Consider the following 66,806-nt stretch of genomic DNA (forward strand, 5'->3'; position numbering starts at 1 on the left):
GACGATTGAAAGCCACCTATCTAACAGAATGCAGAGGGTTTTCTTTAATAGAATCCTTTCTAATGTAAACCAGGTAGTGTGGGATACCTCAAGGCAGCTGTCTTGCTCCTTTACTGTTTTACATTTTTACTGATGACCTACCACTATTCTTAAGTAAAGTCTGTGTGTCTACAGTGCATTCGGAAAGTATTCAGACCCCTTCACTTTTTCCCAATTGTGTTACGTAACAGCTTTATTCTAAAATGTATAAAAACATTATAATCTCATGAATCTACACAATACCCCATAATGACAAAGCGAAAACCGGTTTTAAGAATTTTTTGCACATTTATAACGATTAAAAAACCTTATTTACATAAGTATTCAGACCCTTTGTTATGAGACTCAAAATTGAGCTCAGGTGCATCCTGTTTCCATTAATCATCCTTGAGATGTTTCTACAACTTGATTGGAGTCCACCTGTGGTAAATGCAATTGATTGGACATGAATTGGAAAGGCACGCGCCTGTCTATATAAGGTCCCACAGATGAAAGTGCATATCAGCGCAAAAACAAAGCCATGAGGTTGAAGGAATTGCCCGTAGAGCTCAGAGACAGGATTGTGTAGAGGGACTGATCTGCGGAAGGGTACCAACAAAAATGCAGCATTGGAGGTCCACAAGAACACAGTGGCCTCCAACATTCTTAAGTGGAAGAAGTTTAGAATCACCAAGACTCTTCCTAGAGATGGCCGGCCAGCCAAACTGAGCATTCGTGGGAGAAGGGCCTTGGTCAGGGAGGTGACCAAGAACCCAATGGTCTCTCTTACAGAGATCCAGAGTTCCTCCCCTCACCTGGATGTCTAGGTTTTCATCGAAAGGAAAGCCCAAAACCAGCAAACACTAGGCCCCCTCCCTGGAATGAGTTTGACACCCCTGCCCTACAGGGTCACAGTGACTATGAGTGTGAGTAATGACTACAAAATCACTTTAAGTAACTGTATTCAGATATAGTAGCCCTTTCCTGCAATCAATTACCAAAAGCGCCGTCTTTGAGCTCATGGGTGGAATGTTATTCATATTTTTCATAATTTCATAATTAATAAAGATTATTAAAAAAAGACAAACCTGGTGTTCCTACGTCCAACGGTTGTATTATAGTTTAGTTTTCTGTGATGTATTTAAAAGGTCAAATTGGGATGGAAACTCAAAATTCAATACATTTCAACTCTATCTGAAATGGTACAGGTGTCTTCTTTTTTTTAAAGCCCATAACCATGTGTGTGAGGTGTATATTTTGGTTTCAAAGTAGATTTGTTTAAGACTACCAAAAATAACTGTTGATTTAGCCCACTGCAGTAAAAGGTTTTAAGTGTAATGGGTTTCCTTAAGAATGTTGAGTAATGACAGCACATCGGGGTTTACATTGTATGCTGCTTCCAAAGTGTTTAATAAAACATTTAAGTAAAATCGACCCTAAAACCTTGAATACCCATCCTTTAAATTGACACCAAAATATTTTGAATCACAATTACGTAGCTATAAGCTAAAATGATATTTTCTGTGCTTACAAAATTTTGGCTAAACACTCAAAGTACCATTCATGAAGGTTGTGGACAACATTATAATATCCTTAGTCTCTGGCCATGCATTCAAAGGCTAAACAAACAGGTTGAGTAAACTCTTCTTGTATTTTCTGGAGATGGGGCTTGGCATTAAGGTACCTCCTCCAGGTGAAGTAACTTATATACATCTCATCATTCATTCAGTGCCTTTGCATTAGTAAAGTCATTTACATGAATGAAAGAACCAGCTGGGATAAACTGTTCATAGTTCTCTCTGGGTGGGCCCATGACTACTGGTATGGTTCCTGCTACAAGTGGTCCGTTCACCTTTTCTGTGATATAGTCTCTGTGGATTGAATTCTCAAATGCAAGGTAGAACTTACAGCTAGCAAGGGTTGAGTAATACTCCTCATACTTCAAACGACTCCCTGTAAAAGCAGAACCATAAACATGTATCTTGATGTGTTTGACCAACTCTTGATAGTACTTTGCTCTGGTTCCTGTCCCAGTTGAAGGATTGTTGTTGCTCACAATCCAACAAACCAATTTATCCTTCTTGGGCAGCACAAACTCACTGTCCTTTTCAGTCTTCACGGTTGTCAATTCATTTCGCACTGTGATGTCAGCATCTCGTCTATAGCTCAAAGTGAGGTTAAATAGGTTTTCCAGACCTGGTATTCTGGCTGTATTTGTTGGTTATTCCACATGAAACCAGATCCATTTCTGAAAATGTGGACGAGGAGACTGAGGCAGGTTCTTCAGGTCCCAGCTGATGCCTTTGTGAAAAACAACCACTCCCTCTGCTTTGTCATAAAGGGATCTGTCATCTGTCAGAACACAGCTATCGATGTTGAAATGGGTTTTGCAGATTTCAAAATTCCATCTCACACCCAGTGGCCAGAACCACTGGGTGACTTGTTTGTCCTGTAAGAAAGAAACACACCTACATTTTAGACGTTATAAGTATATAAAAAAGGAACAGCTTGAAAAGATTTGACATGTTTTGCTTTATGTTCTGATTATACAACGTGAGGTTCTAATCCTGCATGCTGATTGGTTCAAACCGCATTCCAGCCGGTGTCTGTCCACAAGTTACCACCGGCCAAATCTGTGATGCTAAAAATGCCTATTTACTCTATTCCATCTGACTCAAATTCACCCATAATCAGTGTTTATTTTACCTTGACTTAACTAGGCAAGTCAGTTAAGAACAAATTATTATTTTACAATGACGGCCTACCCCAGGCAAACCCTCCCCGAAAACCGGACAACGCTTGGCCAAATGTGCGCCGCACTATGGGGCTCCCAATCACGGCCTAGTTGCTTTTTGGCAATTTCTCGCATGGAATAGCCTTCACTTCTCAGAACAAGAATAGACTGACGAGTTTCAGAAGAAAGCTCTTTGTTTCTGGCTATTTTGAGCCTGTAATCGAACCCACAAATGCTGATGCTCCAGATACCCAACTAGTCTAAAGGCCAGTTTTATTGCTTCTTTAATCAGAACAACAGTTTTCAGCTGTGCTAACATGATTGCAAAGGGTTTTCTAATGATCAATTGTCCTTTTAAAATGATAACTTGGATTAGCTAACACAACGTGTCATTGGAACACAGGAGTGATGGTTGCTGATAATGGGCCTCTGTACGCCTATGTAGATTATTATTATTTTTTTTAATAATCCCTTTCCAGCTACAATAGTCATTTACAACAATGTCTACACTGTATTTATGATCAATTTGATGTTATTTTAATGGACAAACAATGTGCTTTTCTTTCAAAAACAAGGACATTTCTAAGTGACCCCAAACTTTTAAACGGTAGTGTATGTAATATTTTGTACATATGTAAATGCATGTAATGCACAATGCCTTGTATGATGTATGGTTTTATTTATGATGTAGACTATTGTTTTATAATGATATATTGCTTTTATTCCTGTTTGGACCCCAGGAGGAGTATATCTGTTTGGACCCCAGGAAGAGTTTGGACACCGAAATATACTTGGACGATTCTTCAGAGTCCATTTTTTTCATTTTAGTGTACATAAGTGACACCAACAGGGAACAGCACATGATGAACACAACTTTAAAAAGCCATGGTAATACCACCAACACAGGGGTTCATATTTAACATTGAAAAGACATGATGACTTTGGTGTGGAGTGAAAATTTCCCAGCGGCATTGATGACCATACCCCCTTGTGTGGCCGTAAAAAAAAGCCCCCTAAAACAATGTATGTGTGCCTTTGGGCTGAATCTAATAATTACAATTCCCTTCTTCCGGCTGTAAATCACAGTGCTCTGAAGTACCTCTTACTCACATGACTCTCTCAGATATCTCAATTCTTATTAAGGCATCTGCATACTAGGTTTGGTTTGCTCCTAGCAGAACAAGGCTATGCGAATTGAACGTTTGTGCCTCACATACTCCGTTAAAAGACCTTCGCTTGAAAAATTTCAAAAAAGTGGCAATAGTAAGGTCTGTCCCACTTGAGACACTGTAGCTTCCTCAAGATTGTCAGAATTAATCTGAGATAACTCAATAAATCTGTAATTGATTTTGACGCTTTTTTCTGAGGCTCTATTATTTGCACAATTTGACATCTAACTAAGATGTTTGGTGCAGTGAAAAAGTGAAAAAAATTGCATGAAAATGAGTCATCTCTCATTCAATGACAACAAACAATTATTAAATCCCTACTGTTGACCAATCATAGACGAAGGGGCTTAGATTTCGGCTATCGAACATCATAAAATGTCTTCATAATATATGACAACACTTTGATGGGAAGCATGCAGACGCCTTTAGCTAATGCCTGTCAAGTGTTTGGGTCATACTTGCAGGCCTTGAAGCTCCAGAGTACAAGTGAAGACAGACAAATCGGGGATGCAACAGCATGTGTCCTTCTTATTGAATTCTGAGGCGCACTTTGAAGATGTTTGAAGAGCTGTTCACATTTACTTTTCCTCAGCCAACAAAACGAGTAGCCTAACAAACAGTAAAATCACTATTGCCCAAAGTAGAAAGGTTTACATTATATTGGTCAGCTTGTCATTCTGTGCAGGGAATAAATATTCCAAACAGGCTCTGGGACAGTTGTGGGATGATAGATCCTAAATTCATACAACCACTGTACATTAAAAAAACTACATCAAAAGGAAGGGACAGAAAATAACACAATAATTTCAATCTGAGTGGTCTCAACAGAAAGACTGGTTGTGGCTGTGCTGCTAGCAGCCAACTCTACTGCTTCCCCTGGCTGCTGTTCTCCACCAGCGATAGCGTGAGGACAAGAGCTGATTACTGCGACTTGAACAACTTGCCTACAGCACTCAACAGGCATGAGAAATCTACGTCTCACACCCAAAGCCAGATAGCTCTAAAGACATCAGGCAGCTCATGGATAGATCTGACATTGAATGAACAATGGATATTGAACATGAATATGCACAATGCAAAGTTAAAGAGAACCAGGTTTTGAAAGACCTAGCTAATTAATGCTACATCATGCTACCAAGGTAAACAGGAGTTGGCATTTCGTGGCAACGATGAGAGTGCCAGCTCATTAAACATTACCAGGGGTGTGAGTCAACACGGGCTCGAGCAAGATGGAACATCATTGCGTGAGCTAACACTAGAGTTGAGAGAAAATAAATGCAGAGCAGAGGAAGGGTCCCATGAGTGCAGGCCAGTGTGGTGCACGCAAATTAAACTTGAGAGATTGTGAGTGTGACTTTCAGGGAGTAGAATTGCATTGCAGTAAATTACTACATGGATGTCCTTTCTCCCTCTCACACACATTTTCAAAGTGTCATAAGTTGTCTATGTTAGGTTCAGATTTTGTTCAGATTCTATGTTTGGTTCAGCCTTGACTTGGCTCAAACATAGACGTCAATAAATTACGTATTTTCAACTTTCATTCAGAACCGAAAATGAACCTGATTTCAACGTCCGGAAAATACATATAGTACCAGTCAAAAGTTTGGACAGACCTACTTTTTCAAGGGTTTTTCTTTATTTTTTACTATTTTCTACATTGTAGAATAATAGTGAAGACATCAAAACTATGAATTAACTAAATGGAATCATGTAGTAACCAAAGAAGTGTTAAACAAATCAAAATATATTTGAGATTTGAGATTCTTCAAAGTAGCCACCCTATGCCTTGATGACAGCTTTGCACACTTTTCATTCTCTCAACCAGCTTCACCTGGAATGCTTTTCCAACAGTCTTGAAGGAGTTCCCACATATGCTGAACACTTGTTGGCTGGTTTCCTTCACTCTGGGGTCTAACTCATCCCAAACCATCTCAATTGAGTTGAGGTCGGGTGACTGTGTAGCCATGCTGGTTAAGTGTGCCTTGAATTCTAAATAAATCACTGACAGTGTCACCAGCAAAGCACCATCACACCTCCTCCTCCATTTACATTTACAATATTTGGGCTGCAATTTTTGAGGCTGGTAACTCTAATGAACTTATCCTCTGCAACATAAGTAACTCTGTGTCTTCCTTTCCTGTGGCGGTCCTCATGAGAGCCAGTGTCAACATAGTGCTTGATGTTTTTTGCGACTGCACGTGAAGAAACTTTAAAAGTTCTTGAAATTCTCCGGATTGGCTGACATTCATGTCTGAAAGTAATTATGGACTGTCGTTTCTCTTCGCTTATTTGAGCTGTTCTTGCCATAATATGGACTTGGTCTTTTACCAAATTGGGCTATCTTCTGTATACCACCCCTACCTTGTCACAACACAACTGATTGGCTCAAACACATTAAGAAGGAAAGAAATTCCACAAATTAACTTTTAACATGGCACACCTGTTAATTGAAATGCATTCCAGGTGACTACCTAATGAGGCTGGTTGAGACAATGCCAAGAGTGTGCAAAGCTGTCATCAAGGCAAAGGGTGGCTACTTTGAAGAATCTCAAATATAACATATATTTTGATTTGTTTAACACTTTTTTTGGTTACTACAATGTAGAAAATAGTACAAATAAAGAAAAACCATTGAATGAGTAGGTGTGTCCAAACTTTTGACTGGTACTTTATTTTTCAACATTCTGAAAACATTTTGGCTATTTTAAACGTACGGATAATACATATTTTCACCTTTCATTCAGAACCTAAATTGAACTTCAACATCTGGAAAATAAGTATTTTAGACGTCTTTTTCAACGTTATTTTGCTTACTGGGACAATTTTTGTGTTGTGGGGGCAGCATTTTTTGGTCTTGTCTAGGGCGGCAGAATGGCAAGGGCCGGCTCTGTGGGTTGGGATTATGGTTCATTGTTTAGCTAGCTAGCTAGTTAGCTACATGTTTAAACAAAAGACTCCACTTCACAAAATAATGATTACATGACCCATCAAGTTAGCCAGGTGTGTCCGGGGTAAAATCTATTGTATTTCCTGAACATGTGAAGATGTTTAGACAATAGTGATCCATCCACTTAGCTAGATGTGGCTGGGGGGTGGTCATAGCATTTCTTTCACATGACCCATCAATTTAGACAAGTGTTTGGGTAAGCATGATCTAATAATTACACAACATTTATACAACATTTTTATCTGGACACTCAAAGTCAAATTAGGATATAGGCCAAGGACTATAATAAGTTCATTTTTACCTGGAGTTTTTCCTTCTTGTAGGCTACTACTTTCACCACTTTTAGTCTTGAAATCATTGGTTGTTTACTTCACAACCTTTCTCACTCAGTTTAGCACACGACCTCACATGTGAATCCTTAATGAGATGGGTGGAGCTAAGGCTTAACAGGGTGTGAACGATGCTGAATAGGTGTAGACAAAGAAGAGCTCGCCAGTTGGTGTACCAAAACATTCAAGTACCATTTTCTCAAAAGTGGGGTTACAAGTTTATCAACTTTCAAAGCAGAATTACTTTCCCGTTGTTCCTCAACTGCAGTGTATTATATACAATTTTGTAGATCTGAGTCTCTACTTTTATCCAATGTAAAAAAAATATTTGAAATGTTGCTACATAAGACCGAATCGAGGCGGTGGGTCACAAATAAATAAACAAATAAATAACAAAAACAACAAGCCCTTATCCTTAACAAGATTCATTCAGTAATGTTTGTTTCTAGTCAGTTGTGGTATATATTCTAGTCCAGTGTGTATGTGTGACTTCCTCCATCCACACACATATCTTGTTGTGTAAACATTGTCTTGATTTGGCAGGTATGATCCTCCTGTTCAAGTCAAAGGGTTGCTGAGTTTCTAATATGCCATACTGCAGACAGATGGTTCTAGTGGCCAGTATCTGTTAGGCTGTTTTCGGTCAGTATGCATCTGGCTAGTTGGAGTGTGGTAAGAGCTTCCAAGTGCAGGTCAACAGAAAAATAAATAGTGAACTGTTGTGGGAGATAAGAAGATGTGCTGAGGGGGAAAGAACATAAATATTTTGGTTATAGGAAGAGAAGAAGACATCCGGTTCTGATAGAGCAACAGGCCACGGTGGGAGGCATAGCGACCTGACAACCAGACTTGAGTTATGCAGAAAGGGCCCCAAATACTCAAGATAGCCAGACAAAGAAGTACAGAGAAACCACATGAGGAGGCCCTGCTAGCATTATAATCTATACAGCTGTCGGATGTGGGCGTTAACAAGCAACAACTGATATGGAGAGATAATGGTAAAGAACGGTCAAGGGAAGCTATTTTCATATAGAGGGAGGGGACTCTATACGTTATGCAAAGACAGAATCATATAAAAAAAGGACTCTGTAATATGAGAATGGAGTCTTTTTCATGGAGGGGCTCGGCCCTGTTGAGTGTGTGGTAGGGTCCTTCCATGGAAGGGCTCGGCTTTGCTACTCTGTATTAAAGTCTATATTGAATTCACAAGTTCTTGTAAGAGTATTATGTTCTTAACCTGTTAGGGCTAGGGGGCAGCATTTGCACGTCTGGATAAAAAAAATGTACCCGATTTAATCTGGTTACTAATCCTACCCAGTAACTAGAATATGCATATACTTATTATATATGGATAGAAAACACTCTAAAGTTTCTAAAACTGTTTGAATGGTGTCTGTGAGTATAACAGAACTCATTTGGCAGGCAAAACCCTGAGACATTTTCTGACAGGAAGTGGATACCTGATGTGTTGTATTACCTTTAAACCTATCCCATTGAAAAACACAGGGGCTGAGGAATATTTTGGCACTTCCTATTGCTTCCACTAGATGTCACCAGCCTTTACAAAGTGTTTTGAGTCTTCTGGAGGGAGATCTGACCGAACAAGAGCCATGGAACGATGATGTCCCATTAGACACCTGGCGCGCGAGTTCATGTTGGGTACCCTCGTTCCAATACGTTATAAAAGAGTATGCATTCGTCCACCTTGAATATTATTCATGTTCTGGTTAAAAAAGGCCCTAATGATTTATGCTATACAACGTTTGACATGTTTGAACGAACGTAAATATATTTTTTCCCCTCGTTCATGACGAGAAGTCCGGCTGGCTTAGATCATGTGCTAACAAGACGGAGATTTTTGGACATAAATGATGAGCTTTTTTGAACAAAACTACATTCGTTATGGACCTGTGATACCTGGAAGTGACATCTGATGAAGAGAATCAAAGGTAATGGATTATTTACATAGTATTTTCGATTTTAGATCTCCCCAACATGACGTCTAGTCTGTATCGCAACGCGTATTTTTCTGGGCGCAGTGCTCAGATTATTGCAAAGTGTGATTTCCCAGTAAGGTTATTTTTAAATCTGGCAAGTTGATTGCGTTCAAGAGATGTAAATCTATAATTCTTTAAATGACAATATAATATTTTACCAATGTTTTCTAATTTTAATTATTTAATTTGTGGTGCTGACTTGACTGCCGGTTATTGGAGGGAAACGATTTCCTCAAGATCAATGCCATAGTAAAACGCTGTTTTTGGATATAAATATGAACTTGATAGAACTAAAAATGCATGCATTGTCTAACATAATGTCCTAGGAGTGTCATCTGATGGAGATTGTAAAAGGTTAGTGCATCATTTTAGCTGGTTTTATGGTTTTGGTGACCCTGTCTTTGAATTGACAAAACATTACACACAACTCTTGTAAATGTACTGTCCTAACATACTCTTCGCCGTAAAACCTTTTTGAAATCGTAAAACGTGGTTAGATTAAGGAGATGTTTATCTTTCAAAGGGTGTAAAATAGTTGTATGTTTGAAAAATTTTAATTTTGACATTTATTTGGATTCAAATTTGCCGCTCTTGAAATGCACCTGCTGTTGATGGAGTGCACCACGGGTGGGACGCTTGCGTCCCACCTAGCCCATAGAGGTTAACTGCTGTCCAGGTGAAAGGAAGCAACACGTGGTACCATCTAAACCACTGTACCAAAGTCCCATCGGAAAGGAGGAGACAACCACCAGGCCATGAAGGAGCAGAGGAAATCAAGGAGCCAGGCAGGAGCCGAAGAGGAGGTGGACCGAGGAGCAACTTCCAACAGCAAACAGACACTCTCTCCTGAATATCCAGAGAGTCCAGGGATGGGGAGGAGTGACATGCCTGTTGCTCCTGATTTACATTTACATTTAAGTCATTTAGCAGACGCTCTTATCCAGAGCGACTTACAAATTGGTGCATTCACCTTATGATATCCAGTGGAACAACCACTTTACAATAGTGCATCTAAATCTTTTAAGGGGGGGGGGGGGGGGGGGGTTAGAAGGATTACTTTATCCTATCCTAGGTATTCCTTAAAGAGGTGGGGTTTCAGGTGTCTCCGGAAGGTGGTGATTGACTCCGCTGTCCTGGCGTCGTGAGGGAGCTTGTTCCACCATTGGGGTGCCAGAGCAGCGAACAGTTTTGACTGGGCTGAGCGGGAACTGTGCTTCCTCAGAGGTAGGGGGGCCAGCAGGCCAGAGGTGGATGAACGCAGTGCCCTTGTTTGGGTGTAGGGCCTGATCAGAGCCTGAAGGTATGGAGGTGCCGTTCCCTTCACAGCTCCGTAGGCAATCACCATGGTCTTGTAGCGGATGCGAGCTTCAACTGGAAGCCAGTGGAGAGAGCGGAGGAGCGGGGTGACGTGAGAGAACTTGGGAAGGTTGAACACCAGACGGGCTGCGGCGTTCTGGATGAGTTGTAGGGGTTTAATGGCACAGGCAGGGAGCCCAGCCAACAGCGAGTTGCAGTAATCTAGACGGGAGATGACAAGTGCCTGGATTGGGACCTGCGCCGCTTCCTGTGTGAGGCAGGGTCGTACTCTGCGAATGTTGTAGAGCATGAACCTACAGGATCGGGTCACCGCCTTGATGTTAGTGGAGAACGACAGGGTGTTGTCCAGGATCACGCCAAGGTTCTTAGCACTCTGGGAGGAGGACACAAGGGAGTTGTCAACCGTGATGGCGAGATCATGGAACGGGCAGTCCTTCCCCGGGAGGAAGAGCAGCTCCGTCTTGCCGAGGTTCAGCTTGAGGTGGTGATCCGTCATCCACACTGATATGTCTGACAGACATGCAGAGATGCGATTCGCCGCCTGGTTATCAGAAGGGGGAAAGGAGAAGATTAATTGTGTGTCGTCTGCATAGCAATGATAGGAGAGACCATGTGAGGATATGACAGAGCCAAGTGACTTGGTGTATAGCGAGAATAGGAGAGGGCCTAGAACAGAGCCCTGGGGGACACCAGTGGTGAGAGCGCATGGTGCGGAGACAGATTCTCGCCACGCCACCTGGTTGGAGCGACCTGTCAGGTAGGACGCAATCCAAGCGTGGGCCGCGCCGGAGATGCCCAACTCGGAGAGGGTGGAGAGGAGGATCTGATGGTTCACAGTATCAAAGGCAGCAGATAGGTCTAGAAGGATGAGAGCAGAGGAGAGAGAGTTAGCTTTAGCAGTGCGGAGAGCCTCCGTGACACAGAGAAGAGCAGTCTCAGTTGAATGCCCAGTCTTGAAACCTGACTGATTAGGATCAAGAAGGTCATTCTGAGAGAGATAGCAGGAGAGCTGGCCAAGGACGGCACGTTCAAGAGTTTTGGAGAGAAAAGAAAGAAGGGATACTGGTCTGTAGTTGTTGACATCGGAGGGATCGAGTGTAGGTTTTTTCAGAAGGGGTGCAACTCTCGCTCTCTTGAAGACGGAAGGGACGTAGCCAGCGGTCAAGGATGAGTTGATGAGCGAGTTGAGGTAGGGGAGAAGGTCTCCGGAAATGGTCTGGAGAAGAGAGGAGGGGATAGGGTCAAGTGGGCAGGTTGTTGGGCGGCCGGCCGTCACAAGACGCGAGATTTCATCTGGAGAGAGAGGGGAGAAAGAGGTCAAAGCACAGGGTAGGGCAGTGTGAGCAGGACCAGCGGTGTCGTTTGACTTAGCAAACGAGGATCGGATATCGTCAACCTTCTTTTCAAAATGGTTGACGAAGTCATCCGCAGAGAGGGAGGGGGGGGGGGGGAGGATTCAGGAGGGAGGAGAAGGTAGCAAAGAGCTTCCTAGGGTTAGAGGCAGATGCTTGGAATTTAGAGTGGTAGAAAGTGGCTTTAGCAGCAGAGACAGAAGAGGAGAATGTAGAGAGGAGGGAGTGAAAGGATGCCAGGTCCGCAGGGAGGCGAGTGGAAAGAAGGAGGCAGAGAGGAATGAGTCAAAGGTAGACGTGGGGAGGTTAAAGTCACCCAGAACTGTGAGAGGTGAGTCATCCTCAGGAAAGGAACTTATCAAGGCGTCAAGCTCATTGATGAACTCTCCAAGGGAACCTGGAGGGCGATAAATGATAAGGATGTTAAGCTTGAAAGGGCTGGTAACTGTGACAGCATGGAATTCAAATGAGGAGATAGACAGATGGGTCCTGATGACATACCTACGCTGACAGATACCCTTGACAGAGGTGCTGTCCAAGGGGATGGAGAAACAACGACAGAAGAATGGAAAGGAGACTTTCTGTCCTCACATGGTTTTCCTAACAGACAGTGAACCAGGACAGATGAAGAACGGTAGAATGGCCTTGACAGCGACAAACCTAGAAGAAATTGTAAAATCACCTCCCACTAGAGATTAGTACACAACAGCTAAATGTAGGATGGACAATCGCAATTTGTGTAACAAATCACTTTTGTCTGATCTTTTAATAGTACCTGAACTTGCATCTTTTGAAGAATGTGTTAGGTGGAAAATGTTCAATGTATTCAGAGAAAATAATGCATACCTTTGTGTAACATAGAATGCAGCTTGGCATTAGGTAGCACCATAGGTAGAAGTGAAATAAACAAAAATATGTTGGGAGAACATGAATGTGCAACATATGACTTAAGAACTGAATTAAATGGTTCTCATAATGATAGGTTTACTATTGTAAAAAGTAGATATGAATGTTTCTACAGCTATGGAGATAATGGGATAGATGTGAGAAACACTACAGTTAATTGTTAATAAACTATTTGGGTGTTAGAAACTGCAGGAGTTAGTAAATTTGATGATAAAGGAATGATTATGGATCACAAAGGTACATGTGGTAATATAACTCAAGTAACACTATCTCTTGCAATATTAAAGAATCAGGACATGATCGCAATGATCATGGTGTTCAAGGGCTTCCTGTTTTAGTAAAGCTCCTGATTATTATGTGCTTGATTGAAAACTGGACTGATGCAATATGTATAACCTGGTAATCATTTACTATGGAGTGTATTGTCTATTTCCTTTCTACCTTTGACAAGGGATAAATTAAGTTAGAACTTCTGAATTTTGTATACTTAAACTTGTGGGTAAAATGGGGAAATTCCGGTTACAAGTGTCCATGGACCATGTCCTTAGTCCTTTAGCAGGTGTTTTCATTTGTGATTTCACTGTTGTTACAGAGGTGTCTACAAGGAAGGATCTTGTTTAAGTGTCGTATTTAGAATGACTTTATAAGGGTTTTCTTATTTTCTTTATGTTTTAAATAACTGAGATAACCTCAGGCAAGGCTATGTACTACATGCTCATTGCTTCATCATAATATATTGGTTTATTATGTGTGTTTTCATTTTCATTTCTAAGGTTGAGTGGGTCTTTTACTCTTGTCTATGTTATTGGATTGGAGATGTTTGGTCCAGTTTATGTCTATATCTTATTTCACATGTCGTTCTAGTGTTCATTATTCTGTGTGTGTATCATTCTGCTTCCATCCTTGTTGCTTGTAATTAGATATTATTTTAGTGTGGGACTAATTAGTCCCAGAGGAGGGATTTTTGTGGGAGATAAGATGTGCTGAGGGGGAAAGAACATAAATATTTTGGCTATAGGAAGAGAAGAAGACATCCGGTTCTGATAGAGCAACAGGCCACGGTGGGAGGCATAGCGACCTGACAACCAGACTTGAGTTATGCAGAAAGGGCCCCAAATACTCAAGATAGCCAGACAAAGAAGTACAGAGAAACCACATGAGGAGGCCCTGCTAGCATTATAATCTATACAGCTGTCGGATGTGGGCGTTAACAAGCAACAACTGATATGGAGAGATAATGGTAAAGAACGGTCAAGGGAAGCTATTTTCATATAGAGGGAGGGGACTCTATACGTTATGCAAAGACAGAATCATATAAAAAAAGGACTCTGTAATATGAGAATGGAGTCTTTTTCATGGAGGGGCTCGGCTCTGTTGCGTGTGTGGTAGGGCCCTTCCATGGAAGGGCTCGGCTTTGCTACTCTGTATTAAAGTCTATATTGAATTCACAAGTTCTTGTAAGAGTATTATGTTCTTAAGACAATTTTCCACGACACTGTGCTAAGGGTTGTCAATAAACACTACATGACTAAAATGATGTGGACACCTGCTCGTCAAACATCTCATTCCAAAATCATGGGCATTAATATGGAGTTGGTCCGCCCCTTTGCTGCTTTAACAGCCTCCACTCTTTTGGGAAGGCTTTTTCACTAGATGTTGTAATATTGTGGCGGGGACTTGTGTCCATTCAACCACAAGAGCATTAGTGAGGTGGGGCACTGATGTTGGCACTATGCATTGGGGCAGGTAGCGTTCTCCTGGCATCTGCCAAACACAAATTTAGTCTGTCGGACTGCCAGATAGTGAAGTGTGATTCATTACTCCAGAGAACACATTTCCGCTGCTCCAGAGTTCAATGGCGGCAGGCTTTGCACCACTCCAGCCGATGCTTGGCATTGCACATGGTGATCTTAGGCTTGTGTGTGGCTGCTCGGCCATGGAAACCCATTTCACGACGCTCCCGACAAACCGTTATTGTGCTGTCGTTGCTTCCAGAGGCAGTTTGGAATTCGGTAGTGAGGGTTGCAACAGAGGACAGATGATTTTTAAGCGTTACGAGCTTCAGCACTGGCGGTCCTGTTCTGTGAGCTTGTGTGGCCTACCACTTGTTGCCCCTAGACGTCTCCACTTCACAATAACAGCAGTTACAGTTGATCAGGCAGCTCTAGCAGGGCAGAAATTTGACTTGTTGAAAAGTTGGCATCCTATGACGGTTCCACATTGAAAATCACTGAGCTCTTCAGTAAGGCCACTCTGCTGCCAATGTTTGTCTATAGAGATTGCATTGCTGTCTGCTCGATGTCGGAGTTACAACTTCCCATTTTCCCATTTCCCACGAGAATGTGAAGTCAGCATGATACATCATTAAAGTCCTAGTCGGTACTAGGAAACTGACATTTCTGACTTGCTAACTGGTTGAACGCGTTACAGTAGTCTAAGTATATAACACGATTGACATGACCGTAATAATCATCATGGAAAGGCCTTGGAAGTGCCATAAGCGTAAGCCAACATAATTCATCATTTTACATTAATCTGTTTAACATGTAATAAATGCATTATGAAGAAAATGGTGTAATTTAGGCTCCACGAAATATGAAATGCGTTATGAAGAAAATCGTGTACTGTTGCCTACACGAAAAAAAGGGCTCTTCTGATTACAAGTGCACCAGTATCCCAAAGTATTAAGCGAAATCAAGCATAGAAAACAGCATTGGCATTAATAAAACACATTTTCCCACGAATCAAGTCTCACGTAAATGGGTGTCTTTTCTTACAAATTCTGTTCAGCAAGTCTAAAAAAGTACATAGGCTACACCTGCACATTTTAAAACGGGGTTAAATTGAGACAGCATTTCTGTATATTCATAACGTTGAATTAGACAGAAAGAAGGACACAAATGAAATATAGGCTATCGCGTCTATGGTTGTTGCAAAGGCTTGTGTGTAGTCTACTGGTTAAATGTGTGTCTTTTCTCACGAATTAAGTAGCACATAAATTCGTGTCTTTTCTCACGAATTAAGTAGCACATAAATTCGTGTCTTTTCTCACAAATTTAGCCACACAAAAACGCACGAAATTTGCTGAAATGCATTATGTACACATAGGCACGAATTGAATGGGAGATTGTGTTGGTTGTACAGATCACCGTGCACTCAACCGCATCGAGATACGAGGTTCCTTGTAGGTCTTTTTGACGGGGAATCTATGAAAACAGCTGTAGCTGTTTCTGTTTATCATTATTTTATTAAATACTTTTTGCTGCTTTTCTTTTTTTTAAATAATGTTTTATTTAATCAGGCAACTTAGTTAATAAGAACAAGCTCTTATTTACAATGACGACGTAGGCACAGTGGGTTAACTGCCTTGTTCAGGGGCAGAACGACAGATTTGTACCTTGTCAGCTCGGGGATTCGATCTAGCAAGCCCATGGCCTATGGCCTAAACTACATTCGTTCATACTGGCAGATTTTAAGGCGTATCTTTTGTAGTATAGGCTAACGAATTTATGAAAATAAATAGTTAATGCAAACATTTTAGGATCTGGCAAAAGGCCAATATTTGGTTGTTCAATAAAATAAAGACTGTCACATGACAATAGAAATGGAAACATTTTAATTTTAGAGACAAAAAGTAATAATAGCCTCTATGATGAAAGTGATTGAGCCCATTTGTTACTGGGCCCTCACATCATCATAATTTAATTCATTAAAATTCACCAGATCATTGTGTTTATAAGGCCAGTTGGCAACTAATTTGTTATCATTAAATGACCTGACTAATAGAAAGGGAAAACCCGTTGGGTGTAAGCGTAACAGCCCAGGCTATCCAACACAATTTGCGCACAGCATATCGTGTCCAATGAGACGCACAGAAAAATATGAAACCATTAACTCATTACCTTTACTCTTTCTCTGTTAAATCTTCTAGACTGATGATCTTCCAAACCCTGCTGTAAATCAAGCAAACAATAGCAGATAATCAACATTAAATGTATGGGTAACATGGATCCCAAGGTCACTGGTGTAAAGTACTAGACACCAACATATTCTGGATATTCTTTTTCCCGCACTGGCTGTGTTTTATCCATGCAATAGGCCTATCACAGAAGCTGTTTGTCACTTGACTGTCATTCAGATTATTTTTCTCCAAGATCGCTGATGATGGTCGACAATATCACTAGGCATAACTAAATAGCTCGATACCAAATGCACATCGAAGGAGGTGGGGCTCATCGAGGAACCTCCTTAGTTGTGGGGGTTCTTTCAGGAACCTAACTAACCAACTGAAACATTTGGATTTTAATTTGAAAGGACAGCAGGTGCAGGCACTTAACTGAAAAATGTGAAGATCTTCTCAATTTAAGATAAGGTTTGTCCCTTGTATGATCTACATTTATTTTGAGTTATGATGATAAAATCTATCTTTTCATATTTGTACAAATCTTTCTAAAATAGAAAATGGACACAACTCAAATTATATCAATCAACAAAGAGGTAAGAATATGTAGGATATAATAATGTGTTGAAGGCTAGCTGTATTGGGTGCAGATGATAATATGTAGGATATAATAATGTGTTGATGTCTAGCTGTATTGGGTGCAGATGATAATATGTAGGATATAATAATGTGTTGATGTCTAGCTGTATTGGGTGCAGATGATAATATGTAGGATATAATAATGTGTTGATGTCTAGCTGTATTCGGTGCAGATGATAATATGTAGGATATAATAATGTGTTGAAGGCTAGCTGTATTGGGTGCAGATGATAATATGTAGGATATAATAATGTGTTGATGTCTAGCTGTATTCGGTGCAGATGATAATATGTAGGCTATAATAATGTGTTGATGTCTAGCTGTATTGGGTGCAGATGATAATATGTAGGCTGTAATAATGTGTTGAAGGCTAGCTGTATTGGGTGCAGATGATAATATGTAGGATATAATAATGTGTTGATGTCTAGCTGTATTGGGTGCAGATGATAATATGTAGGATATAATAATGTGTTGATGTCTAGCTGTATTGGGTGCAGATGATAATATGTAGGATATAATAATGTGTTGATGTCTAGCTGTATTGGGTGCAGATGATAATATGTAGGCTGTAATAATGTGTTGAAGGCTAGCTGTTTTGGGTGCAGATGACTATTGTGTCTGTAGTTATACAGACGAGGAGGCACACAAAAGTATGCCAACTGGTATTGGTATGTTATGCAGATCACATGTACCATCCTCCTCCATTACCTATTCAATGGATATCCCATAGGCCTCTACATTATGGACAAGGTCTGTGTATGAAAACCATAATCCCCCCCCAAAAATGTAATTTACATTCACCACAACTACCAAGGTAGGAATACTGTTGTGTTCATGTTTTGTTAATCATCTGTATAATTACTATTTTTTGGATTCACAGACTGCACCCTCTCTACACCTCAGATGAATATAACAGGAAACCTGTTCGATCACAATGCCCTGCAAAACCATTCTAGCTATGGATACAGAGAACATCAACACATTAACATCAACATGCCAGAGGACTTGGGGCTCTGCAGGGAGTTTACCTCATATTTAGATTTTTTTATTCTGCTTTGCCACTAAAATCATAATAAACACTGACAGAACAAATATTGTGTTATTGTATTAATAATAATAATAGGGGGGGGGGGGTTTAAATGTGAAGAACCACTAAAGGAAAGTCCAGGATTAGCCGTTAATAGCGCATCATCAAATAGACTCAGTAATACTTATGTCCCACTGATGGACAATAATGGGGCGTTTTTAATTCATGTATTTGTAGGCTTATGGATGACATTTTCAAGTTATTCTGCCAACCCTGTTTTATTTATTATGTCTAAAAGAAAGGTAACGAATGCAGCACATTTTTATTTATTTATACAATATTCCGCCAATAATTCCGTCAAATTACATAAACCTACAATATTATGCCACTAGCCAGCAGTCATTCCCCAGCCAATTGCTCAAATGCGTTGTTCCCCAGACAATCGCAAGTCACCGACGAATAGGAGTTGGGTTCTACTGTAGCCTTTGGGACACTAAATGTCAATATGCTTCAGCGAGCTGCCTCTAAAAGAAGCCAAAATCAACGTAAGGCAGCCCATGGATCCCTTAATAATGTAATAGTATCGAAAACCCGACCCTAGGCAACCGTGGCTAGGGTCTGGTTTCAATGGATTCTTTCGGCATAGAGCAACCCACTCATTCAAACGAACCACCTTATTCCGCTACTTTAACCATATCTGATCCTACCACAGGCCTACGACCCGAGAGGACGGGACACTACCACTCAACACAACCTATAAATCCCCTGATGTCAAATCTCGTACCCCCAAGTACTTATCTGCAGCTGCCACCACAACATCTATTTTCTGAGACTGACGATCCATCTCTGCGGTAAAGATGAGCACCATTGCTAAGAAGCCAACCATATATCACTCATTGGTCTATCCCTCTTTTCTGGCACACATCTACTGTTCACAGGGATCCTCTCAGAATGCATGTCTCCACAAACAATAGTGGGACAGACACGGCCACACAGTGAGCCACAGATAACTACAGACACCTGTGGTTAACTAAAGTAGCCAAAAGGGCCACTAGATGTCATAATATCAAATAGAACTACAAACGCTAGATAGAACAGAACATATTATAGATGTATTTCTACTAGAACAAAACACATGTACAAATAACAACTTAGGTGTTAGTATATGGAACCCACAATCGCAGAAACAGAGCAATACAGCCGAAAAACGGCACAAAAAAAGAAAGAAATTGAAAAGATATGCAACACTATATATACATATGTTTATTATTATTATTTACCTTTATTTTATCATGGAGTCATACTGAGAACAAGGTCTATTTTACAGATGAGCCCTGAATTACATAAATGACAGAATATACACACATCAACATATAAATGCAAAATGCAAGCAGAAAGAAAAACACGGTCATAAAAACAAACACATTCATCAGTAATAAGGTCCTCATTCAGCTTTCTGAATGACACTAGCGGGGCCAGAACATTACATTTTAGAACATTTTGAAGACTGTTCCACAAATACGGTGTAAAAAAAACGAAATGCTGATTTACCTAACTCGGTAGAGACCAAATTCCTTTCCAGAGTTAGCCATCACTGAGACCGGGTGTGGTAACTCGTGTGTCTAAAGTTTAGTAATGATGTTAGGTACAGTGGGAGTTTTTGTAAAAATGCTTTATAAATAAAAACATAGCAATGTATCAACCTACAGTACGTGACATCAGAGGGCCATCCAACTTTCTGGTAGATAATGCAATGATGAACACCAAAACTGTCGCCCATGATAAAGCGCAGTGGGCTATGATAGATAGCTATGTAGAACCAGGATCTTTCTAAAAACAACTAGATAAAGGTAAAGGTTATCGTCAACTGTCCGGGTAGTATCAGGCCACACCTGTGGCGTCATGGATACAGGACACCCTAATACCTGGGAGGGGGGCTATGTTTGAAGCTAAGATACTGACAATAGGAATTTAAAATTTAAAATATGACCCTCATATCAAAATCCTAATTAAGTCCTAATCGCTGTAGGGTTCATTAAGTATGGATCCAGAAGAATTCTCTCTGGCAGAGTTTACGGTCGTTTTTCGCCTTTTCTGCCCTTGGCTGTGGCTAAGGAGGAAGTACAACAATCTGCTTTGCAACTCCTGAAATTTTCCGCTGAAGCGTATTGAGAATGTTTTCTGCCGCTGTCGGATGGTTCTTCCTTTTCAAATGTAAACAATAGCTGTATATTTTGAAGATAATTTGATACAGCTTCTCACTGTTTCACGTTTATATACTTGAACAGATGAGTATGTGACTGAGAAACGAATCACACAGTTCAACATTTCTGACTGGGTGTGTGTAGGTATTACAAAACCGATCACAAAGCAGATCATCACCGAACAACTCTGAACAAGCTATAACAAGAACAACCTGTCTTCTGGTGAGTCTTGATCTTTTTCTCTTTAATTATAGACCTCACAAAACAACAGACTTCACTTATCTAAGAATATGCTACGCTAAGTGAACATAGATTTTCAGTTTTATAGATCTGCTTGTAAATATGAAGGGAGAAGGTTCTTAGGGCCATTTTGAAAGGTCAAGTGAAATGATCAAAACACATGCTTTATTTACTGTATTGGCAAATCCTTAGGTCAAGTCTGATTGTGTTTTTACACATGAAAAATACATTTGAAACCATTTTAGAAGAGATTGTCATCTACCTAAACCATATCACAGTGCAGAACAAAGCAGAAGAGCAGGTTGGAACTGTATTAGTAAAGGGTAGAGATTTGAAGTTACTTGTTTAAAATACACCTCACCTACCATTGTAAAATGGCCATAAAATTGTGTTGTACTGAGACCAAAGGGTAACTATTGACAGACACAAACCTGAGGTGGGTGTGTATGGCGTGAACAAGAGAGGGGTGATAGTTGTCTTTCAGCTACAGGGTAAAAGCAAATGAACAAATAAAAGTCTATTTTATGGATAAAAGTAGACTTGTCCCTCTTGAATAAGTTAACCGACATCTCTTATCATGTTGCTTGGCCTTATATCGTTCGGTTCCCCTTTGTTGTAAAAGGATTTGGTTTACAGTTCTGGGCTGACATATACTTTGTGCAGTTGCTATGTTCTCATACTTTCTTCCTGCACACAAAACAAGCTGTTAAGAAGTAAAACAAGCAGTTATGAAGTAAAACAAACTGTTAGTAAGTAAAACAAACTGTTATCAAGTAAAACAAGCAGTTATGAAGTAAAATAAACTGTTAGTAAGTAAAACAAACTGTTATCAAGTAAAACAAGCAGTTATGAAGTAAAATAAACTGTTAGTAAGTAAAACAAACTGTTAGTAAGTTAAACAAGCAGTTAGTAAGTAAAACAAGCTGTTATCAAGTAAAACAAGCAGTTAAGAAGTCAAACAGACTGTTAAGAGTTAAAACAACCTGTTTTGTGTACAGGAAGATTCAATTGACTTAAAATCATTTAAAAAGTTGACTCTTTTTTTGCAGAACGCCCAAAATGGTTTCTGGAGTTGTACGTGTTGTCCTGTTCTCGATCCTTGGTCTAGGAGGATTTCTGACGCTGTTTGTAATGTACTATCAATCAGCTCCATCTCAGATCTGCCCTCCCCAACCTGCTTTGCCACGTCATTACTCAAAGCCACCTGAGAACAGCTCCTTGTCTAAGAAGCAGCCAGAACCAGACAAGCCCATCATGCTGTTGTGGTTCTGGCCTGAAAACCGCAGGTTTGATTTTAGCGATTGCACCACTTTCTTCAACATTGATGGCTGCCAACTGACAGATGACCGGTCTCTGTACAACAAGGCAGACGGGGTGCTCATCTTTCACAAATCCATCAAACATGATTTATCCAACTTGCCTCCATCACCTCGACCACCATTCCAGAAGTGGATCTGGTACCATGTGGAATCACCTACAAACACAATTAGGATACCTGGTCTAGAGAACCTTTTCAACTTGACCTTGAGTTATAGGGAAGACGCAGACATCCCTGTACGTTGGCGCTTAACTGCAAGGAAAGGCCTGGGTGAGGACTTTGTGCTGCCCAGGAAGGATAAATTAGTTTGCTGGATTGTGAGTAACAATAACCCTGCAACTGGAACAGCAGTAAGGGATAACTATTACAGAGAACTTGTCAAACATATTAAGGTGGATCTCTTTGGAAAAGCCTTTGCAAGATTCTTGAGATATGAGGACTACTACTCAACACTCTCCAGCTGTAAGTTCTACCTCTCCTTTGAGAACTCAGTCCACAGAGACTACATCACTGAGAAGCTAAACGGACCACTTGCGGCAGGAACTGTGCCAGTAGTATTGGGCCCACCGAGACAGAACTATGAGGACTTTGTCCCGGGAGATTCCTTCATCCATGTTAATGACTTTCCCAATGCAAAAGCCCTGGCTGAATTCCTGCTGAAGTTGGACAAGGATGATGAGGCATATCTGCGCTACTTTCAGTGGCATGAACACTTTTCTGCTCAGCGACATCTGGTTCAACTGAGTCAAGAGTTCATCCAAGCTATTTGTTATGCCTGTGACCATGTAGGAAAACATAAGGAGTACAGGGTTGTTCACGATATTTACAAATGGTATTTGGTTTAATTAGTCTCTTCTGATTAGCTATTACCATCACTGGTGTACCCCCCCCCCCCCCCCTCCCCTCCCCCAGATAGAATATGAACAGGTAATTAACCATGACTAAAAATGTTTAGAATTACAGGAAATTAGCTGTAAAACGGCAAAGTTCTCACTCAGCCTTATGGCAAAGTGTGTAGAATAGCACAAAATGTACTTGAAAAATGTACAATTCTCTCTAAACATATAAAACTCTCTAGCATGAGATTACCTATAAAACTTCACATGTTTTTGCGAAACTGCAGTAGGCCACTGATAAACATATTGTCTATATGCTCTATTTCTTTAGGAAATATTTTTGGAGAATGTACTACTCTGCTGTACAGACCCAAGTGCACTCAACCTCATTACGATACATTGAGTTTCATTGTAGGTCTATTTGGCGGGGAAACAGTGAAGCCAGCTGTAGCCTATTTCCTGTTTCTGTTCATTAGTCTTTTTTTAAGTAAAGTGAAACAATGCTATGTCTATTTATTGCTTTTCATTAAATCGTGTAGCTGTTACTTAGGCTTTGGTCTAAAATAAATTAGTTTAGAAAGGCAGATTTTAAGGCTTATATGTTGTATTATAGGCTAACTGTAACACGGGTCGTATAAAGGGGACCAAGGCGCAGCGTGTAGAGTGCTCATATTTACTTCTAAAAATACTTTTTAACAAAACGACCGACAACAGTTCCGTCAGGTGACATACACTAAACAGAAAACAACTACCCACAAAACCCAGGAACAAAAAAACGCTACTTAAATATGATCTCCAATCAGAGGCAACGAGGATCAGCTGCCTCCAATTAGAGATCAACCCAAACAATCCCAACATAGAAATAGATAAACATAGAACAACCCAAAACACCCCCTGTCACGCCCTGACCTATTCTACTATAGAAAATGACATCTTACTAGGGTCAGGACGTGACACTAACGCATTTCTGAAAATAAACAGTTCCTACGAAAATATCTGGACCTGGCAAAAGGCTGACATTTTTTAATTTCAATTTTAAAAAATTACTCACATGACAATAGAAATGGAAACATTGTGATTTTATAGACAAAAATTATGAAAGCGATGGAGTCCATGGGTTACTGCGCTCTCACCATCATCAATATCATTATTTACATTATTGAAATTCACCAAATAATTTTGTTTATAAACACACAAATGAAAACATTGAGGTATGTGTAAAGAGACAGTAAAATATTATATTTCTCAGAAGTTATACGTATGTCAAATCATTCCTGCAACAAACATTGTTAGAGATGGGTGTGATTGGCACATCTCTTCCTCTTCAACTGCATTATGTGTGTAAGTTTGAGTGAGAGGCAGGGAGAATGCGCAAGAGAGAAATTGAAGAAGAGAGGTGTCTGATGAATCAGGAATCAAGGGTTTTGCACCAAATATCAACGTTTAAAGGAGTTTATATTATGCTTGTATAGTTGCATCTGTGCCATGGACTTAGCCTGGCTTTAAATGTCGACATATTAACAATTGATATGTTGGATTCACGACTCCATCTCAACGAAAAATGAAAGAATAGGGATAAATCAAATCAAACTTTATTTCAAGTTTGATTTGATTTAGTTATATTATTTAACTTGATTTTCTTCTTCAATTGTTTATATTTGGTTGCATTGACAACCAATCACAATTCAATATAATTTTTGAAATGCATAAATAGCCTATTAACTTGACCATATGTTGGATTAACGTCTCCAATTTAACCAAAAATAAAAGTTAAAGAATGGGATTAAGCCAGTGGCTCAGATGGACCTATCCAAGCAGTAGATACTGTACATCTCCTTTAAATGTTGCTTTTTGGTTACATTGTCAACTAAACAAAATTCTATATTACTTTTGTAATCCAGTAAATAGCCTGAAGTTAAGGCTGTCTTACAAACTAATCTAACATTCAACCTTACAATGAGTAAGACATCCATGGCCACATTGAGGTTTCCTGGAACCATACATTATAGAGTAATAAGGCATACATCTGTTTTATAAATAAACACATTATCTGGCATTGTTTTTCCATGGAAACTTTTAAATGGTTGAAAGCACAGTGATAGACATTTAGATGAAAACTAAACCAAAAAAATCTGACATTGTTTTTCCATTGGAATTTGGTTGTGCCTATTAGATGGTTGAAAGCACAGTAATAACACATTAGACATTTAACTAACGTTTGGCTCTCTTTTTGAGTGGGTGAATAAAGCTTGTAATCTCATTGATCAACATCACTCTCAACCAAATATTATCCAATTATCCACGCTGAAATGACGTGGTGTGCCCAGTGAGTAGAACCTGAAGGCATTGTGGTTTTGTTTGCTAATCCTGCTCTTCATAGTTCAGTGAAAATGCCAAAGTTTACAAAAAACTTTCCTGACCTCATTCGACATTTAAACAAAGAGTTCCTGGTTTATATTATATTGTACGCTAATTAATAATGAGTACCGATATAGAAAACCAACTGTATATCGATATTAGTTTTAAAAAAATCGTTGGACCTAATGAGTAAAATGAGACTGTATATCGTTGTATAAAATGTGCGACTGCGTGAATGTTCCCTTGTCTGATCACTTCCATGGCTCCTTAAAGTCGAGACAGCTGCTCGTTCTCTCTCTCTCTCTCTCTCTCTCTCTCTCTCTCTCTCTCTCTCTCTCTCTCTCTCTCTCTCTCTCTCTCTCTCTCTCTCTCTCTCTCTCTCTCTCTCTCTCTCTCTCTCTCTCTCTCTCTCTCTCTCTCTCTCTCTCTCTCTCTCTCTCTCTCTCTCTCTCTCTCTCTCTTCCCCCCCTGTGTGTGTTACACTCGTCGTAAAGATTGGACAAAGGTACAGCGTGGTATGCGAACATTTTACTTTTATTTAAAATGAACACCGACAAAATACTGAACGAACGTAAAGTTCTGCAGGCTACACAGCAACTATACAAAAACAAGATCCCACAAACTAAGGTGGAAAAAATGCTGCCTAAGTATGATCCCCAATCAGAGACAGCTGCCTCTGATTGGGAACCATACTCGGCAAACATAGAAATAGAAAAACTAGAATGCCCACCCAAATCACACCCTGACCTAACCAAATAGAGAAATAAAAAGGCTCTTTAAGGTCAGGGCGTGACAGTATGATTGTGTGGTTGGAGACAGGTGTGCTGGAGTCAGAGCAGATCCCCACCAGCTGCAACCCATTCCATAATCAAGACCTCTACAAATACTCAGTCCTGCCACTTCCACTCGGCCAGATCGTAATCTCTGCTCAGTCAGTTTATGATTCTAGCTATATATGATTATTCAAGATCCTGTTAAGCTGCTGTGTCTGTTACCCTGCCTGACGCTGTTTATCCTCTCACTGCAGTTTTGCCGCTCTGACTCTGGCTCATGTCTCCTGTTCCACATCTCACCACCCTGCTACCCTGTTCTGGATTCACCACACCACCACTCCATTGGATTCCCCTCCTGACCCTGTTTACCCTGTTCCAACCTCAGCCTCCATATCTAGTTTCTTACAACTCATCTGAGCTTCCCCGGATCTGCACTCCATATCTCCCTGTGTCACAATAAATACCTTGGTTCATTTATCCCTTTTTCCTTGTCTGAGTCTGTTCTTGGGTTCCCCTGTGCTGCTCCGCCCATCAGACAGCCCACTTGGAGTTTGCCAAACGGAACCTAAAGGACTCTCAGACCATGAGAAACAAGACTCTCTGGTCTGATGAAACCAAGATTGAACTCTTTGACCTGAATGCCAAGTGTCACGTCTGGAAGAAACCTGGCACCATCCCTACAGTGAAGCATGGTTGTGGCAGCATCATGCTGTGGGGATGTTTTTCGGCATTAGGTACTGGGAGACTGGTCCAGATCGAGGGAAAGATGAACGGAGCAAAGTACATAGAGATCCTTGATCCTTGAAAACCTGCCCCAGAGCACTCAGGACCTCAGACTGGGGTGAAGGTTCACCTTCCAACAGGACAATGACCCTAAGCACACCACCAAGACGCAGGATTGGCTTCCGGACAAGTCTCAATGTCCTTGAGTGGCCCAGCCTGAGCCCGTTCTTGAACCCGATCGAACATCTCTGGAGAGACCTGAAAATAGCTGTGCAGCAACGCTCCCCATCCAACCTGACAGAGCTTGAGAGGATTTGCCAAGAAGAATGGGAAAAACTCCCCAAATACAGCTGTGCCAAGCTTGTAGCGTCATACCCAAGAAGACTCGAGGCTGTAATCGCTGCCAAAGGTGGTTCAACAAAGTAAGGATGGTCTGAATACTTATGTAAATGTGATATTTCAGGGGGCGGGGGGTTTTATACATTTGCAAAAAATCTGTTTTTGCCTTGTCATTATGGGGTATTGTATTTGGGGTATTATTTGCTTTGTCATTATGGGGTATTGTGTGTAGAGTGACAAAGGAAAAAAATGAATAATATAATCAATTTTAGAAATAAAGCTGTAATGTAACAAAATGTGGAAAAAGTCAAGGGGTCTGAATACTTTCTGAATGCACTGTACACCATGCTGCAACAATATCTTTTTACTATAGTCTACTGCTTTACAATAGCTTTTTACTGTAGTCTACTGCTTTACAATACCTTTTTACTGTAGTCTACTGCTTTACAATACCTTTTTACTGTAGTCTACTGCTTTACAATACCTTTTTACTGTAGTCTACTGCTTTACAATACATTCTACCCCTATATCTGACAATTGAATCTACATATGCTCTGTATAGAGGATACCACAACTGTAAGACTGACATTTTTACCACATTCCCCAAACTTACATATGATACAAACAAATGATTAGCACTTCAAAAAGACAGTTTAGAAAATTGTATAAATGAGCAATATCACCTGAGGGGGTGTGGTATATGGCCAATATAACCCTTAGCCATGGTATATTGGCCATATATAACAAACCCCTGAGGTGCCTTATTGTTATTATAAACTGGTTACCAACATAATTAGAGCAGTAAAAATGTTTTGTCATACCCGTGGTATACCACGGCTTTAAGCCAATCAGCATTCGAACCACCCAGTTTATAATGTATTTTTTGCTAGTGGATGAAATGTTAGGCTCCCCGTTGAGTCATTTTACATATCATTATCTAATATATTACTGACAGAACGTTTCGTTTAAACAAAAAACTTAAAAGGTGGGGTGTGTTCGACTCCAATGAATGCACAATTAAAGGTTATGACATTACAAGTGTTATCAGTTTCGAGTTTTGTACTTAATGTTTTTCAGAAATGCCACTCACAGTATGCATATTCCCGCCCTTGGTTTGTTTATTCTGATATATTACCTGTATTGTCTGCATTTCTGCCTCCAATGGTTTATATTTAATATGTGAGCACTCCACTAATTCCTATACAGCTGTTCCATATTATCTCTGTATGTAACCTTATCAAGGTATTAGGTTATTACAGCCTTATTATTATGTTCCTTTATTTGTGATATTACAGCGCTTTATACCACTTATTGGCACTTTATTGGTATACTTTCATGTGGACTGTTTATGTCTAAAATGGCGGTTCGCGTTACCAATTACTGGACAGCAAGGTGTTTTTCCGTCTCTTTGAGGGAGTTGTGCTTAGTGGCCTTTTTAGAAGTAGATACTGACATCTAGCGGCAGAGCTGTATTATAGTTTACAAGTGACATTGTATTTTATATGCTCATGCATGATAGGTCTGTGGTTGTTTACTATTTAATGGCTACTACGTCTTCCTGTATTCATTATTCTGTAATTCTCTCTTCACATTTCAGAGAACACATGCTTACTATGCAACACATCCATGATTAATAAATAACTGAAGGTTGAATGGATCTGTTGGGCAGCCTTTCCTTCTAACAGAGGAAGTACACTGACTGTAGTGCGTACGCCAGTCAAGCCAGTTAAGCATCTAGTGTTCCACAGTAAGCCTTGTGGCAGTTTTTCCTCCATGTTTCTTCAGATTATAAAAAAAGATTTGATGTGTAGGTGATTAATCATTGACCGATTAGATACGATAAACACTAATTTCACGTAAACAAACACTCTTTTGAAGTTGTTACAGTGGTCTCACTGATAAGTAAACACAGATCAGACAATAATTCAACTATGGATGATGCTGATTTGGAGGATAATAACATGTGTATTGATCAGGCCTCAAAATGATTCAACAAAGTGATCTGAGTAGGTTTTTCAGGTCCCGTCATCAATAGAATAAGAATAGGGGCCCACAAATACAGAGGACTACCATACAGTACCTTTCCTGGTGGATATTTGGATAGACGAACTGCAGTCAGTCTACATTTCCCATGTCCCCGCAAGTCTGTTTGAGAGACTGTATTTTCTGACCATAATGAGTGTACTGTCAGTGCTTATTATCAGAATCATTATCATCATTTTAATATCATCAATCCAGAACCAAATATTGTGTGAGCGCTGGCCTCTGGTCAACGACTGCCAGGAGAAACTATCATCATTGTAATGTAGGCCTAATATGTGTGTGATATTGATGGCTTGAAACCCATTCAAACCCACAAATCATGTTTAAGCAAATGTCACACTGTATTGACTAGAACCAAAAAAAATAAAAGTAATAATAATAATGTGATCATATTACTCCAGTGCTAGCCTCTCTACACTGGCTTCCTGTTAAGGCAAGGGCTGATTTTCAAGGTTTTACTGCTAACCTACAAAGCATTACATGGGCTTGCTCCTACCTATCTCTCCGATTTGGTCCTGCTGTACATACCTACACGTACGCTATGGTCACAAGACGCAGGCCTCCTAATTGTCCCTAGAATTTCTAAGCAAACAGCTGGAGGCAGGGCTTTCTCCTATAGAGCTCCATTTTTATCGAATGGTCTGCCTATCCATGTGAGAGACGCAGAATCGGTCTCAACCTTTAAGTCTTTATTGAAGACTCATCTCTTCAGTAGGTCCTATGATTGAGTGTAGTCTGGCCCAGGGGTGTGAAGGTGAACAGAAAAGCACTGGAGTGACGAACCACCCTTGCTCTCTCTGACTGGCCGGTTCCCCTCTCTCCACTGGGATTCTCTGCCTCTAACCCCATTACGGGGGCTGAGTCACTGGCTTACTGGTGCTCTTCCATGCCGTCCCTTTGGCATCATTTGAGTGGGTTGAGTCACTGACGTGATCTTCCTGTCCGGGTTGGCGCCCCCCCTTGGGTTTGTGCTGTAAGGGAGATCTTCGTGGGCTATACTCAGCCTTGTCTCAGGGTAGTAAGTTGATGGTTGAAGATATCCCTCTAGTGGTGTGGGGGCTGTGCTTTGGCAAAGTGGGTGGGGTTATATCCTGCCTGGTTGGCTCTGTCTGGGGGTATCGTCAGACGGGGCCACAGTGTCTCCTGACCCCTCCTGTCTCAGCCTCCAGTATTTATGCTGCAATAGTTTATGTGTCTAGGGTCAGTCTGTTATATCTGGAGTATTTTTCCTGTCTTATCTGGTGTCCTGTGTGAATTGAAGTATGCTCCCTCTAATTCTCTCTCCTTCTTCCTCCCCTCCTGGAGGACCTGAGCCCTGGGACCATGCCTCAGGACTACCTGGCCTGATGACTCCTTGCTTGTCCTGGCCTGATGACTCTCCTCCTTGTCCCCAGTCCACCTGGTTGTGCTGCTGCTCCAGTTTCAACTGTTTTGCCTGCGGCTATGGAACCCCGAGTTGTTCACCCGACGTGCTACCTTGTCCCGGACGTGCTGTTTTTGACTCTCTCGCTACCGCACCTGCTGTCTCTAACTCTGAATGCTCGGCTATGAAAAGCCAACTGACCTTTACTCCTGAGGTGCTGACCTATTGCACCCTCTTCAACCACTGATTATTATTATTTGACCCTGCTGGTCATCTATGAACATTTGAACATCTTGGCCATGTTGTGATAATCTCTACCCGGCACAGCCAGAAGAGGACTGGCCACCCCTCGGAGCCTTGTTCTTCTCTAGGTTTCCTGCCTTTCTATGGAGTTTTTCCTAGCCACTGTGCTTCTACATCTGCATTGCTTGCTGTTTGGGGTTTTAGGCTGGGTTTCTGTATAGCTCTTTGTGACATTGACTGATGTAATAAGGGCTTTATAAATACATTTGATTGACTATATTAGGGTATATAAGGGTATCATAACAGGCCTTTATTTGTCTCTTAGCCAATTGTGACACACGCCTCATATGACTTGTAATAATATATGTTTAAATAAATAGGCCTTATAAAGCTTATACATGGCATTTAAACAGTCCTTATGAAGCTTATACAGGGCATTTAAATAGTCCTTATTAAGCTTATAAAGGGAATTTGAATGTGTTCGGAGGCATGGTAGAGCTTTAAAACAAAACACTGACAGCACTATGACACATCTAGGCCACCGTATGCCGGCAGAGAGCGGAGCTGCTGCTGACTACAAATGATCTAACAATCAGTTAAGGCAATAGGAAAGATACCAATCAATATGCCTATAAGCTTGTCACTTCTATTCAAATTAGAAAAGACTGAAGAGAAGAAACAACAATGATGCGAGTTTCGATTTATTTGTTTCTCAAGTTCTCTTTTCTCTTGAGTATTATGTTGATAATGAGGAAAGCGATCACTGGAGAAGCATAATGGAATTGATAGTGGCATTTTAAATATGTTTAAAAGTTCCTTGATCATAATTCCTATTAAGATATTAAACATATTTGAGGTAAACATTCTATACAGATAACCAATCACACATGGTCTTTATTCTGTAGGCTATAAAAGCGTAAAATTCAGCACAGCAATGAAAATATATTGTTATACTGTAGTCTCCATTCTGAGACATTTGCATATAACTTATATAAAAAGGTTTAAAAATAAAATTAAAATAATTTACACAATTACCTCTTAATTTCATATGAAACTTGAATCACAGATATTATCATAATTAGCACCCATTCTTATAGCCTCTTAATTTCATACAAGGGGTTTGTATTGACACAACAATACATAGGGCCTACATGCTCATCACACTGATATCTTAATCATGCTAAAACATTCATATAAATACATCATGTAGACAGTTTTAAAACTTGTCAAAACACGTTTAAAACACTTTCAGCTGTCCAAGCTGTTTGCAGGGTAGTGGTTTTAATGAGGAGGGTATGGGAAGCTCATCTAGGCTGTCAGGGAACTGCTCTGGGGGAAGCTGCCTCAGAATTGTTTGCATAGCCATGAGAAACAGTGGAGCTGGCTTCTGTCCAACGAGGTATTTGAATTTGTCCTCACCTAGGACTTTGGACCAACAAACTGGGTCTCCTTCGAGCGCACTCTTCATTTTGAAACGAATCTCTGGCATAAACATTAACAAGTTGTCAAGGCACAGCTTTTTGGGCCCAATGTTCACTTTGGAGTCCCACAGCTGTTCCAAAATGACATCCAATGGCGTCATACCGTTTTGATCTTCTGCCTGTGGCGAGGCGCCGTTGCCCAACAACAGAATAACGGACTCTGAGCGCAAGAGCTCACAGGCCAGATGTAGTGGAGTTTTACCGTCCTCCATGTGAAAACATCCGCCTCGGTTCATATATGACCGCAGACTAGGTAGTCGATGCGCTTCTTGCAATATGAGACCCAGTATGTCCCGTCTGTCATATCTGACAGCCATCGCCAAATGCGGGGCCGATGATGGACAGCAGCAAAAGCGCTCGCCAGGCATGGCCAATGCTTCATCAGTGTAGTGACTGAGCAAGTATTGAGCGTAGGCTTGGTGGTCATGTACGATAGCGTACAGCAATGCCTCCGAGGGAGTGTAGGATCTCTGGCTGGCGTCTTCCTCCCAGTAAAAAGTCTCCATTGTCCGCATGTCCTCCAACATCCAAACAGGCTTTAGATCCCGCACGGCCTGATAGAATAGAAAAGATTGGTATTTTCGCTGTTTGCATTTCTCGTCCGTATGGAGTCTACCATTGTTCGTAGCCGACGTAGACATGATGATCTGAGGTCCGATTGCTTTACTAATGCCCCTCGTTCGTGTCCTTCAATGAGACCGCAGTTCATGCATACGCTATTTATAAAACATAAAATCGCACATACTGTCCATGGTAGCCTACTAGGTTAATTAAAATACTTGTATTGTTTGTATGTAGGCCGAACTATTCTAATACTTCGAACTATTATAATATACACGTTCAAGCACACACGCAGGATTAGCCTACATTCACACACATCGGCTACAGGACCCTCATTTCACAGCAACCGCCCCCAACACACATCTGAACTGGGAGTGGGATTTCCCTCCGCAGTACAGTGCTACTACGCAGGCGCCTGGATCTAATATTTTAACCAAATGTTCTCTGAATTAAATCGTTACAATGTAGCCGCTGATGTTGGGTTCTTGACATTGAAAATTGAAAATTGCCACCAAAAGGTTTTTCCAAGAACCCATAGGAGGTGGGGTTCATCGAGGAACTTCCTTAGTTGGTGCGGGTTCTTGCAGGAACCTAACTGCCCAACTGAAGCATTTCGATTTGAAAAAACAGCAGGCATACACTTAACTGAAACATTTAAATATCTCCTCAGTTTCAGGTAAGGTTTGTCCCTTGTATGATGTAAATTGATATTGCTTCATGATGATACCATATATATTTTCATATTTGTGAAAATCTTTCTAAAACAGAAAGATGGACACAATTCAATGGATATCAATCAACAAAGAAGTAAGAATATGTAGGCAATAAGAATATGTTGAAGGCAAACAAAGGTATGTCAAGGTATTGGTATGTTATGCAGATCACATTTACCACCCTCCTCCATTACCTCTTCAATGAATATCCCATAGGCCTCTACATTATGGACAAGGTATGAAAACCATGATCAAAACAGTTTTTTTCATTCACATTCACCACAAATACCAATGTATGAATACTGTTGTGTGCATGTTTTGTTAATCATCTGTATAATTACTATTTTTTGGATTCACAGACTGCACCCTCTCTACACCTCAGATGAATATAACAGGAAACCTGTTCGATCACAATGCCCTGCAAAACCATTCTAGCTATGGATACAGAGAACATCAACACATTAACATCAACATGCCAGAGGACTTGGGGCTCTGCAGGAATGTTTACCTCATATTTAGATTTTTTTATTCTGCTTTGCCACTAAAATCATAATAAAAACTGAGAACTAAAATATTGGGTTATTGTTACATGTATTATTATTATTAATAATAATATTTTAAAAAAATATAGGGAGGTGGATAATTAAAAAATGATTAACCCCAAAAGGTTATTCAAAAGGTTCTTCGAGGAAGCATTAAAACGGGTTCTTTAACAAATCCTTTTAAATGGTTCCTCAAAGAACTTATAGGTGTTCCCCCACAGTATCAATTTAAAGAACCCCTAAAGGATACTCCAGGAACCTTTTCTTTTTAGAGTGTACGAGACTCTTTTGGGAACAATAAAAACATCAAAACATCAGGTCTATAGTTTTGTTCAAGACCAATGACATAATCTCTTCAGAAATCTTAAAAGTTTGTAGTTTGGATTTTCTTAAACAATAGGTCTAATTGAAAAACTTGCAGAACTGACCCATTCAGTCCAAACATCTCCAAGTATGTATTTATTTAGGCACATAAATCATTTAACCATTCAACCAATATGTCTACTTTGGTTTTGCTTAGCTATAGCTCTCCAGCAGGCAGTGGCCGACAATTCCACAAATTAAAACAAATGGCCATGTTGATCATTGACAAAGTCTTGAAATATACCAAGGAATTCAACAAAACAATGTTGACATGACAAATATGGTTCCCACTTCAAAGGAAGCACAACTTATAAAGGCTTTACAGCCTACACAAATGCTTCATAAGCACAACATAAAGGCATCATAAGCACTACACAAATGCTTCACAAGCACTACACAAATGCTTCATAAGCACTACATTAAAGGCTTCATAAGCGCTACATAAAGGCTTCATAAGCATTACATAAAGGCTTCATAAGCACTCACAAGTAATCTAAGTGTATGACATACTCTATAAATGGTGTATAAACATGTTTTACGTTGGATTTTTTATTTGACTAGGCAAGTCAGTTATTAAGAGCAAATTCTTATTTACAATGTCGGCCTACCCCTGCCGAAACCTGGACGATGCTGGGCCAATGGTTTTTCAAAGACCCCCCCTTTAATGGTTCCTCGAAAAACCTTTGTGGGTGAATTTTATAACTACCCCCCATTATTATTAATAATATGCATAACAACAATAATAAACACTGACAACAAAAATATTGTGTTATTATTTTACTGTGCAAAGCAGAATAATTTTTTTTTAAATATGAGGTAAACTCCCAGCAGAGCCCCAAGTATAATGGTTATATCCTCTGGTGTGTTGACGTTCTCCATATCCATAGTCAGAATGATTTTGCAGTGCATGGTGATCGAACAGGTTTCATGTTATATTCATCAGAGGTGTAAGGAGGGTGAAGTCCGTGAATCCGAAAAATAGTAACAGATGATTAAGCACACGACAGTATTCATACCTTGGTTTTTGTGGTAAATGTGAATGAAAAAAACTGTTTTGATAATGCTTTTCATACACATACCTTGTCCATAATGTAGAGGCCTATGGGATATTCATTGTAAATATGCTTTGCATAACATACCAATACCAATTGACATACCTTTGTATGCCTCCTCGTATGTATATTTGCCAACAAAAGTAAGCAGTTCAGTCATCTGCAGCCAATACAGCTTGCCTACATATTCTTACCTCTTCGTTGATTGATATCCATTGAATTGTGTCCATTTTCTGATTTTAGAAATATGAAAAGATATATAGTATTATCATAATTCAAATCAATTTAGATCACACAGGGGACAAATCATACCTTAAACTGAGAAGATCTTCAAATTTTTCAGTTAAGTGCCTGCAACTGCTGTCCTTTCAAATTAAAATCCAAATGTTTCTGTTTGGCAGTTAGGCTCCTGCAAGAACCCCCACCAACTAAGGAGGTTCCTCGATGAGCCCCACCTTCTATGGGGTTCTTGGAAGAACCTTTTGGGGGAAATATTCAGTGCCATGAACCCTAAGGTTCTTCGAAGAACTTTGAGGATCTTAGAGGAACCCTTGTTGAACCCCTAATTTTTAGAGTGCATTCAGACCACTTCACTTTTTTCCACATTTTGTTATGTTACGGTCTTGTTTTTTTCCTCATCAATCTACACACAATACCCAATAATGACTAAACAAAAACAGTTTTTAGAAAAATAAATAAATATAATATTTGCATAAGTATTCAGACCCTTCACTCAGTTCCTTTGCTGAAGCACCTTTGGCAGCGATTACAGCCTCAAGTCTTCTTGGGTATGATGCTACAAGCTTGGCACACCTGTATTTGGGGAGTTTCTCCCATTCTTCTCTGCAGATCCTGTCAAGCTCTGTCATGTTGGATGGGGAGCATCGCTGCACAGCTATTTTCAGGTGTCTCCAGAGATGTTTGATCGGGTTCAACTGGGCCACTCAAGGACATTCAGAGACTTGTCCCAAAGCCACTCCTGCGTTGTTTTGGCTGTGTGCTTAGGTTTGTTGTCTTGTTGGAATGTGAACCTTCACCCCAGTCTGAGGTGCTGAGTGCTCTGGAGCAAGGATCTCTCTGTACTTTGCTCGGTTCATCTTTCCCTCAATCCTGACTAGTCTCCCAGTCCCTGCTGCTAAAAAACCTCCCAATAGCATAATGATGTTACCACCATGCTCCACCGGTTTCCTCCAGATGTGATGCTTGGTATTCAGGCCAAAGAGTTCAATCTTGGTTTCATTAGACCAAATAATCTATTTTCTCATGGTCTGAGTGTCCTTTAGGTGCGTTTTGGCAAACTCCAAGTGGGGTGTCATGTGCCTTTGACTGAGGAGTGGCTTCTGTCTGGCCACTCTACCATAAAGACCTGATTAATGGAGTGCTGCAGATATGGTTGTCCTTCTGGAAGGTTCTCCCATCTACACAGAGGAACTCTGGATGGAGCTCTGTCAGAGTGACCATTGGGTTCTTGGTCACCTCCCTGACCAAGGCCGTTCTCACCTGATTGCTCAGTTTGTCCGGGCGGCCAGCTCTAGGAAGAGTCTTGGTGGCTCCAAACTTCTTCCATTTAAGAATATTGGAGGCCACGGTGTTCTTGGGGAGCTTCAATGCTGCAGAAATGTTTTGGTACGCTTCCCCAGATCTGTGCCTCGACACAATCCTGTCTTGGCGCTCTAAGGACAATTCCTTCAACCTCATGACTTGGTATTTGCTTTGACATGCACTGTCAACTGTGGGACCTTATATAGACAGGTGTGTGCCTTTCCAAATCATGTCCAATCAATTGAATTTACCACAGGTGGACTCCAATGAAGTTGTAGAAACATCTCAAGGATGATCAATGGAAACAGGATCCACCTGAGCTCAATTTCGAGTCTCACAGCAAAGGGTCTGAATACTTATGTAAATAAGGTATTTCTAAATACCTATTCTCACTTTGGTCATTATGGGGTATTGTGTGTAGATTGATGAGAAAGAATAATAATTCATCAATTTTAGAATAAGGCTGTAACATAACAAAATGTGGATAAATGAAAGGGTCTGAATACTTTTCGAATGCACTGCCTAAGTAAACCCTTTATGACCACATATTACACATGTCATAAGGGCTTTAGCTTTGGCCTAGTTATCCTAGACATTGTGGTCTGAAATCCTGGCTCATGGGCCACATCAGACCTATAAGTCATAATACGCTGGTTTATGACGTGATTAGAAATTTCTATTAGAATCCAGCCAGAGGGAGGAGTTCTAAGAATTGTTTCAAATCGGAACAGATATAGGTGTTCTCCTGGTTGGAAACTGACTGGAAAAAATGTTTAATCTTGCATTATGGCCTGTTGAAGATGAGAACACTTATTGGCAAATCTAAATGCCTAATATTTAAGTTAAACACAGACGTTTAGGTTATAATCGTGTCACGGTTTTACAGTGTACCTCCTGTCTTGGTTTAGGCTCTGAGATTAAATACGGTAGGCTATGATGTCGTATTCCTATCTCACAGCAATACTGCAGCCTAGACCTACATAAACTGTCTTGGCTACCGGTCTATTTACTTTCGAGCATGCTTGGCTATTGAATGAGCGATGGTAGTGTCGTGACGTTGTATTAGTTAATGTGACGACTGTTGCTCATCGAATGAGTAAAGGTTTCTAATTGCGTGATTAAATGAATCAAGCAATTATTAACTCATTAACCTGGGGCACCATGGGAAAATTTGTTTTATTGAGTTTCTATTTCCCAAATTAACTCAAAGAATATCAGAATATCGATTTTACAACAGTCGCCAATTAATCAATTTCCTCTACTGTCTCATTCTGAACGTCGCATAATCCGGGAATCTGCACAAACCCGGGTCCCACCAATGAGTTCGTACCACACCAATCTTAGTTGATTATTTATTTACTAGAAAGCTAAAATGATAATAAAAGATACACATACACAAAACACAGTCTAGGCTATTGATTAGGACTTAGTATAACGGGCCAACACACTATGGCGCGTGTTACCCAAATGGGGATTTAAAAGAGAGAGAAAAAGAGAAAGTACATGAGAGAAATATACATTTGGGTGCATTTGTCAGCTATGCTTATTTTAACCCTAGCCTGCCCCGAACTGCCGCTCTTATGGGTCAGAATATAATGATGTAATTACGTGTTGGAGGTCTCAGATGGGAAGCTCTACGTGGGTCGTTTAGGCTTCTCAATGATGCACTTCTCCGGCGCAACTCTCTGGTTGTCCTCACAATGTCAGTGTTCTTTTGGCTTAGTGGTCTGATTCCTCGGGCTTGCTCTGATAGGGGTCTTCTGAGGACAGACAGCTCTGTAGCTCAGAGCTCACAGCGTAGGAATGAAACAGCGTACATACCACGATTCAATTGGGAGTGTAGGCCAGGTGTTCCGGCTTGAGTTCACACGCTTAGACACGGCTTCTCATCCATAGCATGGGTAGAAAAATATTTCTTTGTCTCCTTCCTTGTGTTGCGTTTTGGGGTTCGTTGACTTTTTAGACCTCGGCTGCAGCTTGGGTCACTTAGTCTGATCTGTTCATTCTTAACTCCCATGTCTTATACCCTCAGGTCAGAAGTGGGCGTAACCGCTTTTAGGGCAATTCTCTGGGCGTACCAAGTTAAGAGGCAAGGTCTAGATTTTACTCAAATCCAATTTTAGACAACTAACTTCACATTTCATCATTACCAAAACATTCTCTTTGATTTGGACATTTTCCACACAACGTTCAGTGGGGGGAAAAAGTATTTGATCCCCTGCTGATTTTGGACGTTTGCCCACTGACAAAGAAAGGATCAGTCTATAATTTTAATGGTAGGTCTATTTGAACAGTGAGAGACAGAATAACAACAAAAATATCCAGAAAAACGCATGTCAAAAATGTTATAAATTGATTCGCATTTTATATGACATTGAGTCAACTTCCCGACGTGGGATTTACCGTCCCTTTGATTTAGTAGTTCCTATGTTAAAAGAAAAATGCAGTGCTGTAATCAGATAATTCGAGGAGAGTACTGTGTAACTTTCATTGTCAACGTCCGCGTCCAGCTCCCACACTACAGGCGCCACCAGGCAAGAGGCGGGGAGTATGGGAGTGGGATCCATGGGCCGCTCCTCTGTGTCATACAGCCGGGATAATGCGTCTGCCTTAGCGTTCTGGGAGCCAGGTCTGTAAGAAAGGGTAAACACAAAACGGGTGAAAAACATGGCCCACCTTTCCTGGTGAGGGTTCAGTCTCCTCGCCACCCGGATGTACTCCAGATTGCGGTGGTCAGTCCAGATTGCGGTGGTCAGTCCAGACACCAAGGGTGTCTAGCCCCCTCAAGCCAATGTCTCCATGCCTTCAAGGCCTTGACGACAGCCAACAGCTCCCGATCCCCCACATCATAGTTTTGCTCCGCCGGGCTGAGCTTCTTCGAGAAGAAGGCACAGGGGCGGAGCGTCGGTGGAGTACCCGAGCGCTGAGAGAGCACAGCTCCTATCCCAGCCTCGGATGCTTCCACCTCCACTATGAACGTCAAAGAGGGATCCGGATGGGCCAACACGGGAGCCGAGGTAAACAGAGCCCTCAGGTGACTAAAAGCCCTGTCTGCCTCAGCTGACCACTGCAAGCTCACAGGGCGCACCTTCAGAAGTGAGGTAATGGGAGCTGCTACCTGACCAAAACCCCGGATAAACCTCCGGTAGTAGTTGGCAAACCCTAAGAATCGCTGCACCTCCTTTACCGTGGTGGGAGTCGGCCAATTACGCACGGCTGAAATGCGGTCACTCTCCATCTCCACCCCTGAGGTGGAAATGCGATACCCTAGGAAAGAGACTGTTGAAAGAACAAGCACTTCTCAGCCTTGACGTACAGGTCATGCTCCAACAGGCGACCAAGCACCCTGACAACCAGGGACACATGCTCGGCGCGTGTAGCAGAGTATATCAAAATGTCCTCAATATACACCACCACACTCTGCCCGTGCAGGTCCCTGAAAATCTCATCTACAAAGGCTTGGAAGACTGATGGCGCATTCATCAACCCGTACGGCATGATGAGGTACTCATAGTGCCCTGAGGTGGTACTAAAAGCCGTCTTCCACTCGTCTCCCTCTCGGATATGCACCAGCTTGTAAGCGCTCCTGAGATCTAGTTTAGTGAAGAAGCGCGCCCCGTGCATTGACTCTATCGCTGTGCCTATGAGCGATAGCGGGTAACTATACCTCACAGGGCAGACCTCCCTCCTTCTTCACAAAAAAGAAACTCGGGGAGGCTGGTGAGGTGGAGGACCGAATGTACCCCTGACGCAGGGATTCAGAGACATATGTTTCCATAGCCTCCGTCTCCGCCTGTGAGAGGGGATACACATGACTCCTGGGAAGTGCAGCGTCTACCAGGAGATCTATTGCACAATCCCCCCTTCGATGAGGTGGTAATTGAGTCACCATCTTTTTGGAGAAGGCGAGAGCCAAATTGGCATATTCAGGGGGAATGCGCGCGGTGGAGACCTGGTCTGGACTCTCCACTGTAGTAGCACCAACGGAAACCCCTAAACACCTCCCTGAGCACTCTCACGACCACCCCGTGAGAGCCCTCTGTGGCCAAGAAACAGTGGGGTTATGACAAGATAACCAGGGTAGGCCCAGCACCACGGGAAACGCAGGAGCGTCAATAAGGAAAATACTCATTCTCTCCGTGTGATCCCCCTGCGTCACCATGCCCAAAGGAGCGGTGACCTCCCTAATCAACCCTGACCCTAATGGTCGACTATCTAAGGCGTGAACGGGGAAAGGCACATCCACAGGAACAATGGGGATCCCTAAACTATGGTCTAACGCTCTATTAATGAAATTCCCAGCCGCGCCTGAATCGACGAGCGTCTTATGCTGGGAATGCGGGGAAAACTCAGGAAAAGTGACAAACACAAACAGTTGTGCAACAGAGGGCTCTGTGTGAGAATGGTGCCGGCTTACCTGGGGTGACGCCAGAGTGCCCTGCCTGCTGCCTCGATTCTTAGAGGAACCAACCCGGCACCGACCGGCAGTGTGACCTCTGCGGCCACAGATGGTGCACGAGCGGGAACCCCCTCCGGTCTCCCTGCGCACCGCCCCTCCCAGCTCCATGGGTATCGGAGAGGGGGTGCGAGAGGATGGAACCACCAGACCCCGATCTGAACGTCCGCGAGCAGCCAGCAGGTTGTCCAGCCGGATGGACAGGTCCACCAGCTGGGCAAACGTGAGGGTGGTGTCTCTGCAGCCCAGCTTCCAACGGACGTCCTCGCGCAGATTGCAGCGGTAATGGTCGATCAGGGCCTTGTTGTTCCATCCTGCGCCGGCAGCCAGGGTCCTAAACTCAAGTGCGAACTCCTGGGCGCTCCTCGTCTCCTGCCTCAGATGGTAGAGGCGTTCACCCGCCGCTCTACCCTCAGGCGGGTGGTGGAAGACTGAACTCCTCAAACTGGTCCAACGCCGCATCTCCCTCTCTCCACACGGCATTGGCCCACTCCAGGGCTTTCCCGGTGAGTAATGAGACGAGGGCAGACACCCTCTCACGGCCAGATGGAGCCAGGTGGACGGTGGCCAGTATAGCTCTAGTTGAAGTAGGAACCCCGGCAGCCCGCAGCCTCTCCGTCGTACTCCTGGGGCATGGAGAGACGAATCCCACTGGAAACAGGTGGAAAAGGGGTGCTCAGGGGAGACCCCGGTTGTGCTGGTGGAGGCGCTGGAAGAACTCCCTGTCTCTCCCAGCGGTCAATTCTCTGGACAACGCAGTCCATGGCGATTCCAAGATGGTGAAGCATTGCTGCATGCTCCTGGACGCACTCCTCCACCTCTATGGACGGGGTACCTTGTCCTGCTGACTCCATAAATGGGTCGGTGATTCTGTAATGGGTGCGTGCTGGTGGCAGGGAAGTCAGGCGCAGGAGAGTGAACTTGGTATTAACGGAGCAGTTTAATAAATGCTAAAAAACTCAGAAAACCAATATATACAAATATAATATAAAAGGGTACAAAACCCCGTCGCACACCAAAACATGACTTGAACAAAACATACAACAAACAATCATCGACGAAGACATGAGGGGAAACAGAGGGTTAAATACACAACATGTAATTGATGGGATTGGAACCAGGTGTGAAGTAAGACAAGACAAAACAATGGAAAATGAAAACTGGATCAGCGATGGCTAGAAGACCGGTGACATCGACCTCCGAACACCGCCAGAACAAGGAGAGGGACCAACTTCGGTGGAAGTCGTGACAATAGGCTACATGATATCCTTACCAATGGCAAATGCAGCGGTTTATCATTAGGCTTTGTTTTAATATTTTTATTAGAATACCATTATTATAATTCCCTTCTGTCAAACACCTCAAAATTTCCTAAAAAAAAATATTTGCTTGTAATAAATACAATTATTCAACCACTAGAAGTTGTACTTACGCATGGTCTGAGATTTGCATGGAGATATGCACACAAAGTTTACTTTTTATAAACATCCACGTTTGCAGGAAAAGTGACGCACACAAGGTTTGGAGTCTTTTTGTGCTTAGGCACATTTGATAATTAAGGCTCCCCCTGGACTTTACAGACTCGTGGAAGTGAACATTCACACAGTTGCAATCTTTATTTAAATAAAACTTATATGTATCAATATTGAATAGAAACAGGCAGCTGTTATTGATATATACTGTAGATGCATTTTCTTGGACACAACATAAATATATGTAGAATCTTTTCACATGTCTATTTTCAAAGGATAAGAACATTAACAACTAATTTTAAGAACACTATAACAATTTGGAAGAAAATGACACGTATTCTACAACAACCAATATCAATCCCTAAAAACACAACCCTATGGAACAATCCTTAGATAGCTTGTCAGAACTCACCAACAAATTGGTCCATATGGAAAACTAAAAGGCATAGAAACCGTAAAGTGTATTTCCATTACAACCCTGTGGAACAATCCTTAGAAATCTTTTGGACGTCAGAGCAATTTTGAGGGAATCCTATTTGAGTTAGAATGTCACGACTTCTGCCAAAGTCGGCTCCTGTCCTTGTTCGGAAGGCGTTCGGCGGTCGACATCACCGGTCTTCTAGCCATCGCCACTCCACTTTTCATTGTTCCATGTGTTTTGTCTTGTTTCCACGCACACCTGGTTTACATTCCCTAATCACACTACATATATATTCCCTCTGTTCCCCCCATGTCTTTGTGTGGAATTGTTTTGTTACATGTTTTGTGTGACACGCCAGGCTGGTTTTTCCCCAGGTACCGTGATTAACCCGAAGTATGTTTAATTGTTAAACATTTGCATCATTGTGACTGTTGTCGCGCTTTTCACTTTTGCCATTGGCTGGAGGTTTTTTGACGCAGTTGCGTCCGTCTGTTGTTGCTTCTGCCAAATAAAGTGTGCACCTGATCACAACACTCTGCTCTCCTGCACCTGACTTCTATACCAGTAGCGCACAACCTGACATAGAAAAAGATGTTCAGATGATAGATAGGTAAGATATACAACACCTTGCAGAGAGACTATCCAACTGACGATCTCTTAGAAAAAATATAAACTATTGGAACCAAGACTTAAAAATAACTGATAATGGCACAACTAAAATATACTCTTAATCCAGTATAAACTAATGTCTTAAGTGTTAACCTCTATGGGCTAGGTGGGACGCTTGCGTCCCACCTACTCAACAGCCAGTGTAATCCCGTGGCGCGATATCCAAATACCTCAAAAATGCAAAAACTTAAATTTTTCAAACATATGACTATTTTACACCATTTTAAAGACAAGACTCTCGTTAATCTAACCACACTGTCCGATTTCAAAAAGGCTTTACAACGAAAGCAAAACATTAGATTATGTCAGCAGAGTACCCAGCCAGAAATAATCAGACACCCATTTTTCAAGCTAGCATATAATGTCACATAAACCCAAACCACAGCTAAATGCAGCACTAACCTTTGATGATCTTCATCAGATGACAACCCTAGAACATTATGTTATACAATACATGCATGTTTTGTTCAATCAAGTTCATATTTATATCAAAAAACAGCTTTTTGCATTAGCATGTGACGTTCAGAACTAGCATACCCCCCGCAAACTTCCGGTGAATTTACTAAATTACTCACGATAAACGTTCACAAAAAAACATAACAATTATTTTAAGAATTATAGATACAGAACTCCTCTATGCACTCGCTATGTCCGATTTTAAAATAGCTTTTCGGTGAAAGCACATTTTGCAATATTCTAAGTAGATAGCCCGGCATCACAGGGCTAGCTATTTAGACTCCCACCAAGTTTAGCCCTCACCAAAGTCAGATTTACTGTAAGAAAAATGTTATTACCTTTGCTGTTCTTCGTCAGAATGCACTCCCAGGACTTCTAGTTCAATAACAAATGTTGGTTTGGTTCAAAATAATCCATAGTTATGTTCAAATATCCTCTGTTTTGTTCGTGCGTTCAAGACACTATCCGAATGGTAAAGAAGGCTGACGCGCACGACGCATTTCGTGACAAAAAAATTCTAAATATTCCATTACCGTACTTCAAAGCATGTCAACCGCTGTTTAAAATCAATTTTTATGCAATTTTTCTCGTAAAAAAGCGATAATATTCCAACCGGGAAAGCGTGTTTAGGTTCAAAGAGAGAGAAAATAAAAACATGGGGTCGACTCGTGCACGTGCCTCAGTCCCATTGTCCTCTGATAGAGCACTTATCAAAAGCGCTAATGTTTTTCAGCCAGTGGCTGGAATTACATCATTCAGCTTTTTCCCGCATTCTGAGAGCCTATGGGAGCCGTAGGAAGTGTCACGTTACAGCAAAGATCCTCAGTTTTCATTAAAGAGAGCCAAGAAGAACAAGAACTTGTCAGACAGGTCACTTCCTGTAAGGAATCTTCTCAGGTTTTTGCCTGGCATATGAGTTCTGTTATACTCACAGACACCATTCAAACAGTTTTAGAATCTTTAGGGTGTTTTCTATCCAAAGCCACTAATTATATGCATATTCTAGTTTCTGGGCAGTAGTAATAATCAGATTAAATCGGGTACGTTTTTTTATCCGGCCGTGCAAATACTGCCCCCTACCCCCAACAAAAAAGGTCCAAGCATCTTTCACAGAGGGGATCAAGCTGATTCTATATCAATTTATAGAGGCCAGGTCATGAAGAAAGGCTTGCTCATTAAAGTTTTTTAGCAGGTGTCTATGACAAATCAGGACAGGTCGTTTCACTGAGCAGCCATTACGAACACAGGCTGTAAAACAGTGATCACTAATATCATTACAGAAAACACAAGACTGATACCTATCAGGATTATTTGTGAGGATAACATCAAAGAGAGTAGCCTTTTCTGGGTGTTTGGAATCATACCTTGTGTGATTGGTAATAATCTGAGAAAGATTTAGGGAGTCCCATTGCTTTAGGACTTGTTCAGGGGGTTTAAGAATGTCCTAGTTTAGGTCACCTAGTAGGACAAATTCAGACTTAGTGTAAGGGGCCAGGAGAGAGCTTAGGGAAGGTAGGGTACAGGCCGGTGCTGATGGTGGATGATAACAGTCAACAAAGAGCTATTTGAAAGCTCAATGCTTAAAACCAGAAAATCAAATTCTTTGGGGACAGACTTGCTGGAGACAATCGAGCACTGAAGGTGATTCTTGGTAAAGACTGCCACTCCACCATCTTTGGAAGATCTGTTGTGCCAAAAAAGGTTAGAACCAGAAAAGTTAACATCAGTGTTCAAAACCCTCTTTCTTAACCAAGTCTCAGTAATGACCAACACATTTGGATTGGAGCTGTGGACCCACACTTTCAATTGATACATTTTAGGTAATAAGATTCTAGAGTTAACGTGCAGAAAACCTAGGCTTTTGCGAGAGCAGAAGTCAGAATTGGGTCTAGCAACAGTAGATTGCCCAGTCTGTAGCTTACCCAAACCATTTCTGCATAGTCAATGCTATTATCAGTTGAATAACTTACACTATCGTTCAAAAGTTTGGGGTCACTTAGAAATGTCCCTGTTTTTGAAAGAAAAGCACATTTTTTTGTCCATTAAAATAACATAAAATTGATCATAAATACAGTGTAGACATTGTTAATGTTGTAAATGACTATCGTAGCTAGAAAACGGCTTATTTTTTTATGGAATATCTACATAAAACTGGCCTTCTTTAGACTAGTTGAGTATCTGGAGCATAAGCATTTGTGGGTTTGATTACAGGCTCAAAATGGCTAGAAACAAAGACCTTTCTTCTGAAACTCATCAGTCTATTATTGTTCTGAGAAATTAATGCTATTCCATGCGAGAAATTGACAATAAACTGAATTTCTCGTACAACGCTGTGTACGACTCCCTTCATAGTACAGTGCAAACTGGCTCTAACCAGAATAGAAAGAGAAGTGAGGCCCTGGTGCACAACTGAGCAAGAGGACAAGTACATTAGAGTGTCTAGTTTGAGAAACAGATGCCTCACAAGTCCTCAACTGGCAGCTTCATTAAATAGTACCCACAAAACACCAGTCTCAATGTCAACAGTGAAGAGGCGACTGATCAATTTGATGTTATTTTAATGTACAAAAAATGTGCTTTTCTTTCAAAAACAAGGACATTTCTAAGTGACCCGAAACTTTTAAACGGTAGTGTACCTCACGTTGCTGAGAAAAAAAGGGAACATAAGACATGAGGAAGGGAATGAGAGATAAAACAAAATGATGTAACTTACCCCAGTGCCTGTTTCCTCCATTTCGTGTGTTCATTTCCTGGTTTAACTACCTAGTTCTTCCCTCTGAATAAAACAGGACAGCAAGCATGTCATGATGTAGCTTATTCTATTTGATTTATTCTGTGGGTAATGACAAGCACATTACCTAGCAGTAGAGTTAGTTGACTTGAAGGACTCTCTCACTCCTCAAATTCTCTCCAGCAACATAAAACTGTCTGAGAAGAAAATGCAACAATCGAATGGCTAAAACCAAGTGGTGCAATACTGTCGACCAACCACCAATGAATGTAAATGAAGGACAACAGGAGTCAATGAACTAGTCAATGAACTAAATATATAGCTAGCTATGAATGAAATCCATTTTGGCGAATACTGATACACTTGGTCAAAAGACAGGAGCCCTGTGCTAAATAAGTGGATTAGAGAAATGTTTTTGGGTAGCTAGCTAGCAACCACAGTTAGCTGTAGATTTAAGGGCTCCTCTCTGCTGGTACAGTAGTGGCTTGCCCATGGGCTTGCCTACTCCTGGCTGACGAACGTTAGCCAGCTAGTTAGCTAGCTAGACAACAGAGAACACGCAACCACCAGCAGAGAGAACAAATGTTTGTATAACTAACCATTTTTCTCACCACAACAGAGCTGGTTAGGCTGTTTTCATGTTGTCCAGAGCCTTGGTGACTGTAACTGTGCTGCTGGCAATAATTTAATGACTATTTTTTGTTGACGTTTACTGACACTGGGCATATTCAACTTTATATGGCGGTTGGCAACCAACTTTAATGTGCATTACCATTACCAACTGGACTGGAGTGTGGACCTCAGTTCATCTTTCAATCACCCACATGGGTATATACTCCTAAAAACCAATGAGGAGATGGCACGTGGGTATATGCTTCTAAAAACCAATGAGGAGATGGGAGAGGTGGGGCTTGCAATGCGTCAAGCGTCACAAACAGAACCAAGTTCTAGTTTAGCACCTGGCTACGCAGACGCTCGGTGACGCGCGCGAGAAGTGTGGGTGCAATGATTGAATAACATGTATGAGTACATTTATTTTGCGAATGCGACGCGAGTGGTGTGGTCAGCATGTAACAATCACACAAATTGTTTTGTATTTTTGTGAACGTTTTCTTAAAATATTACCAGGTAGTGAGTGAGTGCATAAGCTACTAGAATGAGAACATATAGGTGTTTTTGCAGCATATGGAATATGCTCTGTTGTTCGCCATTACATCATACGCTTATACCTTCCTCATTATTATTTGTGATTGTGCAACATGGAATTGTAACAGATTAAGTCCACAAAGATTCTTACTGGATATTAATGTCAGCATCACTACAGCCTGGAGTGGATCTCTTTAATTCTCAACCTTTATGTTGCTTTTGTCAATAAGCATGTAAGGAATATAATTTTATTCAATCACATGAAGGACAAAGCACTCATTGTACAGAAAAGGATTAGACTATACATGTACATCAGTTCACATGAGTTATTGAGTAAACAATATGCCAAGCAGTCAAATGCACTTGCTATTTTTTACAATAATATTACAGACAAGGCTTTAACATGGGACACATTACAGTAGCATCTAGATAAATACATTAGCTATATTGTCACAAGTAGGATATTTAATTTATTTACGTTAGACATTTGGATCACAGTTAGGCCTATGTAATAAGAGGCTTTATCTGTGTCCGGGAAACCGTCCCTTAAAGAGAAAGTACCCCAGACACCAGTTATGGGGTCAAGACCTCTCGAGTGGTGCAGTAGTCTAGGGCCCTGCATCTCAGTGCTAGAGGCATCACTACAGACCCTGGTTCGATTCCAGGCTGTATCACAACCGGCTGTGATTGGGAGTCCCATAGGGCGGCGCACAATTGGCCCAGCGTCGTCCGGGTTTGGCCGGGGTAGGCCGTCATTGTAAATAAGAATTTGTTCTTAACTGACTTGCCTAGTTAAATAAAGGTAAAATATATATATTTTTTAATAGGTCAATGACCCAACACACCTCCAGGCTGTGTAAGGGCTATATGACCAAGGAGAGTGATGAAGGGCTGCATCAGATGACCTGGCCTCCACAATCACCTGACCTCAACCCAATTGAGATGGTTTGGGATGAGTTGGACCACAGAGTGAAGGAAAAGCAGCAAACAAGTGCTCAGCATATGTGGAAACTCCTTCAAGACTGTTGGAAAAACATTCCAGGTGAAGCTGGTTGAGAGAATGCCAAGATTCTGCAAAGTTGTCATCAAGGCAAAGGGTGGCTACTTTGAAGAATCTCAAATATAAATCTCAAATATAAATATAAATACACTTTTTTGGTTACTACATAATTCCATGTGCTATTTCATAGTTTTGATGTCTTCACTATTATTCTACAATGTAGAAAATAGTAAAAATAAAGAAAAAACCTTGAATGAGTAGGTGTGTCCAAACCTTTGACTGGTACTGTTTATAATCTTAGAAATATATATAAACAATACAAAACATGTACAAACATCCACAACATCCCCCCTGCCCCACGTGCTCACACTCCTGTCTCCAGCGCCTACATCACTCTCTGCCACATGGCCTCAAACGGCACCATTTTGTATCTCTCCGTCACCCACGCACTTTCAACATTTAGATAATGAAGCATTTTATCTTTCCATTGTTTTAATGATGGAGGATTGGTTGATTCCCAGTTTTTAAGTACATGTGTTTTCAAGATGATTGAGAAAAATATCGTCCAACCCATCGGATATCTCTCTGTACTCTCATATGCCATGTCTTGAAATATGCAGACAGACCAGTGGCGATTTTAGCATGTAAATCTTGGTGGCGCAAAAAACCAAAACAAGTGGGATGCATGCCAGCAATGCCACTACACAACACAACACTAAACAATACATTAATTGCACTATAACGGTGACAAACGGTGCCCACAAACTGTTAGAGTCTACATAAAGCTGTCCCAACAGCAGTCCCAACATCTTACCACTGCTACACCTGGCTATCAGCGGAGCCTTGTCTGGCAGTGAAACAGTTCATTCAGACTTATTTACTGCCTTTAAAAAAAACATTGCTGATATGGTTGACTTGCTTAAATATGTGGTTTGTAATGACATTTGAGATGTACAAACTATGGCATAAGGGGACGAGAAGCAGATAAGAGGCAATCCGTAATTTCAATTAAGACATTAATGAGCTAGCTAGGATGTACGTAGTCAATATAACTATTTGTTTAGCACCTTTGAAATGTACAGTGACAGAATTCCAAACATGGGCGGTTCTTACAGTGTTCTCCCTCTACACTAGTCAGAACCGTAGGATAAATAAAGCGGGCATATAAGCAAACTATGAAAGCTCTTACAATATTTTATGATTACATATCTCTAAAACAGGTTATAGGCTACATGTGCACCACCAATTCAGAACTGTAGGTGAAATTAAGAGCGGTAAATAGGCCAAATTATTAGGGTAAGGCACATGGGCTACTAACAGCTTACTACACAACATACACTTAGTATTACTTTCTTATCTACAGTATACATATCTCCCTGGCATATTACATCATTTATGCTGCAGCATACCATACATTTTTGGACTCACCTTGTTGTTCTGTGCTCACTTGAACAGGAAGGTGGTCCTTGGCGGTCCTTGTGGGAAACTTTTGTCATCAAAGTCTGGCATTCTCTGGATTTGTGGTGCTTTCAAAACAATTGTGAACTCGGAAAAAAACAAGTTTGAATCATGATAACGTCATTGATCTTCAGGTCGTAGCTCTAGAAAGAGGACGATTTACAATTCCGAGTTGGATGACCGTTCAAAACTTTAAAAAAAAAAGTTTATTCCCAACTTCCCAGTTGTCTTGAACTCACTGAAGTCACAAATTATGCTTCATTGACAGCATGGCCAATGTTGAATGTTTATCATTTTAAACTTGGAAAAGAGCCCACTAATCCCAGATTTGGGACCACACATCCACTCCACTGAATAGCAGGCTAGTGATTGCTTTGCAATCAAATCAAATCAAATCAAATTGATTTATATAGCCCTTCGTACATCAGCTGATATCTCAAAGGGCTGTACAGAAACCCAGCCTAAAACCCCAAACAGCAAGCAATGCATGTGAAAGAAGCACGGTGGCTAGGAAAAACTCCCTAGGAAAAACTCCCTAGAAAGGCGAAAAACCAAGGAAGAAACCTAGAGAGGAACCAGGCTATGAGGGGTGGCCAGTCCTCTTCTGGCTGTGCCGGGTGGATATTATAACAGAACATGGTCAAGATGTTAAAATGTTCATAAATGACCAGCATGGTCAAATAATAATAATCATAGTAGTTGTCGAGGGTGCAACAAGCACGTCCGGTGAACAGGTCAGGGTTCCATAGCCGCAGGTAGAACAGTTGAAACTGGAGCAGCAGCACGGCCAGGTGGACTGGGGACAGCAAGGAGTCATCATGCCAGGTAGTCCTGAGGCATGGTCCTAGGGCTCAGGTCCTCCGAGAGAAAGAAAGAAAGAGAGAAAGAGAGAATTAGAGAGAGCATATTTAAATTCACACAGGACACCGGATAAGACAAGAGAAATACTCCAGATGTAACAGACTGACCCTAGCCCCCCGACACATAAACTACTGCAGCATAAATACTGGAGGCTGAGACAGGAGGGATCAGAAGACACTGTGGCCCCATCCGATGATACCCCTGGACAGGGCCAAACAGGCAGGATATAACCCCACCCACTTTGCAAAAGCACAGCCCCCACACCACTAGAGGGATGTCTCCAACCACCAACTTACCGTCCTAAGACAAGGCCGAGTATAGCCCACAAAGATCTCCGCCACGGCACAACCCAAGGGGGGGGGGGGGGGGGGGGGGCGCCAACCCAGACAGGAAGACCACGTCAGTGACCCAACCCACTCAAGTGATGCACCCTTCCCATGGACGGCATGGAAGAACACCAGTAAGCCAGTGACTCAGCCCCTGTAATAGGGTTAGAGGCAGAGAATCCCAGTGGAGGGGAACCGGCAAGGCAGAGAGAGCAAGGGCGGTTCGTTGCTCCAGCCTTTCCGTTCACCTTCACACTCCTGGGCCAGACTATACTTAATCATAGGACCTACTGAAGAGATAAGTCTTCAGTAAAGACTTAAAGGTTGAGACTGAGTCTGCGTCTCTCACATGGGTAGGCAGACCATTCCATAATGATGGAGCTCTATAGGAGAAAGCTCTACCTCCAGCCGTTTGCTTAGAAATTCTAGGGACAATTAGGAGGCCTGCGTCTTGTGACCGTAGCGTACGTGTAGGTATGTATGGCAGGACCAAATCGGAAAGATAGGTAGGAGCAAGCCCATGTAATGCTTTGTAGGTTAGCAGTAAAACCTTGAAATCAGCCCTTGCCTTAACAGGAAGCCAGTGTAGGGAGGCTTGCAGTTAGCCACTGTCACTGATTCCTTCCAAACCACTCATTGTTGAATTTGTGATTTCCAACTTGTTGTGTAATTTCCAATGGCGGATGAGCACCGATATGTTTTATCTATAATTTTCTCTTCATTATTTCTCTTCATATGACAAAGATTAAAAAGGATTTGCCAGTACATTGTTGACTTGATTCATGATGATGACTGGTAGCTAAGATTTTGAAAGTATGATGTTCAGTCCAATCAAAGCTACTGTAGATATAATGTGATTTGATGAGATTTTATCTGTGGCCAATGACCTTGAGCCTTCTTGGATGGCCACTTCTAATGTAACTATGGCAGCACCCAAGCGGTTTGAATTTTCTAGCTCTACCCTTAGACTTTTGGGATATTTTTGACGTATTTTGTGTAGATTGATGAGAAAAAAACTAACTATTTAATCCATTTTAGAATAAGGCTGTAACTTAACAAAATGTGGAAAAAGTCAAGGGTCTGAATACTTTCAGAGTCCACTGTCCATAAGCAGTGTTTCAAGTTTGGGGAAGATTCATTTTCACCACAAAAATTCACCTTTATAATGAAAACATTACAAATATAATCACATTTGCGGTCACTTTTGATAATGATGTTTCCCGCTAATGGAACATTCAAGCTTATGTGTCATGTCTGCGCGTATAATGTGAAGAAATAGTCTAATAGTTTATCAAAATTTAAAGCTAAACGTTCTGATCTGCTACGTCAGCCACATTGCGTAAAAAAGTTTTGTTTGATACTAGTCGTTGTATTCATTTGGGATCTATCACATCCCACAACTGTCCCAGACTATGTTTCAAATATTTATTTCTCGCACAGAATAGAATAGGTCAACTTTTGTCCTATGGGGAATAGTAGATTGACATGGGCTAGTGCTTTTGCTGTTCGTTAGGCATACTCATCTTGTTGGCTGACGAAAAGTAAATTTGGACAGTTCTTCCAATATCTTAAATAAGCACCTCAGAATTCGATATGGACGGTTGTGGGGTGCGTTTTTTTAGGGTACATTACGGCCACACAAAGAGGATGTCGCCGTGAAATTCGAGGCATTGGTTGTCAAAATTGTGAATGAGAGACTAATATTAACCCACTGCTCCCCGGCTTCGAAGACGAGGATGTCGATTATGGCAGCCCCCCGCACCTCTCTGATTCCCATTTCAGTTGAATGCATTCAGTTGTACAACTGACTAGGTATCCCCCTTGCCCTTTCCCTTTAATAAAGTGTGTACAGCTCATGGCTTTCAAGTGACTTTTTTCCAAATCATCATTAGAGTCACATCATGCAGCCTTACAATTTATTGAAAATCAAAACATGCCACAGGGCTCAATTCTTGGGCCGACTCTCTTCTCTGTAAACATCAATGATGTCGCTCTTGCTGCTGGTGATTCTCTGATCCACCTCTATGCAGACAACACCATTCTGTATACTTCTGGCCCTTCTTTGGACACTGTATTAACAACCCTCCAGACGAGTTTCAATGCCATACAACTCTCCTTCCGTGGCCTCCAACTGCTCTTAAATACAAGTAAAACTAAATGCATGCTCTTCAACCGATCGCTGCCTGCACCTGCCCACCCGTCCAGTATCACTACTCTGGACGGTTCTGACTTAGAATATGTGGACAACTACAAATACCTAGATGTCTGGCTAGACTGTAAACTCTCCTTCCAGACTCACATCAAACATCTCCAATCCAAAGTTAAATCTAGAATTGGCTTCCTATTTCGCAACAAAGCATCCTTCACTCATGCTGCCAAACATACCCTCGTAAAACTGACCATCCTACCGATCCTTGACTTCGGCGATGTCATTTACAAAATAGCCTCTGTCATGACGTTGCCCTCTCTCTCTGGGAACAGGGAGCACAGTTGACCCCCCTCCCCCTTGCACCATCCCCCTACCTACCTCTCCCTACCCAGGCCCTGTGAAGGGCGGTTGTAAAATTCTAAAGGAGAATGTCCTGCCGCATGGCCCAGTTGAGACAGAGAGGGGTTTCATAGAGAGACAAAGGAAATTCTTCCAACTCACAGAATTGGGGAACCGAACAACATTTATGTTCTGGAAAAGGTATAAAAGATCGGTGAAGAATCCAGCTACGAACTGGTCCGCTTGTTACAATTTTGTGATACCCATTGGAGACAATAGTACCATATTACCATACTAAGGTTTATATAATAGCCTCAGCTATGGGACTTGCATCTAAATGGTTGTATACAATGATTTAATAAGATTAAAGCTATTTGGAATATGTTGAGAGGCTATGTACTGATGTTAATGTGATATAATTGTATTTCTGTTCAAAGCTTAACTCAGTCATCGACACGCCGCCAGGGACACAGACAAGACCTGGCGTCATGAGACAGCCTTTTTCTGTCATTCCGAATAAAACCCCCACCCAGATTTACTTTCTTCAGACCAGGCCTCCACTCCATTACGAGTTGGCCAATAGGTTTGACCATGTATTCCTCTACTGAACTTTAACCAAACCACGTGGTTAAACTATCGATACAGAATAAGAACAAGTCTTTGATATTAAGTACTAGTCTGCAGCTAGAAATCAGTATCATTGAATGCGAAGACCGACGAAACATCCATTCTATAACGACGCTAATGAATGTTGCTTTGAAAGATCCATTCTAACCGAGAGAGAGAGAACGCGGACAAAAACTCTCCAACAGGACAAAAACTCTCCAACAAGGATCCTGACGACACACTGACCGTGAATATATATATTGATTGCAATTGTTCCCGAATGAGTGAGCGTTCATGTGCAAAGGCTTAGCATATCAATTGTTAACCTCTCTAGGGTCGGCGGGACGAAATCGTCCCACCTACTCAACAGCCAGTTGAATCCCGTGGCGCGTTATTCAAATACCTTAGAAATGCTATTACTTCAATTTCTCAAACATATGACTATTTTACACCATTTTAAAGACAAGACTCTAGTTAATCTAACCACACTGTCCGATTTCAAAAAGGCTTTACAACGAAAGCAAAACATTAGATTATGTCAGCAGAGTACCCAGCCAGAAATAATCAGACACCCATTTTTCAAGCTAGCATATAATGTCACATAAACCCAAACCACAGCTAAATGCAGCACTAACCTTTGATGATCTTCATCAGATGACAACCCTAGGACATTATGTTATACAATACATGCATGTTTTGTTCAATGAAGTTCATATTTATATCAAAAAACAGCTTTTTACATTAGCATGTGACGTTCAGAACTAGCATACCCCCCGCAAACTTCCGGGGAATTCGCTAACATTTTACTAAATTACTCACGATAAACGTTCACAAAAAACATAACAATTATTTAAAGAATTATAGATACAGAACTCCTCTATGCACTCGCTATGTCCGATTTTAAAATAGCTTTTCGGTGAAAGCACATTTTGCAATATTCTGAGTAGATAGCCCGGCATCACAGGGCTAGCTCTTTAGACACCCAGCAAGTTTAGCCCTGACCAAAGTCAGATTTACTATAAGAAAAATGTTATTACCTTTGCTGTCTTCGTCAGAATGCACTCCCAGGACTTCTAGTTCAATAACAAATGTTGGTTTGGTTCAAAATAATCCCTAGTTATGTTCAAATATCCTCTGTTTTGTTCGTGCGTTCAAGACACTATCCGAATGGTAAAGAAGGCTGACGCGCACGACGCATTTCGTGACAAAAAAATTCTAAATATTCCATTACCGTACTTCGAAGCATGTCAACCGCTGTTTAAAATAAATTTTTATGCCATTTTTCTCGTAAAGAAACGATAATATTCCGACCGGGAATCTGTGTTTAGGTTCAAAGACGATAGAAAATAAAAGCATGGGATCCCCTCGTGCATGCGCCTCCGCCCATTGTCCTCTGATAGAGCACTTGCCAAAAGCGCTAATGTTTTTCAGCCTGGGGCTGGAATTACATCATTCAGCTTTTTCCCGCCTTCTGAGAGCCTATGGGAGCCGTAGGAAGTGTCACGTTACAGCAAAGATCCTCAGTCTTCAATAAACAGAGACAAGAAGCTCAAGGAATGGTCAGAGAGGGCACTTCCTGTAAGGAATCTTCTCAGGTTTTTGCCTGCCATATGAGTTCTGTTATACTCACAGACACCATTCAAACAGTTTTAGAAACTTTAGGGTGTTTTCTATCCAAAGCCAATAATTACATGCATATTCTAGTTTCTGGGCAGTAGTAATAACCAGATTAAATCGGGTACGTTTTTTATCCGGCCGTGTAAGGTTAATATTTATCAACTCTGTTGGGTCTTCTCAGCAGCCCTTTATGACCCTTTGTTTTAACAAGACACCAGCCATGCCGGTTTAGCACACTAGGGCACATTTCTCTACCAATTCTTTGTGACGATAATTACTGTTTGTATGCTTTCTGTGAATTACTTAGTTTAGTAAATAAATGATTTTAAGACAATTGATGTATGGATGATTTAGTAAAGACTGGGCTCGTGCAGATACAACAATTTACGACGTTTGGAATGAGACGGACGCGAGGTATAATACACCATTTAAACCAGAAGATAATCGGCCTATACTATAATATAATATATAATGTTATAATATAGAAAAGTTATATTAGGAAAATTATAACTTTGTAATCTGAATATTTTCCTTGGTGCCCAAATCTCCTAGTTAATTACAGTTAAACGATTAATCAGTTTAATCGCGTAATAATAATAACAGGGAGTTATTTTGATAAACATGTCTTCAGTTTAATGGTGCCCAAAGACACGACACCTCCAATACCCTACTCAATCATTTGGATGCAGTCTATCACAGTGCCATCCGTTTTGTCACCAAAGCCCCATATACTACCCACCGCTGCGACCTGTACGCTCTCGTTGGCTGGCCCTCGCTTCATACTCATCGCCAAACCCACTGGCTCCAGATCATCTACAAGACCCTGCATCTACAAGACCCTGTAAAGTCCCCCCTTATCTCAGCTCGCAGGTTACCATAGCAGCACCCATCCGTAGCACGCGCTCCAGCACGTATATCTCACTGGTCACCCCCAAAGCCAATTCCTCCTTTGGCCGCCTCTCCTTACAGTTCTCTGCTGCCAATGACTGGAACGAACTACAAAAATCTCTGAAACTGGAAACACTTATCTCCCTCTCTACCTTTAAGCACCATCGATCAGAGCAGCTCACAGATTACTGCTCCTGTACATAGCACATCTATAATTAGCCCAAACAACTACCTCTTCCCCTACTGTATTTATTTATTTTGCTCCTTTGCACTCCAGTATTTCTACTTTGCACATTCATCCACTGCAAATCTACCATTCCAGTATTTGACTTGCTATATTGTATTTACTTTGCCACCATGGCCTATTTATTGCCTTTACTTCCCTTATCTCACCTATTTTGCTCATATTGTATATAGACCTATTTTTCTACTGTGTTATTGACTATGTTTGTTTTACTCCATGTGTAACTCTGTGTTGTTGTATGTGTCGAACTGCTTTGCTTTATCTTGGCCAGGTCGCAGTTGTAAATGAGAACTTGTTCTCAACTTGCCTACCTGGTTAAATAAAGGTGAAATAAATAAATAAATAAAACCGCTCAACACAGAATAGCCACATGCGCACTCCCTCAAATCGTTTGGAGAAAATGTCCTTTCAATTTTTTTCAGCTTTATTTATTTGTATTCTTCATACTATAAAATAATGTAACGGAATTCTAAACAAATCTTGTCTGCTAAATGAACTAGTGTAGCCCACTGTCATTCGGCATAGCTAGATCTGGACCTAACATGAAGACAACTCAGAGTATGCTATTCTGTTCTTCTGAAAAATACTACATTTTCTTCATATCATGCTTCTTTAGACCTGTCTAAAATAAATAATGTATTTATTGTGAAAGTGTAGGCTATATTACATGGATTTATTAGACTCTTTAAAATGTAGATGTTCCAAAGGTCTGCATCCGTGGCTTGTGTGGAAGCCAGGAGATGCTAAATGTGTTTATGTTAATTAACGTCAATTACCGTGAGACTGACAGTTCTTTTCTTGACAATCACCAGCTGACGAAATTGCGTGACCACCACAGCCCTAGCCACTGCTCATTCTCTACAGCCTTGTTCATTTGGACAGTTTGAAGTGGCTCCAAAACATTTTTTTTGCATATCCGATTCGAATCTGTTCTTTCTCCTGCAGTCTGAACAGCCAAAAAGCACATGGAATCGGATACTACTAGCCACATTTCAAATCATTTTCGTAGGTGGTTTATAATCAGATATAAATTTGACTCCTGGTCATGTGACTTGTGTCTGAATGGTAAAATCTGATTTATTCGCCCTCAAGTGGTTTTTAGACTGTTCATTTGCATATCTTGTTGCTTGTTAGCTATTTTGTTGACAGCTTGACAAGATCATGTGGTAGCTAACTAGCTTGTTAATTGTTTACAAACAAATTAGTGAATGTGCCAGAAAGCTGAACAGCTTCCTAGGTATCTTGATTGCTGTGGCTGGCCAAAAAGGACACATTTGTAAAGTTCAATCATCTTTGGTTTTGAACATTCAATGACACTGGGAAATGTCCATGGCAGGCAGTCGTGGAAAAAGTACCCACATGTCATACTTGAGTAAAAGTAGAGATACCTTAACAGAAAATTACTGAAGTAAAAGTGAAAGTCAACCAGTAAAATACTACTTGAGTCTAAAAGTATTTGGTTTAAAATATACTTAAGTATTAAAAGTAAATGTCATTGCTAAAATATACTGCTCAAAAAAATAAAGGGAACACTTAAACAACACAATGTAACTCCAAGTCAATCACACTTCTGTGAAATCAAACTGTCCACTTAGGAAGCAACACTGATTGACAATAAATTTCACATGCTGTTGTGCAAATGGAATAGACAACAGGTGGAAATTATAGGCAATAAGCAAGACACCCCCAATAAAAGAGTGGTTCTGCAGGTGGAAACCACAGACCACTTCTCAGTTCCTGTGCTTCCTGGCTGATGTTTTGGTCACTTTTGAATGCTGGCGGTGCTTTCACTCTAGTGGTAGCATGAGACGGAGTCTACAACCCACACAAGTGGCTCAGGTAGTGCAGCTCATCCAGGATGGCACATCAATGCGAGCTGTGACAAGAAGGTTTGCTGTGTCTGTCAGCGTAGTGTCCAGAGCATGAAGGCGCTACCAGGAGACAGGCCAGTACATCAGGAGACGTGGAGGAGGCCGTAGGAGGGCAACAACCCAGCAGCAGGACCGCTACCTCCGCCTTTGTGCAAGGAGGAGCAGGAGGAGCACTGCCAGAGCCCTGCAAAATGACCTCCAGCAGGCCACAAATGTGCATGTGTCTGCTCAAACAGTCAGAAACAGACTCCATGAGGGTGGTATGAGGGCCCGACGTCCACAGGTGGGGGTTGTGCTTACAGCCCAACACCGTGCAGGACGTTTGGCATTTGCCAGAGAACACCAAGATTGGCAAATTCACCACGGGCGCCCTGTGCTCTTCACAGATGAAAGCAGGTTCACACTGAGCACGTGACAGATGTGACAGAGTCTGGAGACGCAGTGGAGAACGTTCTGCTGCCTGCAACATCCTCCAGCATGACCGGTTTGGCGGTGGGTCAGTCATGGTGTGGGGTGGCATTTCTTTGGGGGGCCGCACAGCCCTCCATGTGCTCGCCAGAGGTAGCCTGACTGCCATTAGGTACCGAGATGAGATCTTCAGACCCCTTGTGAGACCATATGCTGGTGCGGTTGGCCCTGGGTTCCTCCTAATGCAAGACAATGCTAGACCTCATGTGGCTGGAGTGTGTCAGCAGTTCCTGCAAGAGGAAGGCATTGATGCTATGGACTGGCCCGCCCGTTCCCCAAACCTGAATCCAATTGAGCACATCTGGGACATCATGTCTCGCTCCATCCATGCTTTAGTCCAGGTCTGGGAGGAGATCCCTCAGGAGACCATCCGCCACCTTATCAGGAGCATGCCCAGGCGTTGTAGGGAGGTCATACAGGCACGTGGAGACCACACACACTACTGAGACTCATTTTGACTTGTTTAAAGGACATTACATCAAAGTTGGATCAGCCTGTAGTGTGGTTTTCCACTTTAATTTTGAGTATGACTCCAAATCCAGACCTCCATGGGTTGAAAAATTGGATTTCCATTGATTATTTTTGTGTGATTTTGATGTCAGCACATTGAACTATTTAAAGAAAAAAGTATTTAATAAGATTATTTATTTCATTCAGATCTAGGATGTGTTGTTTAAGTGTTCCCTTTATTTTTTTGAGCAGTGTATATTCAGGTATTAAAAGCAAAAGTATAAATCATTTCTAATTTCTTATATTAAGCAAACCAGATGGAACCATATTATTTTAAATTTTTAATTTATTTACAGATAGCCAGGGGCACACTCCAACACGAAGACATAATTTACAAACGAAGCATTTGTGTTTAGTGAGTTTGCCAGATCAGAGGCAATAGGGATGAACAGGGATGTTCTCTTGATAAGTACATCAATTTGACAATTTTCCTGTCCTGCTAGCCATTCAAAGTGTAACGAGTACTTTTGGGTGTCGGGAAAATGTATTGAGTAAAACGTACATTATTTTCTTTAGGAATGTAGTGAAGTAAAAGTAAAAGTTGTCAAGAATATAATACCCCCAAAAACTACTTAAGTAGAACTTTAAAGTATTTTTTACTTAAGTACTTTACAGCACTGATGGCAGGCAGTGTTCTCGCCTTAGCTTGCTACATAACTTCTGAGTGATAGGAAGCAGGAGAACCACCACCAAACAACCTACACCACTGCACACACACCTGTCATTACAATGACAACCAGCCATGTCAGCAAATGACTGCTGTCTGAACACACAAATCCGATTTGGTCATTTGTAACTTTCTGTTTTGACAGTCAGTATTCCAAAATGGATTTGAATAACAAAACTGATTTGAGTAATAAGGCCTGCAGTGTGAACAAGGCTTTTTATCTCTATGTTCACTCTACATATTTGTATATAATGTATGAATGTTGTCTATCACCACGTCAAAGTCTGAGTATGCGCAAATGTACTTTAAGGTGATTCAGATTCTACTGTATTTCAACAGCATGTACAGCTAACTTATAACCACAGGGAGGCACTACTGTACTATGTGGATCCTTTTTGCACACATAGGTGTCTATCTATGCATGCCTGAATGTACTTTAAAGCTCACTCATTTTAATAAAGGTACCTACCTATTCACTTTTACCTCATCAATATTTTCCTTGAGTTCACTGTAACTTTAATTGTAAATTATACAAAATACAGGCATAATCAAATATGAGAAAACATATAGTCTGTGTGTGGTGCTCTCTAGAGTTATTTTAAATAGATCAACCTTTCCCTATGCTAGACATCATGTTGTCAATGCTCAATAAGACCCTAATGGCTAAGTGGAAGGTTTCAACCCTTGGGTTCCATTACCAATACTCTCCACCTTGGAATTCATGTTTAGTCATAGCAAACCTGGAGGAACAGCCACACGACCAACTAAATAATCCACACGAGTCAAGATGACCCTGATTATTTGGTGCAGTAAGGACACACTTCTGAAAGGTTCCAGGAACAAACATCTCATGCACTTGTTTGGTTTTGAGGTCGTAAATTGTTGGTAAGTTGTTGCAGCATTCACAATTGCATAAAAAATATATTTGTTGACTATGTCCTATTTCATAAAGTTTTAGAGATGAAGAGAATGGGTGTTTGTGTAGAATACTGGTCATATAGGCACAACACAAGTGTATCCATCCGACTCATCAAATATTATTTGTGCACTTGGAATCAGTCTAATAACACCAGGTTCCCACTTTAACCTTAGTGACCAGGACCTGAAGACTAAGACAGAAATATGTAGCGACCTGCTTGGACAGTTATGTGCCTGTGTTCTGATGTTCTGTTGTTGTGTGGTTTTTAGGGCACGTTTATCAGTTAGCTCTGGTTTAGTCGGGGTCCAGCATGCCAGTCCCTCTGCTGTCTGCCAATCAAGGGAATGCCTGGAATGTGTCAGTGCCAGGCGTCCTTGTAGTTGGTGGAACAGCAGGCAGGCTGGGTAGGGGCTGGGCACTTCATGTCTGGTATACTTTCATGCTTGCATTGTAATTCCTCTTATTATTTATTTGGCTCAGGCTATGTCCAGACAATAGCCTGTGTGATTTCTGGGTTAATAAACCGTTCAATTCGAGAACTCAAGTACTGTTGTGCACATTCTCTCATTTAGGATCTATCAAGGTCATTGCAATAACATAAAACCCATTGGTAATTGATAATGGGTAAATCATTAAATGTTTATATTGCATTAAAGCAATTCAATCAATGATATTCCTTTAATTACTGTATTACTGTTAACCTGTTGGGGCTAGGGGGCAGTATTTTCACGGCCGGATAAAAAACGTACCCTGATTTAAACTGGTCACTACTCTTGCCCAGAAACGAGAATATGCATATAATTAGTAGATTTGGATAGAAAACACTGTAAAGTTTCTTAAACTGTTTGAATGGTGTCTGTGAGTATAACACAACTCATATGGCAGGCCAAAACCTGAGAAGATTCCATACAGGATGTGCCCTGTCTGAAAATGTGTTGTCCTTCTGTTGCATCTCTATCGAAAATACAGCATCTGTGCTGTAACGTAACACTTTCTAAGGCATCCATTGGCTCTCTAAAGCTGCCAGAAAGTGGAATGGGGTGTCTGCTGTCTCTGGGCAAAGTACAGCAGCTCTGTTTGTAAGTGGTCAGCCTGGGGACAGTGAGACTGAGATGCGTGTTCACGAGACTTCTCCATTTCTTTTCTTTCAGCCTTTGAATGAATACAACGTTGCCCGGTTGGAATATTATCACTATTTTACGAGAGAAATAGCATAAAAATTGATTTTAAACAGCGTTTGACATGCTTCTAAGTACGGTAATGGAATATTTTGAAATATTTTGTCACGAAATGCGCTCGCGCGTTACCCTTCGGATAGTGACCTGAACGCACAAACAAAACGGAGGTATTTGGATATAACTATGGATTATTTGGAACCAAACATTTGTTGTTGAAGTAGAAGTCCTGGGAGTGCATTCTGACGAAGAACAGCAAAGGTAATCCAATTTTTCTAATAGTAATTCTGAGTTTAGTGAGCCCCAAACTTGGTGGGTGTCAAATTAGCTAGCCTGTGATGGCCGAGCTATGTACTCAGAATATTGCAAAATGTGATTTTGCCGAAAAGCTATTTTAAAATCTGACATAGCGTTTGCATAAAGGAGTTCTGTATCTATAATTCTTAAAATAATTGTTATGTATGTTGTCAACGTTTATCATGAGTAATTTAATAAATTCACTGGAATTTTTCGGTGGGTATGCTAGTTCTGAACATCACATGCTAATGTAAAAAGCTGTTTTTTGATATAAATATGAACTTGATTGAACAAAACATGCATGTATTGTATAACATAATGTCCTAGGAGTGTCATCTGATGAAGATCATCAAAGGTTAGTGCTGCATTTAGCTGTGGTTTTGGTTTTTGTGACATATATGCTTGCTTGGAAAATGGCTGTGTGATTATTTTTGGCAGGGTACTCTCCTGACATAATCTAATGTTTTGCATTTGCTGTAAAGCCTTTTTGAAATTGGACAATGTGGTTAGATTAACGAGAGTCTTGTCTTTAAAATGGTGTAAAATAGTCATATGTTTGAGAAATTGAAGTTATAGCATTTTTTAGGTATTTGTATTTCGCGCCACGCGATTCCACTGGCTGTTGACTAGGGTGGGACGCAAACATCCCACCTAGCCCATAGAAGTTAAGTATTTGATTTAATATACAGATTGCCTATTGGTCAGTTAGCTGATGGTCCACAACAGGCTCCAGCATCATTTACATTATGCAGATACACGGTAACGACCATGTCATTGCAGTGTTCCATTTGAACCGTTCACTAAGTGAATTAAGCATCAAACAGGAGCCATTGTATGTTTACTGGAAGCACCATTGCTTTGAAAGACAACATGAGTGGCTGCTGCATCTGCATGGTGTGTTCATTTCAATGCAAAACCATTGTTTGATTCTTCCACTGTTGTCTCCTGCTGGTTGGGATGCTGCTGTGAGTTCATGGTTTGTTGTAGAGCAACAACACATCTGCCACGCTGATCCTCAACACTGGGGTCCCTCAGGGGTGTGTACTTAGTCCCTTCCTGTACTCCCTATTCACCCACGACTGCATGGCCAAGCGCGACTCCAACACCATCATTAAGTTTGCTGATGACACAACAGTGGTAGGCCTGATCACCGACAACAATGAGACAGCCTATAAGGAGTAGGTCAGAGACCTGGCAGTGTGGTGCCAGGACAACAACCTCTCCCTCAATGTGAGCAAGACAAAGGAGCCGATCGTGGACTACAGGAAAAGGAGGGCCGAACAGGCCCCAATTAACATCGACAGGGCTGTAGTGGAGCGAGTCAAGAGTTTCAAGTTCCTTGGTGTCCACATCACCAACAAACTATCATGGTCCAAACACACCAAGACAGTCATGAAGAGTGCACGACAACACCTTTTCCCTCTCAGGAGACTGAAAAGATTTGGCATGTGTCCCCAGATCCTCATAAAGCTCTACAGCTGCACCATCGAGAGCATCCTGACCGGTTGCATCACCACCTGGTATGGTAACTGCTTGGCATCAGACCATAATGCGCTACAGAGTGTACTGCATATGACCCAGTACATCACTGGGGCCAAGCTTCCTGCTATCCAGGACCTTTATACTAGGTGGTGTCATAGGAAGGTCCATAAAATTGTCAAAGACTCCAGTCACCCAAGTCATAGGCTGTTTTCTCTGCTACCGCATGGCAAGTGGTACCGGAGTGTCAAGTCTAGGTCCAAAAGGCTCCTGTTGGGGATAGGGGGCAGTATTTGCACAGCCGGATAAAAAAACGTACCCGATTTAATCTGGTTACTACTCCTGCCCAGTAACTAGAATATGCATATAATTGTTTGATTTGGATAGAAAACACCCTAAAGTTTCTAAAACTGTTTGAATGGTGTCTGTGAGTATAACAGAACTCATTTGGCAGGCCAAAACCTGAGAAGATTCTAAACAGGAAGCGCTCTCTCTGACCATGTAATTTGATTTGGTGTGGCTACTCTTGAAGGGGAAGGTAGCTGAGACTGACAGCCTACTATCCTATCCTCTGCTGCTGCAGCGCCTATGGATGGATGTGGCAGGGAGGGTCTGAGCTTGCTGTGCCTCCTCCACACTGAGCAGCACTATGCACTATTACCTCTCCTCTGCTCTACCCACCATGCCACCCACCAGCCACCATCACCATCTTTCTCACCCAGCACAGAGCGTCTCACACCCCTTAAATATCCCTCACATGCACGTTCCCCCACAGGGTCCACACACATGCATTCATCCACGTACACACGTACACACGTACACACACACACACACGTACCACACACACACACACACCCACACACACACACACACACACACCACACACCACACACACACACACACACACACACACACACACACACACACACACACACACACACACACACACACACACACACACCAGAGACAAACACACACAACAACCCCTCATTGCGCACTATTGGACAGTGGCTGCCCCCTGCACACAGATTGTTGTGGTCAACAGGGAGGTCTGATTCGGACAGGAACCACATAGTGCTGTTCTACACAATGACGGTAACCCACAGAAAGAGCAGAAAGAGTGTAATTTCAGCTTGAGCATCTAGTGGGGAGTTGGACTGAACGCTGACTCTGTTGTGCAGTGTGTCGGTGGCAGAGTGAGTGGATTTGTAATGAAGAGATGCTGCGTTGTTTGATTGACATTGTGCAAAGGCCCAACTCTCTATCCTTTGTTTTGATCTTTTCTTCTTCTTTTCTTTTTCTCTGTCTCAAGGATGGAATGTGCTGCAGGGCTGATAAAATGGGAGAATACAAATTAGTCTCCATACCGATGACCTTGGCAATGTGAAGATGCTGGAATTGAGTTCCTGCAGTTCCTGGGAGTAATGGCACTGAAGGGGATGGCTGCCGTTTTATGGGCTCCTAACCAACTATGCTATTTTGTTTGTTTTTTCACATTGTTTATAACTTATTTTGTACATACTATAATGTTGCTGCTACCGTCTCTTATGA

The 66,806-nt window shown here is 41.4% G+C and overlaps 2 protein-coding genes and 1 pseudogene across 2 annotated transcripts; 1 reads left to right on the forward strand and 2 right to left on the reverse strand.

The window, feature by feature from the left end:
* Positions 1 to 1,398: 1,398 nt before the first annotated feature.
* Positions 1,399 to 19,204, reverse strand: LOC106608179 (4-galactosyl-N-acetylglucosaminide 3-alpha-L-fucosyltransferase 9-like; annotated as a pseudogene).
* Positions 19,205 to 20,240: 1,036 nt separating this feature from the next.
* On the forward strand, positions 20,241 to 28,780 carry LOC106608177 (4-galactosyl-N-acetylglucosaminide 3-alpha-L-fucosyltransferase 9). The gene is made up of 3 exons (XM_014205966.3): positions 20,241 to 20,762; positions 21,830 to 22,930; positions 26,320 to 28,780. The coding sequence occupies exons 2-3, from the start codon at positions 21,840 to 21,842 to the stop codon at positions 26,480 to 26,482; spliced, it is 1,254 nt and encodes a 417-aa protein (XP_014061441.1). The 5' UTR covers positions 20,241 to 20,762; positions 21,830 to 21,839; the 3' UTR covers positions 26,483 to 28,780.
* Positions 28,781 to 31,461: 2,681 nt separating this feature from the next.
* zgc:112001 (ankyrin repeat domain-containing protein 9) lies at positions 31,462 to 33,200 on the reverse strand. Its single transcript, XM_014205967.3, has one exon. The coding sequence runs from the start codon at positions 32,896 to 32,898 to the stop codon at positions 32,014 to 32,016; it is 885 nt and encodes a 294-aa protein (XP_014061442.1). The 5' UTR covers positions 32,899 to 33,200; the 3' UTR covers positions 31,462 to 32,013.
* Between the last annotated feature and the right edge of the window lie 33,606 nt (positions 33,201 to 66,806).

The sequence above is a fragment of the Salmo salar genome, chromosome 06, assembly GCF_965601325.2.
Source record: "Salmo salar chromosome 06, fSalSal1, whole genome shotgun sequence".
In the NCBI taxonomy this organism is placed as follows: Eukaryota; Metazoa; Chordata; class Actinopteri; order Salmoniformes; family Salmonidae; genus Salmo; species Salmo salar.

Excerpts from the sequence above, each read along its gene's own strand:
- LOC106608177 (XM_014205966.3), top strand. The coding sequence starts at position 21,840 with ATGGTTTCTGGAGTTGTACGTGTTGTCCTGTTCTCGATCCTTGGTCTA. Across the intron at positions 22,931-26,319 it reads GTTCACGATATTTACAAATG|TTTTGCCGCTCTGACTCTGG; the intron begins GTATTTGGTTTA and ends CTCTCACTGCAG.
- zgc:112001 (XM_014205967.3), bottom strand. The coding sequence starts at position 32,898 with ATGTCTACGTCGGCTACGAACAATGGTAGACTCCATACGGACGAGAAA.